Source organism: Peromyscus maniculatus, chromosome 1 (genome assembly GCF_049852395.1).
Source record: "Peromyscus maniculatus bairdii isolate BWxNUB_F1_BW_parent chromosome 1, HU_Pman_BW_mat_3.1, whole genome shotgun sequence".
Taxonomy (NCBI): domain Eukaryota; kingdom Metazoa; phylum Chordata; class Mammalia; order Rodentia; family Cricetidae; genus Peromyscus; species Peromyscus maniculatus.
This window is the reverse complement of record NC_134852.1, coordinates 13,409,223-13,481,311: the sequence shown is the minus strand read 5'-3', so window position 1 is coordinate 13,481,311 and position 72,089 is coordinate 13,409,223. Positions and strand designations below refer to the sequence as shown.

Below are 72,089 nucleotides of genomic sequence, written 5' to 3'. Positions count from 1 at the left end.
TTCCAATGGGGCTTATTGTACAGTACAGTTTCACACTTTCAAAATCATACTGGCATGAAATCCTTGAGGAAGACCATCAACATGTCATCAGAAGTCTGGAATATTTCCATCTGTGAACCAAGAAGTGTTGGGAAAGAGTCATGAAGTGGAGGTAAGCCAGAACAGAGATGAGTCACACAGTGGCAGACAGCCCCATGGTGGGGTGTGGGACTTGAAGAAATACTGGAGAATAAAAATCATCGTGGCAATTATGCTTAGAGCAGAGAAAGAAGGAAGGGTAATTCAGAGCAGCATGGCTGTGCTCTGTAAGAGCCTTGCTAGGGTGTGGGATATGGGAAGGGAAAGTACAATAATTTATCAAAGTGAAATTCTTTTACAAGTCTCTTCTTCAGCATGTCTTAAGGTGATCCCATCTTAAAGGGGTGGTCAGTCCTCATGGGGCATAATCTCCTGACAAAGTTATTGGCCCATGCCATGTGAATGTTGAATCTCCAGTCAATCCAGACATTCTACTGTGTTGGATACAATGAGTTTTTCTTTCATTAACTTCTCTGTCACTCTAATTTTTTGTACAACAATTATCTCTGGTCAATATCCAGGAATTATGAAGCATCTAACTAGATCAAAGATAAAACATAAAAGGCAGTGACATTTGTGGGAGTCCTCTCCCTCTTGTCCTGTTGGCCACCAAATTGAGAGGGAAAAGACTCTGATGGGGCAACAGAAATTTTTGATGACCCACAAAATGAGCAGGAATGCAGATAGCTCTTTGGGAGACAGATTTCAGGGAATAAGTTCAATTTTATTCCAGAGTGTAAGGAATGTATAGGGTTGGGGAGCTTAAGGACAAACGCTAATTTGCATTAATTGGCACACCCCTATCACAAGGCTTAGTGTGTGGCTTTAGGGTCCTATAGCAGAGCTCTTAGTACAAGTCTTCTTAGTGGGGATCTGTGCCAAGGCCTAAGTTAAAAAAGAATCAGGCATTTGGTTTCAGAGACAGTTTTTGGATTAGGTCATTTTTCCAGGCCTGGGGACATTCTCCAGATAATGCTAGGTACAGAGGAGGAAGTTCTGCTAGAAGGAGGGAGTTTCATTTTGCTCAGCTTGTAGATGAAGCAGCTAGGCTTCTGGCATGCTGTGACCTTGACCAGTCAGCCATGGCTTCCAAAATCTTCCTGTTTTTAGTTATTAATGGAGAGGCATCACTGTTAACCTTGGGGAATCTGTTGCCTATGTCAGAAGTGTCCAGGGTCTGGTAGTGAACCATGACCTGATTGTTGGTAATTTTAGCAATGGTGGTGATCTGTCAGCAGAGTCAATAAATGAGGCAGGGGCAAGCATCCAAATAAAACAGCATAATCAGAGGACTGACAGAGGGAGGGAGCCAAGAAAATAAAGGGTTATGAATCCAGCTAATTTACTCTATGGGTTCAAGTTTTTGAGCAGTTCTTTGTGGAGTATTTTGAGGGTATTTACATTGGTTTTAACATTTGATTTTTTTTACATAGAAGCCACATTTTTCCCCTAGTACCAAGCAAGTCTCCACATGTTCAGCAGTTACTCTGTCTAGTGTTCTTCTGTTGTGGAGCACAAACCCAGCAGGACGGTTCATCTGTCTTTGGAGTGACAGGAGGCTCTCAGTTGTAGATGTCACTGTCTGATCAAGTCTGTGTCTGAAGTCTCCAGCCAGAGGATGTGTCTGGGTGATGGCAGTTGCTGTAGCCCCGGAAGATCCAAGGGAGATGACAAGTCTTATTCCTACCAGTACAGGAAGGAACAACACTTGTCTTTGGTTAACAGCTGTGTTACTTCCCCCTCGTCAGATGGATATTCCTATGGAATAATCACAAAAGGGGTACAAAACCCTGTCAGGGGGTGTCTATTCAGGATGTTTTACTGAATACATCATACACACCCTAAGGCTTGCCAGCAATTCTATGTTCCTTCCAATACATTTCATCTCTTTATCCGAGTCTTCTTTCATTGTAATTACTCCCAAACTCGAATAGTGCTGCCCACAGGTTTATGGATTTTGGGTCATGCACTATGGCATGGGGACACTGCCAGGTCTTATCTCACAAAGAAAAGTGACTCTACATCCCCACCATCCATCCACCCACCACCTTCAACTTGTGTTGGGACATCCCATCTCCCTTGCCTGTCCATGCTGGAATATTAAGCTGGTTGGTCACTTGCGGACTTTCCGCTGTTAACAACAGCACCTGTGAGTTCACATTTTTGTCACACCCCCATAGTTGTTGTTGCCTCTATTGCCCCAGTGGTCACATCTTGACAGGCTCTTCAGAATTATAGCAAGCAGGGTTTGGCACTTGGTGAGACAATCCATAAGGACTTCTTCAAACTGATGTTCTTCAGACATCCTGGGGTAGTAACCGGAACAGAGTGAAGTCATGCATCTGGAACATGGTTCTTAATCTCCTTCATAAATCCATAGTTCTTGGAGCCACCCAGGGACTCTCACTGATTCAGTGGAAGATCATAGGTCTGTGATCCATTTTCCTATGTTATCACTCCCCTCCAAGTCCTGCTGCAGTCTGTCAGGGTATCTATGGGTTGTCACATGACAGACACATGAACCACCGCTCTAGTGTTTACTGTCTATTTTACCAAGATCCGAGGCCATGTGAATTACTATTCTTAGTACCAACCAATCTGTGAACCTTTACCGTGAAGTCAAAGACTGTGCACTCCCTAGACAAGTGGAATTTCCTCAGCTATCACAATTCATACATGTGGAAATACATAGGGAAATTTCTTTAAAGCGTGGTCTGAAAACTGATAGCCTAAGGTATATTCTTAGATTTACATTGTACAAGGAGAAATTGACCACTCAAGTTGTCCCCTGACATTCACATTATACCACAGCACATGTGTATATGTATACATACAATAATTCATGTCATATAAAATTTCAAAAACCTGTGTTTAAGGGTCTCAATACTGTGACAAGACACCATGACCAAAGATCTCAATTAAAGGAAGTGGCTAACTGGGCTAATGATTTCGGAGTGTGTTAAGACCATGTTGGTAGAACAGAGGAATGACGGCCGGGAAAGCTGAGAGTTCACATCTTGATACTCAAGAGGTGGGAAGAAAGTGAACTTGGGATATTGAGAGGCATTCAAAGTTTAAAGAAACTTGTAACTGAAGTTTTCTCAAGTCCAACCCAGCCCCTTGGACCCCACAACCACTTATAAAATAATCACTCTGAAGCTCATATTATTTAAAGTGCTCGGCCATTACCTCAGACCTACCACTTTCTAGCTTTTACATGTAAACTTAGCCCACTTCTGTTAATCTATATGTGACCACATGTTCCATGGCTTTACCTGTTGCCTTACATGCTGCTCCCTGGACAGTAGGCTGGGATCACCTCAGCCTTCCACTTCCCAGACTTCTGCTCTTTGTCCTGCCTATACTTCCTGCCTGGCTACTGGCCAATCAGCATTTTATTTATCAATCAATTGTCCACAGCAGAAAATTGATAAGTTAACCTTGGCTTTTCAAACCATTATTCACTTCAGAGTGTTTATGGCTGTTGTTAAAGCTGTTTTCTATGTTTGGTCTTTTGACTCCGGTTTTTAGCAGTTGAAGAGCACAGAACAAGGGACCTTAGGATCCCTAAAGATCAACAGGAAGGGAGAAATAGTGGGGAAGCCTGTAGTCAAAGCTTCACCTACATGCCTCAACAAGAGACCCCAGTCTGTTAAAATAGTGTGAAAGATGATACAAATAAAATTTAGGAGGTACAGGGCAACAAATGTGATGACCACCATCAGGACGTTTTGGGCTGCTCTTATCTCAGCATGGCTTCTGGGCATTTGTTTGGGAGTGACGATGTGCTTTATTCGCTGGTGATGTCTATGGAGGACAAGCACCATGGAGACACTGGTCCAGGCCATGATGCTGATGAATGTGGCATCATGGGTAAAATGCAAGAAGATGAAAACTACACTGAATCCAGATGTGGAACAGAGAAACTTGCTGTTATTGTTAGTGTCATTGCCTGTGCTCTGTGGACCAGTAACTTTCATTGGAATGTAGATGTTATTTAAGACACTTAACAACCAACAACAGTAACAAGAATAACTCAGGACATCAGGGGTTCTTCCTCGAAGCATCAGCCTACCCCAGTGACCAGGAACAAGAGTGACAAACTGATGGATGCTCAGGACACAGGTGGAGCACATGTTTGTGCTTTGAGCCACCATGCAAATGAAGAAAACAATTTTGCATTGCATGTTAGTTGCAGGTTTCCTTGGAACAAAAACCATCACATTGCTTGGAAAGGCAGTTACAAGGAGAAGGAAGGCATTAGACACAGCCAAGTTAGTGACAATGACCTGTGTGGGCCTCAGTCGAGAGCCAGTAAAGATGGGAGAAAAATTATGGAAAAACAGAAGAATGTTGGCTATGGTCCCAATCCCAACCTGGAAAAGCAGGAGCATCTGGAGAGCCAGTTCCTCAGTGGTTTTTAGAGCTTTACTCTCATATGACATGGAGAGGACTTCTGTGCAGACAGGAGTGATGACCCAGAACAACACAACTGTCTTCACGACACTTCTCAATCGTCTGAGCATAATGAATAATTTGAGTCTTTACTTCTTCTATGAAGGGAGACACTGTTGCATCACTGTACAAGAGCTGCCAGGGAGAACACTGCATAGACAACTCAGATTATTATTTTGTACTTCATGTACTTTCCCTCAGCTCATGTCAGAAGTGTATAAGTGATACAAGTGTATCATTCTTGGTCAACATGCCACTCATTGTAACACAGTATAGCTTATGAACATATGGATAGTAAACAGGGGAACACATTTTTGCATCATTGATTACAGCATCTTTCCTCTTAACACGATGATTTCTTCATCCCAAGGAAATGCCTGTTTCACAGTTTAGCACTTATCTGAAAATGACATTTAATGTGACATCTATATATAGGATGGCTGATTTTTAGCAGATGGATGGAGACTGACTGTTCCTCTGGAAAACAATATATAAAGTAAGTTTCAGACTAAACAAGAGCTTTCAAAGATATGTTTCAAGGACATGAGTTTGGAAAGAATCAGTCTGTGCAAATGGTTTGACTGTGATGGTGTATATTTTGAGTGTGGCTAAGGGAAGCTGGTGTTGACTCACCAGCATCTCCAGCAACTCCAGCTTCTGCTTTCTCCTAAAAATAGTTAATATACAGAAAATGATGAATAAATGAAATGCTTTGGTTCCTGGGGACCATATGTGTTGAGGATTACAAATTGGAGGTCTGAGAGATGAGTCTTGACAAGACTCATGTTCAAATCCAGCACCTACTTGGTCATTCATATCCATCTGTAACTTCTGTTCCCCCAAAAGAATGACCTCCCAAGGCTTTTGTGGCACTGCACAAAGGTGATGACATACATACAGGCAGTTAAAACACTAGATGCCTAAAGTAAAATTACTATAACTTAAAGAGGACAAGAATACAAATTTATAATTTATAAAATCATGGAAGTAAATAAGTAACAAAAACAAAACCAGGTAGCTTTTGAGAAAATTTTATACAGATCATCAAAGTGATAGAATCCAAAATACTTCAAAAAAGTAACTAGTTTTCTGATCATAAATATGAACCTCGATTTAAACATATATATCCTTATATACAAAGGCAGCCCTAAAAGTTCTATCACAGAACTCCTTCAGCAGATAAACACCTTTAGTGAAATGACTGGATACAAGATAACTTGAAAAAAATCAGAAGCCCTCCTATATAAAAATGATAAACATGCTAAGAAAGAAATCAAAGAAACAACACCCTTCAAAACAGTCACAAATAACAAAATAACTTGGTGTGATTCTAACCAAGCAAGTGAAAGACCTATATGACAAGAATTTCAAATTTTTGAAGAAAAAAATGGAGAAGGTATCAGATATAGGAAGATCTCATATGCTCATGGATTGGTAGGATTAACATAGTAAAAAGGCCATTGTACCAAAAGCTATCTACAGAGTCAAAGGAATCTCCATTAATTTCCTACACAAATCCTCACAGATCTCCAACGAATAATACTCGACTACATATGGAAAACCAAAACGCAGGAAAGCTAGAACAATAGTGTACAATAAAAGAACTTCATGAGGCATCATCATGCCTAATTTCAAGCTCTACTACAAGAATATAGCAATAAAAACCACATTATAGTGACAAAAAACAGAAAGTTGGATCAATGAAATCAAAGACTCATATGTAAATCCACACACCTATGGACACCTGATTTTTGACAAAGAAGCCAAAATTATACAATGGAAAAAGAAAACATCTTCAACATATGGTGCTCATCTAAATGGATGTCAGTGTGTAGAAGACTGTAAAAAGATCCATATCTATCACCCTACACAAAAATCAAGTTCAAGTCAGTCAAAGATCACTTTTATTTTTATTTAAGAAATTTTTTTATTCATTTTACATACTAATCACAGATCCTTCTCTTATCTCTCCTCCTGCTCCCCTCAGGGATACACCATAAACTAACACCCATCCACTCCTCCAAAAGCCTCCTATATTCAGTTGAGGTGGGATCAAGGGCCTCTCCACAGCATCAAGGCTGAGCAAGGCATCCCACCATAGGTAATGGGCTCCAGACAGCTAGCTCATGCACCAGGGATAGTAGATCAAAGATCTTAACATAAATCAGGTTACACTGAACCTCATAGAAAAGAAAGTATGGAATAGCCTTGAATGTGTTGGCACAGGAGACCATTTCCTGAATACAACACCAATAATGCAGACACCAAGATCTACAATTAATAAATGGAACCTCATGAAACTGAAAAGCTTCTGTGAGGCAAAGGGCACTGTCAATAGAATTAAACAGCATCCTACAGAATGGACACAGATCTTCACCAACCCCACATCTGACAGTGGGCTGATTTCCAAAATATAAAGAACTCAATTTAGACTATATATTTAAAAATCCCCATGGACCAAAGAATTTCATTTAATCATAATTTCTATATCTTAACTATTTTTGTGAGGAAGCAGAAGCTGGAGATGCTGGAGATGCTGGTGAGTCAACACCACCTTCCCTTAGCCACAATCAAAATATGTTGATACACCATCACAGTTAAACCAATTGCACAGACTGATTCTTTCCAAACTCATGTCCTTGAAACATGTCTTTGAAAGCTTTTGTTTAGTCTGAAACTTACTTCATACATAGTTTTCCAGAGGAACAGTCAGACTCCATCCATCAGCTAAAAATCAGCCATCCTATATTTGGTGTCACATTAAATTTCATTTTCAGATAAGTGCTAAACTGTGAAAAATGCATTTCCTTGGGATGAAGACATCATTAGGTAAAGAAGAGACAAAAAAGCAACTATCCTAACCATTAATGTTGACTTCAGAAGAGTTGTTGTACGGAGAAGAGAATGATAGACATCTACAGTTACAGGAATCCCACCTGTAAGCCACAGCAATTTTAGAGATGCTCACAGAGATAAAGCCAGCTCCTAAATATTTACTGAAGAAACACAGGTCTGACTTCTCCATTTGAAGATTTTATCTTCCCTGAGACAGATCCAAGAAAATGCTTACCTCTCTGATAACTCGGTGGAGCATGTTGCAGATGACTGAATGAATACAGATTAACAATGCTCATAAAAGGTCTGTGTATCTAGATTAACATCCCTTGAGTGCATTACTTTGTCATCTGTGATGTCAGTGACATTTATTTGCATGGAGACTTTGGATACTTCCAATGAAGGGGAAAAAACATTGGTCCTCAGGGAAAAGTACAGTATTTCATCAAAGTGAAATTTTTTCCAAACCTCTTTTTCAGCATGGCTTAAGGTCAGCCAATCTTTCTACAGGTGTTCCTTCCTTTTGGTGCATAATACCCTGGCCAGGTTATTGGCCTATGTAACATGACTGTTTAGTCTCCAATATAAGGCCATAGGTTTTATTGTCTTAGACAGAAGTAGTTTCCAGGAAATCTGGGACACTACAAAAAGACCAGATATAAAAATAATAGAATTAGAGGAAGGGGAAGAAACACAGGTCAAAGGCACAGAAAATATTTTCAATAGAATCATAGAAGAAAATGTCCCAAACCTAAAGATGACATGCATATCAAGGTACAAGTAGCACACAGAACACCAAATGGACTAGACCACAAAACAAGTCCCCTTGGTACTTGGTCATCAAAACACTAAGTGTTTAGAACAAAAAAGAATGTTAAAAACTGCAAGCTAAAAATATCAAGTTGGGTATAGGGTTTAAAGAAAGACCAAGTAATATATAAAGGCAGACCTATCAGATTTACCCCTTTCTTCTCAGTGGAGACTCTAGAAGGCAGAAGGGCCTGGACAAACATGCTAATATAATTGTGAATTTATGTGATGACTGTCTGTCATTTTTGTTTATTTTTTCTATCCTCAGTTCTTCCTGTATTATTCCCCTTGGGGTGGGGAGAGATGTAAGACTGTATGTACGCCATTATCACCAGAATTTTAGGTGATCTCTTTATTGGCACCACAGTATAAAAAGGAAATTGGGATTTCAGTCCTGGGGTTCTTAATTTCATTGATAAAAGCCTGCAAGAAGCGATCCAATGGAAGCTTAAAGATGATCTTATTGAAATTCAAAAGAAATACATACTAGAACAGGCAATCTATAAATCTCAAAAGTTTCTGATAGGAGGGCAATCAAAAAGAGCCATGACCTTGAGTTAAGCCAGCATGGAATTGTTCATACAGTGGCAGACAGCCCCATGGAGGGTGTGGGGCTTTAGTGATAGGCTAAAAAATGCCAAGTAGTGGGGGAAACATGCTTAGAGCAGAGATCGAATAATTCAGAGCACCATGGTGTGCTCAGCAAGAGCCTTGCTACAGGGAGGGAATGGAATCTGGGGAGGAAAAGTAGAGTATTTCAGCACAGGGATAATTTCTCTGACCCTCTCTTTGGCATGCCTTAAGGTGAGCCACCTTCCTAGGGTTGGTCCTTCCTCATTGGGGCACAATCTCCTGACAAGGTGATTGACCCATGTGACCTGAATGTTGAATCTACAGTCAGGCCAGACATTCCACTGTCTTAGATACAATGAGTTTTCCTTTAATTAACTTCTATGTCGCTCTCATACTTTTCCACTGAAGAAGTAAATATTTAGAAACATTTAGAAACAGATCCTAGGTCAGAAATCCCAACCATTTTGGCATCTATGACATCTGGAGAGGAGAGTGTTTCCTGGTGTCCCAAAGACATTCCTGGCTTCTAGGCAGGACATGAAATGTTGGTTTTTCTTTAGTGTCTTTCTACTGAAAATGGCATAACCTACATGTGCTCCACCCACATCCTCATCTTTCCCTTGAAGAGTATATTTCATGTTTCTACAAAGGTATATGAGCCATAGTAGATATGTCACTGGGGGCAGTGTGTATCTGTCTTCTTAAAACTGAACATTTGTTAAGAGAGTTGGGGAACCCCTCCAGATGGACATGTTGAATAAATTACAGAAGGACATCAGTAGTTGCTTGTGCCACAGGTGTCAGGACGAAGGACATCCTTGACTGGAGATGGAAAGAGATGTGAGGTGAGGAAAAGTCAGGACTTGACACATCCTAGGCAGGGATGGAGAAGAAGTAAATACAGAAGATATTTTGAAGTGTTTATTCAAAGCCTTCAAATCTCTTGATGGGATCACTAGAGCATCCATGCATTCAGCTCTTAAACAGTTTTCATTTGACCTCTAGGGCTGAGACTATTTAGCTAAGAGGTCCTATGACATCTCAACATCTGAGAAATCCCCAATTTTATCATGATTCAAGAAAATTCATTTTATGTACATTTTGGGTTGAATGAGAATGTCTGCCATAGGCTCCTCTACTTGAAAAGTCCACAGTTAGTCACCTAAATTCACTGTTTCCACCAAACTGGATTCTCACTCACATAGAAGGCCTGCCTCCGCCTTCTGAATGCTGTGATTAAATAAATGCCTTTGCCACCACCTACATCCATAGTCAGTTTAACTATAATGTCAGTCTTGGTCAGATCACAGTAAACAGCTAATAAGCTCCCCATTAATTCAAACTAAAATATTAAAAACGGTAAAGTCTAACAAAAAAATACAATCAGGAAAAAGACAGACTAATTAGGAAAGACAAATAAGTCAAATAGAAAACTAGGACCACAGTTTTCATTTTAAGGCTGAAAAGTAATATTTCTCATGAAAAGTCAAAGAAATGAAACTTCTATACATTTATTACTATTCAGTCCTGTAAGAAAGCAGACTGCACAGTTGATGGAGAGCAGGTCAGAGAGATCCACTTGCCTCTGCCTCTCCAGTACTGGAACTGATTTAGGTTGAGACCACCACATATGGCCTGTTACATGTAGTTTTCAGCTCAGTAGAAACCAATGGAATAAAAGTTTCCATAAGATAAAATGCAAACATCAATATGTTCTGGTCAAACTCTAAAGACTTCTAAAAGCAGAAATCCTAGGTTTTTATGTTGGATCCAGAAGTCTTGGTCCAGTGCAGAGGGATGTGTGAATTATAAAAAAAAAAAAAGCCCAAGAGAATTCCACCTGCCCAGTCACAGCAAGATGGAGAGTCTCCTGAGGGGTGAAGGCTTTACCCTGAACTCAGTCACTGCAGAAACACAGCTCTGACCTCTGCTGTCAAGGAAGACCCCTGAGTCTCTCTATTTTCCTGAGACAGAATTCAACAAAATACTCATTTTTCAGATAGTATCTACAGAGGTCTGTGCAGGAAGTTTTCAATACAGGTGAGTCCAGGATGACAGTGTTGATAAAAAAAAGCGGGTGTCTTGCCCTGATATCCCCCAGAAAGACCATTAAAATGTCACCTTTTAGTGGCAGCATCTGCATGGTTAGAGTTTGTGTTGTCTCCAAGGAGGAACAGGTTTTCTCCCCATAGCAATCACCACAAACAACTTTTGATGGTTACTAAGGAACGGCTGGGCAGAAGTTAGAAAAGGTTTGCATGTTTGATTTTTGATAATCTATGTTTGCAATTGATGTTTATATTAATTACAGAAATGTGTGCTTGGGGATGGAACAAGGGATGGTTTGTGGTATTACCTGCGGGGTGGTGTACACTGCACAGTGTAAGTAAATCGGTTGCAACAACTCTGGGTTGGGTCCTAGATTTTGGCACCAAAATATGAGTTTTGAAAATCTGGGGAAACGTGTCCTGCCTTAGGAGCCAGGCAACACCTTGAGCTGTTTAGCACAGCTCTTGATGGCTGATGCTGCAAGGAGACAGTTCAGCCCTGGAGGGCCAGGTATCCAGGACACTTTGAGCTGCTCAGATCAACAGCTCTGCCCTGAAGGTGTCCCAGATACCTGGAGCTGTTTAGCAGAGCCCTAAGGGCTGGAACTGCAAAGAAGCAGCCCAACCCTGGAAGGGAAAGTTTTCTGATTTCTCGGGAAAGTCAGGCCTGGAACTGCTTCAGCAGGGAAGGGTATCCTGACTATTTGGTAAAGTCAAGGTATACCTGGTGTGATGGGAGATGGTCTTCCCGCAGGATATAGCAATCCTGCTCCTAGCCTGGAGAGCAGCTACAGCTGAACTTTGCTCAGCCCCCACTTGAGAAGGTTTCCTAGCAGAGCTCTGCCTCTCTGGCCTAAGATGTTGCTTCTTTTGCTTCACTCTGCAAAAGGAAAACCCCTGCAGAAATGAAGCGATTTGCTCTAGTTCCAGAGAAAAGTGTTATTTTTCAGATCTCTCTTCTCTGTCCAATGAGGGACGTCTCAGTAAGGATCTTCCACATGATCTACCACATGACCAAGCTACATCATTCTTGGACATATACCCAAAGAACTCTATATCCTGTTACAGAGACATTTACACCCATGCTTATCCCCATTCTGTTCACAATAGCTAGGGAGTGGAACCAGCCTAGATGTCCATCACTGATGAGTGGACTATGAAAATGTGGTGGGTGCATTATACAAAGGAATCATAGTCACTCAAAAAGAGAACAAGAAATTATGAAACTTCCAGGGAAATGAAGGAAACTAGAGAATATTGTGTGATGTAAGCATGACTCAGGATAAATGGAGCTTGCTTGCTTTCATATGCATATACTAGCTTCTAATTTTTTATATGAGTTTATTATGTGGGGATGAGTATGCCTCACTGCCAGGAACTAGAAAGGAGCCCAGCTAAGGTGGAGAATGGGAGAGTAAAAGGAAAAAGGTGGGAAGGATAATAAAAAGTGTGACAATGTGATATTAAATTGCAAAGGGGGAATCACTGGGAGGGGAAGTGAAGCAGGGATGAAGGGCAGGGAGACGGGGAGATGATGGATGTGGGGAGGGTCAACCAAGACTGTCTGAAAATGCCATAAGGAAGTGGCTGCTTTGTACACTAACTTCAAAAGCCAAGAGTTGAACAAACTTGTCAGAATCACTACTCATCATGCAAACACAGTTTTCAGAATGAGAACCAGCTAAATCCAACCAGAATGGCTCTTAGCAAAAGAATAGAGAAGAGTACCACAGAGCACAGGCTGCTCTTGCAGTGGACCTGGGTTTGACGCCCAGTACCTATGTTAGGGAGCTGGCTCTGAGAGAACTGTCGCCCTCCTCTGGCCACAGTGGGCACTACACTCCCATGGACACATAAAATGTATTAATAATAGTCATTGGATCAGATGTATAGAATACACACAGGTGTATTCACAGACACATACTGATGGAGAAACAGTGTTTGTAAAGCAGTGTATTTTAGGAGCAGGAGAACAGAAAATCCAGTGTAGAAGAGAGATGCAGAAGTGGTACAGTCCATGGGAGGCTGTTTGGTATCAAGTGGGCAGTGCTAGAAAATTGATGAGGGGATTTCTGAGAGGGCTCCGTGGTTGAGACACTTGTTGTGGATCATCTGAGTTCAATCCCTAGAACGCATATAGTGGACAGAGAGAACTGACTCCTGAAAGTTACCTCTGACCTCCACACATGGGCCATGGTGTATGTGTACATTCATACACAGAGAGAGAGAGAGAGAGAGAGAGAGAGAGAGAGAGAGAGAGAGAGAGAGCAAATAAAATGTAATAAGAAAAGCATAACATTTTTTTAAAAAAGATTTTTTTTATTTCATATGTGTTTACATGCAGTGTCCTGAGAGGCCAGAAGAGGGCGTCAGACGCCCTGGGACTGGAGTTACAGATGATTGTGAGCTATTATAGAGTGCTGGGAATCAAACCTGGGTACTTTTCAAGACCTGAAAGTGCTCTTAACCAATGAGCAATCTCTCCAGCCCCAAAAGTCAATTTAGAGACCTAGAAGCTGGGCAATATATACGCTGATGTAATTGATACTGGAAAGTCAATCAATGAGACCAAATTAGCACATCATACCATGGATGTTCAAAATCTAATTATGAGTAACCATATTAATTTGCGGAAGAAAATAGAGAAGAATAATTAAATTTCAGCATAGGAAAGATCATCATAAATGATAAGCTCATTCCAAAATATCACATTACATTTTAAAACAATTCTACCCTCTAGATACCATAGACAATACATAGAAATTCTTGGAAAGATTTAAGTATCCAGATATTAGGCAAATTATTTGTATTTATATATACACCACACATATATAGTCAAACTCATAAATGTTTTTACATATCAAAATTATATATAATTATTTTATGTTTAACAAATTTAAGTATACTCAATTTAAATATACCTAAATTTATTTTGTCTTTTACTAAATCAAATATTATGTATGTTTATTCATATATTATGTGGTAGCTAGAGTTTTCCTGCCTTGCCCACAGTCAGGACAAATCTTTGTCACCCGCCAGTCCCACAGCCGCTCAGACGCAACCAAGTAAACACAGAGACTTATATTGGTTACAAACTGTATGGCCATGGCAGGCTTCTTGCTAACTGTTCTTATATCTTGAATTAATCCACTTCTATGAATCTATACCTTGCTACGTGGCTCGTGGCTTACCAGTATCTTCACATGTTGCTTGTCATGGCGGCGGCTGGCAGTGACTCCTTCCGCCTTCCTGTTCTTTCTTCTCTCCTCTCTGTTAGTCCCGCCTATACTTCCTGCTAGCCTCTGGCCAATCGGTGTTTTATTTATTGTACAATCAGAGTAATTTGACATACAGACCATCCCACAGCATTATGTGTATACTTTATGTGCATTTATTTATATATTTATGTATATACTGATACACAGTCAAGTTAAATCTCCATATTGAGGAGAAAGAAACACATGCTAACTCCCCCCATTATTATAACCACCATCATCCTTTCCATTCATGTCATCTTCATCATCATCTTCTCCATCTCCACCCTCCTCATCAACATCATCATATTCATTAAAATATCCATTTCCCACAGGAGGAAGTTCAGCTAGTGCATGTAGCCACAGAGATAACCTTGAATTAGGACCCAGGAAGTGAATCAGCCTTCATCTCTTCAGAATCCTCCAGCACCCATCAGACACTTAAGTTCATTACTAACTATTGCTATGTATTTATTTACAATTGTGTGTGTGTGTTTGTGTGTGTGTGTGTGTGTGTGTGTGTGTGTGTGTGTGTGTGCCATGTCACATATGTGGAAGTCAGAGGACAGCTTGGGACTTGGTTCTCTCTGTCCAACTTTATGACAGCTCTGGGGATTCAACTCAAGCTGTGAGTTGTGCACAGTGGATGCTCAGCTTACTGAAAAGCCTCACTATACCTTAAGATATGAATGACATAAAGAAGAGAAAGAAGGGAGAGAGTGAGGGAGTGAAGGGTTAAATAGAAGGAGAGGAATCTGTCGTCAGAATAAATTGTATGAGAACAGAGTCTACTTTCAATAAAAGGAAACAAATGAAAAATTATTTTTTATTTTTAATGTATAAATGTTTGCTTGAATAGGTGTATGTGCACCACACACATGCCTGGTACCCTGAATGGTCAGAAGAGGGCATTGAATCCCCTGGAACCTGAACCACAGATGTCTGTGAGCCACATGTAGGAACTGTGAACCAAACCCAGGTCTTTCGTGAGAGTAATAAGAACTCTTAACTACTCAGTCATCTCTCTAAGGCTGGTATTAATAACCACTGTGTAATATTTAGACAGAGCTGGAAAAGAAAGCCTATTGAGCCTAATCCATTTATTTTTTTAATTTCATACTTAATTTAATTTTACATATCAGCCATGGATTCCCCTGTTCTTCCTCCTCCTGCACCCCCTCTCTCCCCTCCTCCCAATCCACTCCCCATTCCCACCTCCTCCAGGGCAAGGACTCCCCTGGGGATTCAGCTCAGCCTGGTAGATTCAGTTGAGGCAGGTCCAGTCCCCTCCTCCCTTCACCTAGGCTGAGCAAAGTGTCCCAGCATAAGCCCTAGCCCAAAAAGCCACCTCATGCACTAAGGACAGGACTAGGTCCTACTGCCTGGGGTCCTCACAAACAGTTCAAGCTAATCGACTGTCTCAATTATCCAGAGGGCATGATCCAGTCCATGGGGGTTCCTCAGCTATTTGTTCATAGTTCATGTGTTTCCACTAGTTTGGCTATTTGTTCCTGTTCTTTTTCCTATCATGGTCTCAATATCTCTTGCTCATATAATTTATCCTCTCTCTCTTGCCAATTGGACTCCTGGAGCTCCACCTGGGGCCTGGTCATGGATCTCTGCATCTGCTTCCATCAGTCATTGGATGAGATTTCTATCATGACAGTTGTGGTGTTCGGCCATCAGATCACCAGAGTAGGTCAGTTCGGGCTTTCTCTTGACCATTGCTGGCAGTCTAATGTAGAGGTATCTTTGTGGATTTCTAGGGACCTCCCTAGCACTCTGCTCCTTCCTATTCCCATGGGGTCTTCATTTATCATGGTCTCTCTTTCCTTGTTCTCCCACTCTGCTCCTGATCCAGCTGGGATCTCCTGCTTCCCTTAGCTCTCTTTTCCCTGACCCTTGCCCTTCATTACCTTCCCATGTCCAGTTTACTCATGTAGATCTCATCCATTTCTCTGTGGTTGGGTGATCCCTGTGTCTTTCTTAGGGTCCTCTTTACTAAGTAGCCTCACTTGAGATGTGAGTAGCAGTCTAATTATCCTTTGTTCTACATCTAATATCCACCTATGAGTGAGTTGGTTCTTTGAAGAAAATCAACAAGATAGACAAGCCCTTATCCAAACTAACCAAAAGCCAGAGAGAGAGCATCCAAATTAGCAAAATCAGAAATGAAAAGGGAGACATAACAACTAACACTGAGGAAATACAGAGAATCATCAGGTCTTACTTCAAAAACTTCTACTGCTGAAAACTAAAAAACTAAAAGAAATGGATAATTTTCTGGATAGTTAATGCATACCTAAGTGAAATCAAAACCAGATAAACTATTTCAATAGAGCAGTAACCCTTAAAGAAATAGAATCCGTCATTAAAAGTCTCCCAACCAAAAAAAGCCCAAGACCAGATGGTTTCAGTGCAGACTTCTACCAGATCTTCAAAGAAGAGTTAATACCAATATTCTTTAAATTTTTCCACACAATAGAAACAGAAGGAACATTACCAAACTCCTATGAGGCTACAATAACCCTGATTCCCAAGCCTAACAAAGATGCAACAGAGAAAGAGAACTACAGACCAATCTCCCTCATGAACATTGATGCAAACATACTCAATCAAACACTGGCAAACAGATTCCAAGAACACCTCAAAACAATTATACACCATGATCAATTAGGCTTCATCCCAGAGATTTGCAAAGTTGATTCAACACTCGAAAATCTGACAATGTAATACACCATATAAACAAACTGAAAGAAAAAACCATGTGATCACTTCATTAGATGCTGAAATGGACTTTGACGAAAGCCAACACCCTGTCGTGATAAAGGTCTTGGAGAGATCAGGAATATAGGGACATTCCTAAACATAATAAAGGCAAGTTACAGCAAGCCAACATCCACAATTAAATTAAATGGAAAGAAACTCAACACAATTCCACTAAAATCAGGAACAAGACAAGGCTGTCCACTCTTCCCATATTTATTCAATATCGTACTTGAAATTCTACCTAAAGAAATAGCACACAAAAAGGAGATCAAAGGGATAGAAATTGGAAAGGAAGAAGTCAAACTTTCACTATTTGCAGATGACATGATAGTATATATAAGTGACCCAAAACATTCGACCAAGGATCTCCTACAGCTGATAAACATATTCAATAATGTGGTAGGATACAAGATTAATTCAAAAATTCAGTAGCTCTCCTATATACAAAGGACAAACAGGCTGAGAAAGAAATCAGAGATATATCACCCTTTACAATAGCCACAAATAATATGAAATATGTTGGGGTAATTCTAACTAAGCAAGTGAAGGGCCTGTATGACAAGAACTTTAAGTTCCTGAAGAAAGAAATTGAAGAATATCTCAGAAAATAGAAAGATGTCCCATGCTCAAGGATAAATAGTATTAACACAGTAAAAATGGTAATCTTACCAAAAGCAATCTGCAGATTCAATGCAATCCCCATCAAAATCCTAATACAATTATTCACAAACGGGGAAAGAACAATACTCAACTTCATATGAAAAAAAAAACAAACCCAGGACATTTAAAAGAGTCCTGTACAGTAAAGGCATCATGATCCTTGACTTCAATCTTTACTATAAAGCTACAATAATAAAAATAGCTTGTTAGTGGCATAAACACCAATGGAATTGAACTGAAGAAACTGACATTAATCCACACATGTATGAACACTTAATTTTTGACAAAGAAGCCAATATTTTACAGTGGGGGAAAAAACAATCTTCAACAAATGGTGTTGGCATAACTGGATGTCAACATGTAGAAGACTGCAAATAGATCCACATCTATTACAGTGCACAAAGATATCTATCACAGTGCATAAAGCTTAAGTCCATGTGGATCAAAGACCTCAGCATAGATCTTGTTACTCTGAACCTGATAGAAGAGAAAGTAAAAAGTAGTATTGAATGCATTGGTACTGGAGATCACTTCTTAAATATAACACCAGTAGCACAGACATTGAGAGCAACAATTAAACGATGGGGCCTCCTGAAACTGAGAAGCTTTTGTAGGGCAGAGGACACGGTCATTAAGACAAAATGACGGCCTACAGAATGGGTAAAGATCTTCACCAACCCCACATCTGACAGAGGACTGATCTCCAAAGTATATAAAGAACTCAAGAAACTAGACTTCAAAATACTGAACAATCCAATTAAAAAGTGGGGTACAGATCTAAACAGAATTCTCAACAGAAGACCCTCAAATGGCTGAAAGACATTTAAGGAATTGCTCAACATCCTAAGTCATCAGGGAAATGCAAATCAAAATAACACTGAGATACCATCTTAGACCTGCCAGAATGGCTAAGATCAAAAACACAGAAGACAGCTTACGTTGGATAGGATATGGAGCAAGGAGAACACTCCTACACTGCAGTCTTGGTGGGAATGCAAACTTTTACAGACATTTTGGAAATCAGTATGATGGGTTCTCAGAAAATTGGGAATCCATCTTCCACAGGACCCAGCTATACCACTCTTCGGCATAAACCCAAGGAATGCTCAATAATACCACAGGGATACATGCTCAACTATGTTTATAGCAGCACTATTTGCAATAGCCAGAACCTGGAAATAACATAGATGGCCCTCAACTGAAGAATGGACCAAGAAAATGTGTTACATATACACAATGGAGTACTACTCAGCAGAGAGAAACAATGATATCATGAGGTTTGCAGGCAAATGGATGGAACTAGAAAAAATCATCCTGAGTGAGGTAACCCAGATTCAGAAAGACAAACATGGTATAGACTCACTCATAAGTATATACTAGATGTAAAGCAAAGGATAACCAGACTGCAACCCACAGCTCCAGAAAGACTAGCTAGTAAGGAGGACCTTAGGAAAGACACAGGGATCACCCATGATGAAGAAAAGGATGAGATCTACATGAGCAAACCAGGGGAAAAAAGGTAATGGAGGGCAAGGGAAGGGGGAATGAGAGCTTAGGGGAGTGGGAGGTTCCTGCTGGATCAGGAACAGAGTGGAAGAACAAGGAAAGCGATACCTTGATAAATGAAGATACCATGGGAATAGGAAGAAGCAGAATGCTAGGGAGGTCCCCAGGAATCCACAAAGATGACTCCACCATAGACTACTGGATATGGTCGAGAGGGTGCTAGGTCTGACCTACTCTGGTGATTGAATAGCTGAATACCCTAACTGACATCATAGAACCCTAATCCAGCTACTGTTGGAGACAGATGCAGAGATTCACAGCCAGGTCCCAGGCAAAGCTCCAGGAGTCCAATCGACGAGAGAGAGAGAGAGAGAGAGAGAGAGAGAGAGAGAGAGAGAGAGAGAGAGAGAGAGAGAAAGGCAGAGAGACAGAGATACAGAGACAGAGAGAGAGACAGAGATGAGAGAGAGAGAGAGAGAGAGAGAGAGAGAGAGAGAGAGAGAGAGAGAGAGAGAGAGAGAGAGAGAGGAGGGATTCTATGAGCAAGAATATTGAGACCACGGTTGGAATAAGTGGAAAAAGTACAGAGACAACTAGCCAAACTAGTGGAAACCCATGAACTGTGGACCAATACCTGAGGAGACCCCATGGTACTAGACTAGGCCCTCTGGATATGCAAGACAGTTATTTAGCTTGAACTGTTTGTTGGGCCCCAGGCAGTGGGACCAGGACCTGTCCCTAGTGCATGAGCTGGCTTTTTACAGCTTAGTGCCTATGGTGAGATGCTTTGCATGGCCTTGGTGCAGAGAGGAGGGGCTTGGACCTGCCTCGGCACAGTGTGCCAAGCTCTGCTTATTCCCCATGGGAGACCTTGCCTTGGAGGAGGGGGAATAGGCATGGGTTGGAGGAGAGTACTAGGGGGTGGAAGGAGGAAGGACAGGGGAATCTGTGATTGACAAATAGAATGAATAGAAAAATCTCTTAATAAAAAAAGAAATATTTTAAAAAAGAAAAAGGATATGGATATATAGGATGCAGAATGGATTGCATGTGCTCTAATACAATATATGAACACATTGATTTTCTAGGGTTGGGGTGAATATAAGATGACTGGTGTTCTTTTTCGTTCTGCTTTTTCTCATTTGTTAATTTATCTTCTTTCTTTCTTTCTTTCTTTCTTTCTTTCTTTCTTTCTTTACTTTCTTTCTTTCCTAGGGTGCAGATACAGAGTTGTGAACCTGGGTCTCCTTGTCACAATTTGGCCTGGATTTCACTCTGCAGGCTGACATGCCATTGATTACATTGCAATCCTCCTGGCTCATTCTCCCCAGTGCTGGGATATGTTCAGGGAATCAACATGTCTGGTTTATGAGGAAGAATGTTCAAACAACTTTTACTTTTTAGAGTGTATATGGCTGCTAGTAAAGCTGTCTTCTGTTTGTCATGTTGACTGTGGATTTCAGCAGTTGAAGAGCACAGAACAGGGATCCTTAGGATCCCTAAAGATCAACAGGAAAGGAGAAATAGTGGGGAAACCTGCAGTCAAAACTTCATTTACATGCCTCAACCAGAGACGAGAGTCCATTAAAAAAGTGTGAAAGATTACACAAATAAAATTTAGGAGATACAAGCCAACAATGTGACCACCAGCATGAGGACAGTTTGGGCTGCTCTGGTCTCAGCATGGCCTCGGTGGTTCTGACTGGCAGTGAGGATGTGCCGTGTTCGCTGGTGATGCCTATGGAGGAGAAGCACCATGGAGACACTGGTCCAGATCATGACGCTGATGAATGTGGCATCATGGGCAAAACGCAAGATGGCCATGCCTACACTGAATCCAGATGTGGAGCAGACCCACTTGCTGTTTTTGTTAGTGTCATTGCCTGTTCTCTGTGGACCAATGACTTTCATTTGAAAGTAAACATTATTTATGACACTGAACAACCAACAACTGTAACAAGAATAACTCTGGACATTAGGAGCTCTTCCTTGAGGTATCAGCCTACCCCAGTGACCAGGAACAAGAGTGAGAAACTGGTGTATGCTCAGTGCGCTGGTAGAGCACATGTTTGTGCTTCGAGCCACTACACGAATGAAGAACTCAATTTTGCATTTCAGGTTAGTTGGAGGACTCCTTGGAGCAAAAACCATCATCTTGTTTGGAAATGCAGTGACCAGGAGAAGGAAGGCATTGGCCACAGCCAAGTTGGTGACAATGACCTGTGTGGGCCTCAGTTGAGAACCAGTAAATTTGGGAGAGAAATTGTGGAAAAACAGAAGAATGTTGGCCAGAGTCCCAATTCCAACCTGGGAAAGCAGGAGCATGTGAAGAGCCAATTCCTCAGTTGTTTTTAGAGCTTTACTCTGAGAGGACACGGACATGACTTTTGTGCAGGCTGGAGTGATGACCAGAAGGAACACTGCTGTCCTCAAAACGCTTCTCAAAGTCTGAGCATTAGAATGATTTGAGTCTTTATTTCTTCTATGAAGGGAGACACTACTGTATCACAGTATAGGAGCTTGTCCTGGAGAACACTGCAGAGACAACTCAGACTATTACTTTGTGCTTTATGTATTTTCCCTCACCTCATGATGCAAGTGTATTAGTGATACAGTTGTATCATTCTTGGTCAACATCACACCCGTTGTAACACATTATGATATAAAAACACATGAACACTGAACAGTGGAACACATTTTTTTTATCTTTCAAATTCAACATCTTCCCTCAATGATAAAAAGTGTTAAGAAATACAAATTGGAGGTTGGAGTGATGGCTCTTCACAAGACTCATGTTCAAATCCAGCACCCACATGGTCGTTCATAACACCTGTAACATCAGTTCCCCAAGTTGAATGCCCTCTCATGGCTTTTGTGGCACTGCACAAATGTGGTGCCAGACATACAGGCAGTTAAAACTCTATATACATAAAATAAAATTACTATATCTTAAAAAGGATAAAAATACAAATTTATAATTCATAAAATCATGAAGGTAAATTAAGTAGCAAAAATCAGATTTTGAGAAAATTTTATGCAGATTATCAAAGTGATAGAATACAAAATATTTCAATAAAATAACCAGTTCTCTGATCACAAATATGAACTTCAATTTATATACACATATCCTTATACACATAAATAACCAGAAAATTTCAATAAGGAAACTCCTTCAGAGAATAAACGCCTTATATGAGGTGATTGGATACAAGACCAACTCAAAAAATCAGTAGCCCTCCTACATACAAATGCCAAATGGATTGTGAAAGAAATCAAGGGAACAACACCCTTCACAGTAGCCTCAAATAATATAAAATATCTTGGTAAAACACCAACCAAGAAAGTGAAAGACCTATATGACAAGAACTTCAAGTGTTTGAAGAAAGAAAATGGAGAAGATATCAGAAGATAGAAAGATCTTACATGCTCATGGATTGGTAGAATTAACTTGTAAAAAGGGCCATCCTTCCAAAAGCAATCTACAGATTCAATGCAAATCCATTAATATTCAAACACAAATACTCAACTACATATGGAAAAACCAGAAACCCAAGATAGCTAAAAGAATCCTGTTCAATGAAAGAACTTCAAGAGGTATAAAGATTCCAGAGCTGAAGATATACTACAGAACAATAGTAATAAAAATCATATTTCCTGGATAAAAACAGAGAGATATGGAATCATAGACCCATACAGAAGTCCGTACATGTGTAGACACCTTACATTTGACTAAGAGCCAAATTATACAGTGGAAAAAGCAAACATCTTCAAAAATAATCCTGGTCCAACTGGATGTAGGCATGTAGAAGATTGCAAATAGATCCATATCTATCACCATGTACAAAACTCAAATCCAAGTGGATCAAAGAACTCAACATAAATCCAGCCACACTGAATCTGATAGAAGAGAAAGTGGAGAATAACCTTGAATGGATTGACAAAAGAGACCACTTCCAGAATATAACACTAATAATGAAGACACTAAGATCAACAACTAATAAATGGGACCCCATGAAACTGAAAAGCTTCTGTAAGGCAAAGGACACTGTCAATAGGACAACACAGCAGCCTTCAGAATGGGAAAGATCTTCACCAACCCACATCTCACAGAGGGCTTATTCAAAAAAAATATATAAAGAACTCAATTTACACACACACACACACACACACACACACACACACACACACATGGATTTTTCCATATATATATATATACACACACACACACACACACATATATATATGACAAAAGTATTTCTTTCATTCATAATTTTGTGTATCTTCCCTATTTTAATGAGGAAGCAGAAACTGGAGATGCAGCTGAGTCATCATCAGCTTCCCTCAGCCACACACAAAATGATTGATACATCATCACAGTTAAACCTTTTGCAAAGACAAATTCTTTTGAAACTCGTGTCTTTAAATCATGGCTTTGAAGGCTCTTATTTAATGTGCAGCTGACTTCATATATTGTTTTCCAGAGGAACAATCAGTCTTCATCCATCAGCTAAAAATCAGACATCAAAACATGAACTAGATGTCAAGTTCAACATCATTTTCTACTAAGTGTTAAGCTGTGAAACACATTTCTTTGGGATGAAGAAATCATTGACATCATTAGGTAAAGAAGAGACAAAACGCAACTATCCTAACCATTAATGTTGACTTCAGAAGAGTTGCAATAGGGATAAGAGAATGTTATGCAGACATCTACAGTTGCAATAATCCCACCTGTCCAGCCACAGCAAGGATAGAGATTCTCACAGAGATGAAGGCCAGCTCCTATACACTTACTGAAGAAACAAAGCTCCTATTTAGTCTCCATTTTAAGATCTTCTCTTCCCTGAGACAGTTTCAAGGAAATGCTTACCTCTCCAACATTTTCCAAGGAACATTGTGCAGATGACTGAATGAAAACAGGGTACCAGTGCTCATAAAAAGGACTGTTGACTAGACTAACATCCCTCAGAGAGTGCATTACTTTGTCATCTGTCATGTCAGTGACAGTGTTTGCATGGAGACTACCTCCAATGAAGGAAAAAAACATTGGTCCTCAGGGCAAATCACAATTTTTACCTTGTTAATGATAATGTTTTTTACTTTGTTGGACATTAAGGGTTAGCTGTCAGAAGTTAGAGAAAGTTTCCCATGTTTCCTTTGGGAGCATCTACGTTTTCAATTTGTGTTGTCCTCAGGTGTGGGGAGGTGCACTCCAGTGTAGATCAAGGGATTTGTTGAATGTATTTCCAATGGGGCTTATTGTACAGTACAGTTTCACACTTTCAAAAATGCTGACATGAAGTCCTTCTGGAAGACCATCAAAATTTAATCAGGAGTCTGGTATTTTTCCATCTGTGAATCAACAAGTGTTGGGAAAGAGCCATGAACTTGATGTAAGCCAGAACAGAGATGAGTCACACAGTGGCAGACAGCCCCATGATGGGGAGAGGGGCTTGAAGAAATACTAAAGAATAAAAACCATTGTGTCAATCATGCTTAGAGCAGAGAAAGAAGGAAGGGTAATTCAGAGCAGCATGGCTGTGCTCTGTAAGAGCCTTGCAAGGATATGGGAATAAAGGAAGGAAAGTACAATATTTCATCAAAGTGAATTTTTTTTTACAAATCTATTCTTCAGCAAGGCTTAAGGCACACCCATCTTTTAGGGGTGGTCCTTCCTCTTGGTATAATGTAGGGTATAATCTCCTGGCCAGGTGATTGGCCCATGCTGTGTGAATGTTGAATCTCCAGTCAATCCAGACATTCTACTGTGTTGGATACAATGAGTTTTTCTTTAATTAACTTCTTTGTCAATCTAATTTTTTGTACAAAAATTATCCCTGGTCAGTATTCCAGGAATTATGAAACATCTAACTAGATCAAAGATACAAAGAAAAAGACAATGACTTGTGTGGGGGTCCTCTCCCTCTAGGCCTGTTAGCCACGAGATTGAGAGGTGAAAGAGGCAGATGGGGCAACAGAAATATTTGGTGACCCATGAGCAGGAATGTAGCTAGCTCTTTGGGATACAGATTTCAGTGAATAAGTTCAATTTTATTCCAGAGTATAAGGAGCGTATAGGATTGGGGAGCTAAGGGACAAACCCTAATTCGCATTAGTTGGCACACCCCTATCACAAGGCTTAGTATGTACAATAGGGTCCTATAGCAGACAAGTCTTCTTAGTGGCGAATCTGTGCAAGGCCTAAGTTAAAGAAGAATCAGGCATTTGGTTTCAGAGACAGCTTTTGGATTAGGTCATTTTTCCAGGCCTCAGGACATTCTCCAGATAAAGCTAGGTAGAAAGCAGGAAGTTCTGCTAGAGGGAGGTGGTTCCATTTTGTCCAACTAATAGAAAAAGCTGCTAGGCTTATGGCAGGCTGTGACCTTGACCAGTCAGCCATGGCTTCCAACATCTTCCTGTTTTTGGTTATTAATGAAGAGGCATTACTGTAAACCTTCGGGAATTTGTCGCCTGTGACAGAAGAGTTCAGGGTCTGGTAGTGAACCATGACCTTATTGTGGTGATTTTAGCAATGGTACCGAAGTCAATAAATAAGGCAGGGGGCAAGCATCCAAATAAAACAGCATAATCAGAGGACTGACAAAGGGTGGGAGCCAAGATAATAAGGGGTTATGGATCCAGATAATTTGCTCTATGGCTGGAATTTTTAGAGCAGGTCTTTGTGGAATATTTTGAGGTGGTATCATTAATTTTTAACAACATTCGATTTGTTTACATAGAAGTAACATTCTTCTCTAAATACCAAGCAAGTCTTCCCATATTCAGTGGTTATTATGTCTAGTGTTCTTCTATTAAGGAGCACAAAACCTGCAGGATGGTTCATCTGTCTTTGGAGTGACTGGAGGCTCTCAGTTGTAGATGTAATTGTCTGATCAAGTCTGTGTCTGAAGTCTCCAGGCAGAGGATGTGTCTGGGTGATGGCAGTTGTTATTGCCCTGGAAGATCAAAGGGAGATGGCAAGTCCTATTTCTACCAGTACAGGAAAGAACAGCTCTCATCTTTGGTTAATAGCAGTATTTCTCCCTCCTCGTCATATAGTTAGACCTGTGGAATAACCACAACAGGGGTACAAAACCCTGAATTCAGAGTGTTTGAGACCATGATGGGAGAATAGAGGAAGGATGGCAGTGAAAGCTGAGAGTTCACATCTTGATACTCCATAAGTGGGAAGAAAGTGAACTTGGGATGGTGAGAGTTATTTAAAGTTTAAAGAAACTTTAAACTTTAACCTTGGCCCCAGTGATAAACCTGCACCGAAAAGGACACACATCTTTATCCTTTCCAAACCGCAACCACCTCGAAAGCTAGTATTAAAATGGCAGAGCCTTATATGGTGTACCTTATCCAAACCACAACAGCATGAAAGTCAGATAGTGAGAGACTGCACCTGTTCCCTGAGACAGAGCCTGCCAGCACCCAACTGGACTAAGAGAGTCCACTAGTGCCATTTGGACTAAGAGCTGCTCCCTGAGACAAAGAATCCATCAGCATCTACTCGACCAAGAGCTCCCACTGGATCAAAAGTATCAATCAGACCAAGAGAGCCTCTCTCAGACACAGACACTGCTTGCACTGAGTGGTGAAATAGATGGGTAGACACCAGTGCCAAAATACAGTCAACAACATAAAAACAATATGGCTCCATCAGAACCTACAAAGGCAAGACCTGAACATACCAACACAGAAGGAACAGAAGATATCTATTGGTGAAATTATTTAGGCAACTCCATGTAGTTAAAAAGGGAGGTTTATTTTGTGGGGCAACTCACAGGTGAAGGGATAGGTAACAGGGTCTGGGAAAGGTGTAGCACAGTCTGGCGGTGTTCTTTGGAGAACTCTGCTCGGTCTACCTCCAGTGTCCACGATCCAGGAACAAAGAAGGCTGGCACATCTGGATCTCAGGTCTTTAGGGTCCCCTCTTGGCCCCGCCTTGTAGGCATGACAGTTACCTCAGCCTCAATGGGGGTTGGAACTTCCAGATCAAAGCTAGAATGGCTACCCAATACAGATATCTTCCATAAAAGTGACTTTAAGAATATACTAGAGATCTTAAAAGAGGAAATGAAAAATTCCCTTAAAGAAATCCAGGAAAAGTCAAACAAAAATGGAAAGCAATCAGTAAATCCCTTGAAAGCCAAGAGAAAGCAATTAAACAAGTGGGGGAACAGTTCAAGATTTCAAAACTGAAAAGGAGTCAATAAAGAAGACACAAACTGAGGGAATGCTGGAAGTGGAAAATCTGAGTAAATGAACAGGAACTACAGATGCAAGCATAACCAACAGAATACAAGAGATTAAAGAGTGGATCTCTGGTGTTGAAGATACAGTAGAGGAAATAGATTCATCAGTTAAAGAAAACACTAGAGCCAACAAAGTCATGACCTAAAATGTCCAGGAAATTAGGGACACCATGAAAGGACCAAACTTAAGAATAATAGGGATAGAAGAAGGATAAGAATAACAACTCAAACGCACAGAAAATATATTCAACAAAATCATAGAAGAAAACTTCTCCAACCTAAGGAAGGAAATGCCTATAAAAATACAAGAAGGTTACAGAACACCAAATAGACTGGATCCAAAAAAGTCTCCTCGCTACATAATAATCAAGCCACTAAACATACAGAATAAAGAAAAAATATTAAGAGCTGCAAAGGAAAAAGCCCAAGCAACATATAAAGGCAATTCCATAACAATAACACCTGCCTTCTCAATGAAGACTCTAAAAGCCAGAAAGTCCTGGAAAGATGTTATGCAGATACTAAGAGACCATGGATGCCATCCCAGAATATTAAAACTAGCAAAACACTCTATTAACATAGACAGAGTAAACAAAGTATTCCATGATCAAACCAGATTTAAACAATATCTCTCCACAAATCCAGCCCTACAGAAAGCACTTGAAGGAAAAATCCAACCTATGGAAGTTAGATACACCCATGAAAACACAGGCAATAGATAGTCCCACACCAACAAATAACAAAGAAGGGAAACATACAACACTATCATCAAAAAATAATAGGAATTAACAATAACTTGTCATTAATATTCATCAATATCAATGGTCTCAATTCACTTATAAAAAGGCACAGGCTAACAGAATGGATACAAAAACAAGATTCATCCTTCTGCTGCATACAAGAAACACACCTCAACTTCAAAGAAAAACACTACCTCAGAATAAAAGGCTGGGAATAGACTTTCCAATCGAATGGATTTAAGAAGCAAGCTGGTGTAGCTATCCTATTATCTAATAAAATAGATTTCAAACTAAAATCAATCAAAACAGATTGGGAAGGACATTACATATTTATCACAGTGAAAATCAACCAAGATGAAGTCTCAATTCTGAATATTTATGCCCCAAATAAAAGAGCACCTACATTTGTAAAAGAAACTTTACTAAAGCTTAAATAGCACATCAAACCCCATACACTAGTGAAAGACCCCCGAAGGCAGTCTTCCCTCTGGAGAGACCCTCGCCCAGAGATCACACCGAGACCACGAGTCAGATGCAAACAGCAAGAGGCTTTATTCAGGAACACGGGTACCCGGGGCAACACAGTCCCTCAAGAAGCTCAAGAGACTGGCGCGCCCCCGGGCTGGAGCGGAGGGTTTTTATAGGGTCGGGCAGCAGGAGCACGAGGAGGGCGGGTTCAAACTCAGGGCAGCTCATGGTTTACAGGGTTCTGATTGGACGATTCAAATGAGGCCGGGTTCAAACTCAGGGCAGCTCGTGGTTTTTCCCCGAGCTTGACACGCCTGCTGCCTGGCTCCAAGTTGTTTTTCTGACCTTTAGTACCCTTTTCTGGGGCCAGGAGGCCGGCCGTAGACACCCCGCGCTTTTCAGACCTTACTTGAAATGGCGTTAGGCTAAGCTAGTATGCTGGGGTCTTTCATTCCCCCATTTTCTTATCTCAGGGAATGGAATCCTCCATTCATGGGGAAGAATAGGGATGTGGCTCCATTCCCACTTGGTTGAGTCGTTGGTATTGTTGGGTCAATACCAAGGTCTGAACTATAGAAACACGTTCCCTGATAAATTGGACAAGTCTGTTTAGGATGTAGGGCCCGAGCGTCAGAAGGAGCAATAAAATCAGAAGGGGCCCTATAAGGGTGGAGATGAGGGTGGTGAGCCAGGGGGACCTTCCGAACCATCCTTCAAACCACCCCTGCTGTTCTTTAAAGAGTTTTTGTCTCTGTTCTAGTCTCTTTCTTAACTTAGCCATGCTATCTCTCACCACCCCAGTATGATCCGCATAGAAGCAACATTCTTCTCTAAGGGCAGCACATAACCCCCCTTCCTGCAGGAAGAGGAGGTCTAATCCCCTCCGGTTCTGCAGAACTACCTCCGACAGGGAGGTGAGTGACTTTTCCAAGGCACTCACGGATTCTTCCAGTGCCTGGATATCGGTATGCATGGCAACCTGGAGTTGTCGGAACTGGTTGGTTTCCATGAGGGCAGTGGTACCTGTGCCTATTCCGGTGGCGATCCCTCCCATTGTTAATCCACCTAGTATCAGGGCCAGGGTTAGTGAGACTGGCTCTCTTTTTATACGGGGGACCCCTGTTTCATATCGGGCATAGATATCTTCAGGTGTATGATAGACTATCCTGGGGTACAGTTCTATGAGCACGCAATAATCGGCCGTATTAACTAGTATTGAGGGGGAGAGGCATGGTGTAAGTCCAGTGCTACAGGCCCAGTAAGTTCCGTTGGGAGCCACGAGATAATGGGGTCCTGGTACAAGTACCTGGGTGAGATTACACAGGTGTTGGTAGGTGTAGGGTACTGTCCCCAGACATAGTCCTTGTCCTGACACCTCGGAGATTGTGAGCTTATGCTGAGGTGTTGAGGCACATCCTGATGGGGGTGAAGAGGAATTGGTGAAGCTTCCGACTACGGCCACCCCCTCATAATAGGGAGGTGTGGAAACTAGGCATAACCAGCACTCCTGAGTCCGATTTGGGCTAGTAACATTGAGGGCTGAGTAAGCGCCCTCTATAAGATTCAATAGCCGGTCTCCCGTACCGGGTCTGGGTGGTTGGAGGGTGACTGGGGTTACAGCGGCATTCGGAGCCGTGCTTGGGCGAATGGCCGAATTGGGTCGGGTGGTAGCCCTCGGGGGTGCTGGAGCAGGTAAAGAGGGGCGCTTTTGGTCAGAGAGAACCTGGTTGGGGCCTATAGAGGCGGAGGGCTCCTCAATTTTAAGTTTAATCATAAAGGTAAATCCCTGGTCCTGTCCTGTCATGAAAAATCTAAGTCCCCATGTTTTTCCTTTAATCCAATCTTGTGCCGTCCCCCTTCCTTTCTGAGTAAAGGATATGTTTAGGGGGTTGCAGGTGAAGTTTATACAGGGGCCCTCCCCCTCCCAGTATGTACTAAGCTCGCCTGGGAAACCCCAACAATGTGCTCGGGTGAGTGGGCGCCATGTGCGGCTTTCCCCTTGGGTAGTCCTTTTTACCCTAATGAGGTCCCAAGTGGATGAAGGCTTCCAATAGGTATTGCCAGTTGTTTCACATCCCCATGCTTTACAGAAGTAACTTTCATAACCCCCACATTGGCTAATCAGCTTTCTGTCCCTACCATCCCGGGGGCAGACGTAGAAGGATAGTTGTGACAGGGCTGCCCTGGCTTTAGGGTGGCCACATCCGTATCTCCCGTCACTACATTTGCAAGTTCCCTTACCATCCTGACAGACGTCTGGTGCTCTGGGGTTCATGGGGTCAGTGGTAGGGATGTCCCAGTCCTCTGACCCTGCTGCTAATTGGCAGAGATCTGGATGTAAGTTAGGCCACCATGTAAAGGGGGTGTGAAAGGCGGTCGTTTGCCAGACCGTCTCCCCAGTTTGTGAGATGACCTGCCAAGTGAGCCTCTTAGCTAGGTGCGGGCTCTCTGCCGCCCTAGTCCCCTGGGGGTAGGTAGAGATTAAGAGGAGGGGGAGGAAGAGGAGCCGCGGGTCAACCTTATTTTTAAGGGGTTTCGTGTATGGCGCACTGTCCATGTTGACTTTCTGGATCCTGCTGGGTCGGGTTCCCTGGCAGCCTTCACATGAGAGGCGTGGATCCATGCAGCAATCCCGTCGACCTTGAGTGCAGTGGGGGTGGTCAGCAAGACAGTATAGGGCCCCTTCCACCGTGATTCCAGGCTCTTGGTCTGGTGTCGTCGGACCCAAACGGAGTCCCCGATCTGGAAGGGGTGGGGCACCACTGGCTTGTCTAGCTGCTCCTGATAAGCCTTGGCCAGGGGCTTCCAGACCTCCCTCTGCACCAACTGGAGGGCTTGAAGATGTGCTTCTAAAGTAGGGGTGGTGGCAAGAGAGGAAATATCAGGATGGAGAAAGTTTACAACAGGAGGTGGGGCCCCATATATGATCTCAAAAGGGGTAAGGCCGTGTGGGCCGGGGGTATTTCGGGCTCGATAGAGAGCCAAGGGAAGTAGGAGCACCAATCTCTAGTGCCAGTTGCAAGCGTTAATTTGGTTAGAGTCTCCTTAATTGTCCTATTAGCTCGTTCTACCTGTCCTGAGCTCTGGGGGCGGTATGCACAATGGAGTTTCCAATCAACCCCCAATAGTTTGGCCACCTTCTGACTTACCTGGGAGACGAAGGCAGGCCCGTTATCCGACCCCGATATTTGAGGCATCCCATACCTGGGGAAGATTTCTTCCAACAGTTTCTTTGTTACCACGTTAGCCGTCTCATTCTTGGTTGGAAATGCCTCGATCCATCCAGAAAAGGTGTCCACGAAGACCAGGAGATACCGGTACCCGTAGAGTCCAGGTTTTACTTCTGTAAAGTCTATTTCCCAATGAACACCAGGACGATGGCCTCTTTGGCGGGCCCCCTTGTTTAGATGAACCTTTCCTGCATTGACTTGAGCACAGGCTGGGCAGGTAGAAGTTACCTGCTGGAGTACCTGATCCTGGTTCAGCAGCACTGCCCAGGTGTTTTCTCTGTCTAATAAGGTCTTCATCTTGTTTTTGCTCAAATGGGTCAATGCATGGAGGAATCTCAGCATATATCGGGTATGGGAGGTTGGCATGACCATCCGGTCCCCTAGTATATATGCCTGTCTTCTTTGTTCCCAGTCCGCCCCCATTTTCTTTGCTAGCTCATGGTCTTCTGGGCTATAGGGCACGGGCTCTCTCTCAGGCTGTGGTTCTTGTATAGCCATCAACTGGCTGTTTCCTGCTGGCTGGGAAGCCACTGTTCGGGCAGTCAGATCTGCCAGCCGATTCCCTCTGGCTACCGCAGAGTCATCCTTTTGATGCCCCGGGCAGTGGACAATACTGAGTTGGAGCGGGAGGAACAGGGCCTTTAGGAGGTCCAGGATCTCTTTTTTGTTTTTGATTTCCTTACCCGCGGACGTCAGCAGGCCTCTCCGTCTGTAAATTTCCCCGTGGACATGTGCAGTGGCGAAGGCATATCTGCTGTCAGTATAAACTGTGAGCTTTTTACCTTCTGCCATCCGGAGGGCTTGGGTGAGCGCAATCAGTTCTGCGCGCTGGGCCGATGTTCCGGGCGGGAGCGGCGATGCCCATACCACTTCCGATTCGGTGGTTATAGCTGCTCCGGCTCTGCGCTCCCCTTCTTCCAGGAAACTGCTCCCGTCAGTGTACCAGACAGCGTCTGGATCCTTGAGCGGCTGGTCTGTCAGATCAGGGCGGGTGCCATGTGCTTCGGCTAGAATCTGGAGGCAGTCGTGCTCCTCGGAGGGGCTAGGCAGTGGCAGCAAAGTGGCAGGGTTAAGGGAAACTGTCGGCCCGAAATTTACCCGGTCTGAGTCCAATAGTAAGGCCTGATAGTAAGTCATTCTGGCGTTAGAAAGCCATCTGTCCGGTGGTTGTCGGACCAAGGCCTCCACTGCATGGGAGGCCAGCACAGTCAATGGTTGTCCCAGAGTCAGTTTTCCCGCATCTTTGAGTAATACGGCAATGGCTGCCACCATGCGGAGGCATGGAGGCCATCCTGTAGCCACCGGGTCCAATTTCTTGGATAAGTACGCTACAGGTCTCCTCCAAGGTCCCAGTCTTTGCACCAGTACCCCCTTGGCAACACTTGAGTTTTCATCCACAAACAGCTCAAAGGGCTTGGTTAGATCTGGCAGACCCAGAGCCGGGGCCTCGAGTAAGGCCTTCTTGATCTGTTGAAACGCTTTCTGATGTTTCTCCTCCCATTGGAACATGGTCCCTGGTTTAGTGAGGGGGTATAATGGGGCTGCCAGTTCGGCAAAGCCAGGAATCCAAAGGCGGCAGTACCCAGCCGTACCCAGGAATTCTCGAACTTGGCGGGGGTTCCGAGGAGGGGGGATGGAGATTATCGTCTCCTTCCTTGCTTCTGTTAACCATCTTTGCCCCCCGCTCAGGGTGTAACCTAGGTAGGTGACCTTGTCTCGGCATATTTGGGCCTTTTTGGCTGAGGCTCTATAGCCCTTCTGCCCAAGTCTGGCCAGTAAAGCTCGAGTGCCCTCCATGCACTCGGTTCGACTCCTGGCCGCCAGGAGTAGATCGTCCACATACTGGAGCAGAGTCAGGGTTGGGTGTTCGACCCGGAATCCGGCCAGATCTGCATGTAGGGCCTCATCAAAGAGGGTTGGGCTATTTTTGAAGCCCTGCGGGAGCCTGGTCCAGGTTAATTGTCCCGAGAGCCCTTTTTCTGGGTCCCTCCATTCAAAAGCGAATAGCAGTTGACTTTGAGGGTGCAGTTTTAAACAAAAGAAGGCATCCTTCAGGTCTAGCACAGTGTACCAGACGTGGGTCGGTGGTAGGGTGCTCAGAAGGTTATAGGGGTTAGGCACCGTGGGGTGTATGTCCTCCACCCGCTTATTGACCTCTCTCAAGTCCTGGACCGGCCTGTAGTCTCCTGTCCCCGGTTTCTTAACAGGCAAGAGAGGGGTGTTCCAAGGTGATTGGCAGGGCTTTAACACCCCTTGGTCCAGGAGCCTCCGAATATGGGGCTTGATCCCCTCATGAGCTTCCTGTGACATTGGGTATTGTCTGATTGAAACGGGAGTCGCGGAGGCCTTTAGTGAGATCATCAGCGGTGGCTGATCGCGTGCCAACCCCAAGCCCCCAGTCTCTGCCCAGGCCTGAGGAAACTCTCTCAGCCAGTTCTGTAGCTCCTCAGGTGACGTCTCCGTGGGTTCTGCCTCAAACAAACGGTATTCTTCCTCTAAACTGAGGGCAAGGATTTGTAGGGGGTCTCCTTTAGGACCTGTGACTCTTGGTCCCTTCTCATCAAAGTAGATTTGTGCCTTCAATTTGGTTAATAGGTCCTGTCCTAACAGCGGATGGGGGCATTCAGGTATATGCAGGAAGGAGTGAGTTACTTGCCCTGATGCCAGTTGGACCTTTCTCTCGGCAGTCCAGTGATACCTCTTGTTTCCAGTTGCCCCCTGCACCAGTGCAGAGTGCCGGCTAAGAGGCACTCCGGCATGGGTTAGGACTGAATGTTTGGCACCAGTATCAACCAGGAAGGTCACGGGCTGCCCCCCGATCTTGAGGGTTATCCTAGGCTCAGGGGGGGGCTCCTGGCCTCAACTCCCCTAGTCCTCTAGATTAAGGAGGTCCACGGTTTTGGGCTTGGGTCGGTGGAGTCCTTGTGGCTTCTTGGGGCAGTCTCGGGCCCAGTGTCCCTTCTTCTTACAGTAAGCACATTGATCTTTATCAAGGGGTGGCCTCCTTCGCTCTCCCGACCTATCTCCCTCTCTCCGCTGTCCCTCAGACACAACGGCGGCCAAAACCTTTTTCATCTCCCTATGTTGTTTCTTGTCCCTTTCCTCACGTTTCTGCCATCTCCTTTCCTCACGCTCCTCAGGAGTTTCTCTCTTATTGAACACTTTCTCTGCTTCCTTCAATAAATCTGGCAAACCTAGCGCTTGCAAACTTTCCAACCGCTGCAATTTGGTTCGGATATCTGAGCTAGACTGGTATATAAATGACAGGATGACACCTGGAGCTTGCCCTGGGTCTTCTGGATCATACGGAGTGTACATCCTATAAGCCTCCTTCAGCCTCTCTAAAAATGCACCTGGTGTTTCTTCCTTTCCCTGTATCACATTCCTTACCTGAGCCAAATTGGTAGGCCTTCTGGCGGCCGCTCGGAGACCCACTAAGAGCAACTGGCGATAGAGACGTAGATGCTCCCTACCTTCAGGTGTATTGAAGTTCCAGTCTGGGCGGGTCAAGGGAAAAGCTGCATCGATGATATTTGGGAGTTGGGTTGGCCTCCCGTCATCGCCCGGAACCTGCTTCCGGGCCTCCAGGAAAACTCTCTGCTTTTCCTCTACTGTTAAGAGGGTCTGCAGGAGCTGCTGACAGTCGTCCCAAGTCGGCCTGTGAGTCACTAGGATGGACTCAATTAGGCTGGTCAAGGCAACAGGATCCCTGGAGAAAGGGGGATTATGTTGTTTCCAATTATAAAGGTCTGAGGCAGAGAAGGGCCAATATTGTAACTGATAGTTGAGGCCTTCCCGAAGCGGGAAGGCTTTGGACTTAGTGGGGGGGCCGGCTCGGCGGCCCCTGAGGCGGCCCGCGATGGGGGACTGGACTGCTTCCTCTTCTTCCTCCGAGTCCCCAGCGAGCGGGGTCATCACGGGGGGGGGGGGGGGGGGCGGCCGCCGGGAGGGTCGCAGCCGGCGCCGTGACAGGAGGCGCCGCGAGCGCAGCCGTGACAGGAGCCGCCGCGAGCGCAGCCGCCTGGGTCGGCTGGTAGGGCGGCGGTTCATTTACCAGCAGATCTACAAGAGGAGAGTTAGGGTCAGGGGGAAGGACAGGGGGCTTGGAAGGCTCCCTGTGGGGAAGGACTGGGTAGAGAGAAGAAAGGGGGTTAGGAGGCGCCGAAGGTTGGGGAGTGAGAGAGGGTTGTGGGAGGAAGGGCTTGACCCAGGGGAATGGGTTTTCAACCAGGGATCTCCAAATGGTGATGTAGGGAACCTGGTCTGGATGCCCATGGGGGCTGGGGGCAAACACCTTCCTCTCAACCTGTAAAATGAGAGAGAGATTAAATGACCCTTCCCGTGGCCATCCTACATTCATCATGACCCATTCGGCCTCACAGAGGGTCATCCATCTGTTTTTCTTGATGACAACACCTTCATTGCTCCCCCGGCCTTTGACGTCCGACCAATGGTCAGTAGTTAGGCTCAAGGGGGTAACGACAGTCTGTCCCATATTAATTCCTGGATGGAGAAGGATTAGACAAAGAACGCAAAACAAACCGACATCACAAACAAGAAACAGTTTCGCTGCGCGGCTCCGGTGTAAAACCGAAAGCAAAAACTCAGATGGGGACACGGAGTGTTTGAATTCTCCGTCCCCTGCCAGCACCACGTATCCTTCTGATACGGGGGTGGCCCCGAAAAACCGTGCCCCAGAGGGGACTTCCCGTGCCCCAGAAGGGGACTTCAGAGACCCGTGGAACGTCTTCCAGGGTCGCAGTGGCGAAGTCCGAGCTCGTCAGCTCCTTCAGCCCCACTGACTCCAGACCGATTCAGGCGCGCAAACAGACAACATTCAACATTCAGATAAACCGACAACACTCTGACAGGACAGAAACGACATACACCAAGGCCGGCCGGCTTACCTCCTGACAGTGGGTCGGTGGTCCCGAGGCGGGGGGTCTCTAATCCTGGGACGAGCCCCCAAATGAAAGACCCCCGAAGGCAGTCTTCCCTCTGGAGAGAACCTCGCCCAGAGATCACACCGAGACCACGAGTCAGATGCAAACAGCAAGAGGCTTTATTCAGGAACACGGGTACCCGGGACAACACAGTCCCTCAAGAAGCTCAAGAGACTGGCGCGCCCCCGGGCTGGAGCGGAGGGTTTTTATAGGGTCGGGCAGCAGGAGCACGAGGAGGGCGGGTTCAAACTCAGGGCAGCTCATGGTTTACAGGGTTCTGATTGGACGATTCAAATGAGGCCGGGTTCAAACTCAGGGCAGCTCGTGGTTTTTCCCCCGAGCTTGACACGCCTGCTGCCTGGCTCCAAGTTGTTTTGCTGACCTTTAGTACCCTTTTCTGGGGCCAGGAGGCCGGCCGTAGACACCCCGCGCTTTTCAGACCTTACTTGAAATGGCGTTAGGCTAAGCTAGTATGCTGGGGTCTTTCACTAGTAGTGGGAGACTTCAATACCCCACTCTCACCAATGGACAGGTCTGCCAGACAGAAACTTAACAGAGAAATAAGGGAACTAACAGACATTATGACTCAAATGGACTTAATAGATATCTACAGAATATTCCACCCTAACACAAAAGAATATACCTTCTTTTCAGAACCTCATGGAACCTTCTCCAAAATCGACCACATGCATGGTCACAAAGCAAATGTCAACAGATACAAAAACCTGAAAAAACCTCCTGTATCTTATCAGGCCACCATGGCTTAAAGTTAGATTTCATCAACAAGAAAAATTACAGGAAGCCTACAATCTCATGGAAACTAAATAATGCCAAATTGATTCACCAATGAGTAAAGGAAGAAATAAAAAAATTAAAGATTTCCTAGAATTCAATGAAAATGAATGTACAACATACCCAAACTTATGGGACACCATGAAAGCAGTGCTAAGGGGAAAATTCATAGCTCTAAATGCCCACATAAAGAAATTGGAGAAATCTCAGACGAGTGACTTAACAGCACCACTGAAATCTCTAGAAAAAGAAGAAGCTAACTCACCCACGAGAAACAGAGGCTAGGAAATAATCAAATTGAGGGCTGAAATCAATAAAATAGAAACAAAGAGAACAATACAAAGAATCAATGGAACAAAAGAGTTGGTTCTTTGAGAAAATCAACAAGTTAGATAAGCCCTTATCGAAATTAACCTGAGAGAGAGAGAGAGAGAGAGAGAGAGAGAGAGAGAGAGAGAGAGAAGCCAAATTAACAAAATCGGAAATGAAAATGGAGACATAAAAACAGACAATGAGGAAATCCAGAGAATCATCAAGTCATACTTCAGCACTTTTATTTTCATTGATCTCTAGAAAGTCTTTAATTTCTTTCAAGCCGAGAATTGGCAATTTGGGATTGGGTAGAAAGGGCAAGGTGATTTTTTGAAACTATTGGTCTAGACTTTGCATGCAAAACCACAACCCCCTGAATAGGATGATCTGGACTGCTCAGCAGGATTATCTAGATATCTCCAAGGGCCATAAACCACAGACAGGATCTTGTTAAGCTTTCCTTTCCTGTATAAACAGCAGACAGGTTGTCTGCAGGAGTATCTGGATCCTGTTAGGCTTTCCTGTACAAAGAGCAGGCAGGATGTTTGCAGGAGGATACTGCTCTGTATCCCTTCCAGTTATCATGGCGTATTACTGAGCCTGTCAAGTTAAGTCTAGGCCTTCACAGTGGGGGGGGTGGTAGTTGGACCAGTCTGCAGTAGGTCTGTCAGCTGACTGGCCTGAAACTGGGACTCCAGTGTGTGGTGGTGTAGGGGCGCAAGGTTGTGCCCCTTGGGCCCTAAACCTAGGGGCTGGGGTGATCGGGTATGAGGATAGAGACTCACCTCTTAGTCCAATCTCGTGCTGGCAGGCTCTGTCTCAGGGAACAGTTGAAATCTTGGAGGGTGGGTGGGATTTGGGGGAGGTGGGCTTTTGCGTTACAGGATCTGATCCGGGGATGGTGGTAGTCTGACCTGTCTGCAGACTGGCCTGAAACTGGGACTGCAATGGGTGGTGGTGTGGGGGTACCCGGTTGTGCCTCTGGGCCCAAAGTCTAGGGGCTAAGGTGTTCAGGTATGAGGACAAAGACTCACCTCTTAGTCCAATTGGATGCTGGCAGGCTCTGTCTCTTAGTCCAATATGGCGCTGTCCGGCTCTGTCTCAGGGAACCGCTACAGTCTTAAATCTTTAAGAACTAGTACTTGCAGATCCTGCCCCCCAACTTCCCTTCTGGACCAGAGGTGAGTATCCGGGCCCAACCCGGACCCCATCCCTGGGCACCAGCCACTCCGGGAAGACCTGCCCAACTTGCCCCAGGTTCTGGCTACCGGGCATGTCCCCTTCTAGCCCCACCGAGAGGGATCCCCATTTCCAAGCCCCCACCCCCCGCCCCCGGCAGCCCCTGCAACCTCCGCACCCTGCCCCCACGCCCATCTGCCCGAGACCCCAGCCACTTCCTGAGACTTAGAGACTGGCCCCCAGCTCCCATCCTGCTCCAGACTTCCCTTCTGGACCAGAGTCTTCCGGTCCAGATAAGAGCTTCCATCCTGCCCCGGAGTTCCCATTTGGACAAGAGAACTCCCTTTTGGACAAGAGAGAGAGAGACTTCCTGAATCTGTCAGCTCTTTCTGAACGAAGTACACTGATAAGACCAAGAAGGAACCACGAGGAGATGGGCAGACGTCAAGGCAGAAGTACATACAACAAAATGAAGAGCAATACAGCATCACCAGAACCTAGCCCGCCTCCAACATCTAGACCTGAACATCAAAAATTGGAAGAAGCAGAAGAAAGTAGCCTTATGAGTAACATCATGAAGAAGGTAGAGGCTTGTGTAGAGGAAAAGACAAGAAAATGAAGAACGCTGTAACAACTAGAGGAAAGGGCAAACAAATTAGAAGAAAACAGTAAAGTCCTGCAAGAAAACAATAAAGTCCTGGAAGAAAATAATAAAGTCCTGCAAAAAAACAATTAAGAACTAGTACTTGCAGAATTCCACGAAATTACCTGAACTCTGGGAATGTACTATATTTTAAGAACTACAATTCCCAGAATTCCAGGATATTACCTTGTCTATGGACCGGGATAATTTTGAAGAACTACAATTACCAGAATTCCAGGAAGTTTCCTGTTTTATAGGCAGGAGCTCTCTTTTAAGAACTATTTTAATTAATGCATCAACCTATTGATGAATTTCGTTTATTTGTATGTCAATTGGCATTACAGGTAGCTACTTTGTCTCTTATGCCAGGGAGTTTCCTTTGGTCTCATCCTGTTTAGCAGCTGTTATAAGGACAGGGAGGAAGATGCCTTCCATAGCTGCTCTCAGCTGAACTGAGGCACAGCTTGTCAGAGTCCAGAGCTCAGTAGCTTGTTATTTGTAGGTGATTTTTGAATGGTGATTGTCAGCCACGTGGAAATCTGTTGAGATATAAGATGGTAAGAAATTAAAATTCAGGAGCTAAAGATAAAATCTTACATTTGGAACCCTCTTTGTTTGATGTGTTGACAGGTGGATCCAAGCCTTATGACTTTGATTCCTTGAAGGTTATATGAATTTTAGTTTGCCGAAGGAGATAAAGGTTTTCCATGTCTCAGCATTGCCACTGTATTGAATCCGCACTGTAGAAAAGGCAATGAAGTGGACCATAGTAAAATAGCTGGAAGAGGTATACATCTTGGGATCATAGCAAGTGCTGTGGCTTTCGGTGAAGAAGCATGAACATGTTTAGCTATGTCCAGAGAATCCAATATAGATGGACAGAGAAGTCTTGAGTCCAATGAGAAGAATTTTTAAATCTATATTTAGAGAACGCTTAAGGAAACTGAAAATCTTGAGTTTTTGAATAAACAATAAATAGTGAAGATAGTGTCAGAATTGGCTGACCAATGTAAAAACTCTGAACTTTAGAGTCTTAGTACAATAATAGCATAGCAAGAGAAATTGAAATATTTTTAATTACCTAAGGCCATGTTTATACATTGTATCCATCTAAGTACCTTATAAACAGCGTGTTTTTTTTTTTTTTTAGATCCTCACAATCCAGGATTGATGTCTTTAGGCCTCTGTAGTTTGTATTCATATAACTTAATAACTTGCAATTAACAACTTGTATTTATATATTTAAATATTTAAATACTTAAGTTGCCCTTTTATCACAATTTTAGTTTTCACATCTTCAGACTTTTATAGCTTGAATTTATATGTCTTAATATACCTTCTTAGACTCTGAGACATTTGCTTAGATCTTTAAAATTTAAGGTTCAAACTTTATACCCTTTTTGCAGATTTAATAGATTTTTAACCAAATTTAAAAAAATGAACTTTTAAAGTTGGAGGTGTGGAAGATTTATATAAACCGAGTTTAATTTCTTGATGGTTCCATTTTTTGTCTTTTTTAAAGATCTATTTTATTTATTTATTATGTATAAAGTGATCTTTTATTATAATTTATACGTTTTTCTCCCTTCATGTATGCCTGCAGCCCAGAAGAGGGCACCAGATCTCATTACAGATGGTTGTGAGCCACCATGTAGGTGTTGGGAATTGAATTCATGTTCTCAGGAAGAACAGCTAGTGCTCCTAACTGATGAGCCATCTCTCCAGCCCCCATTTTTAGTCGTTACTGGAGTCTCAGTCTGACACAATACAGAGAGAGGCTTTAAACCATGCTTGAATCTAGGGAAGGGGAGAGTGAGACCCCAACTCTAGAAACACTTTTAGTAAGACAGAACAGCAGCAAAAATTACCTTTATTGATATCTATATCAAAAGGACAGGAAACTTTTGTGAACCCGAATCTAGTGGGCAGAGGTCTCAGAGGTATTTTTTTTTTTGAGGTCCTGACAAAAGTAGTTAGCCCCGTGGTGACTTGACAGGCAATAAGGGTGACAGAGATAAAATATTTAACCCACCTTTGTCTCTATGATATATTTCAATGACATTTATGAACATAGCAGAATGCACTAACAGACAAATAGACCAACTTTTAACGACTCGGCTTTCAAATGAAACCTTCTCCTGAGAGGGACATTTCCCTATGAATTTGTAACCGTCCCTGATGGATATCCCATTGATTCTGAAATAAAAGAGAACAGTTAGTAGAATAATAGAAAAAGAAATTTCAATGTGTCTTTGTAGTCAGGATTGTAGTATCTGGGAGACTGTGAAAGGCAGCGCTCTGGAAGTGTTGGTTTCAGGAGCCTGGACAGAGGACCCCACCACAGCCTCCCCCACATACCCCTGCCATCCAGAGCCTGCTGCCCTGAAGGCCCCTAGCGGCTAGAAAGGGGTAAAACATGATATTTCTATGATATCTTTCTATAACAAATATTTACCTTACTTTCCTGTAGTAAAATTTAGGTCTACTTGTTGAAAACTATGTCACAATACCTATAAATCATCTGCCACATTTATATGGAGATAAAATGTGTTCAAACCCTGTGGAGAATAGCTGAGAGACTGGCTCTCCCTCATGACAGCTTGACCTGGAGCTACACCATAGATTTTATGACAATCATCATGCCTCAGCCTTCCTAGTGCTGAGATTACATAGTGAGCCAAAATGACTTCACAGTCCAAAACATATTCAACCCATGATTACCGAACATTTTGTAGTCATAGTGAAGCTGTCTTGTGTGTTTGTCCTGTGGACTGTGATTCTCAGGAGCTAAAGATCACAGACCAAGGATCCTGTTGATCCCTAAAGATCAAAAGTAAGGGAGAAATGGTGGGGAGCTTGCAGACAAAACCTCCCTGTCATGTCTCAACCAGAGATGAGAGTTCACTTAAGAAATGTGAAGAGAATTACGAATACAGTTTATAAGATAAAGCTTACAAATGTGACCTCATATCAGGATGGTTTCAGTGGGTAGGATTTGGTTCTCACTTGAGGTGTGGATTGGTTCTCACTTGAGGTATGAATGTGCCACACTCTCTGGTGTAGACATAACCAATGGTCTTATTAAAATAAGAAACACAGAGCCAATGTAAAAGAGAAAGCAGAGAGGTCAGAGCTCAGAGATAAAATCTTCCCTCCTGCAGTGCTCCTAACTTCTCTGAGAGAGCTACTTCCTGTTTATCTGTGTTTAAATAGTCTTTCTGTTCTGCCTTCTCATTGGTTGTAAACCCAATCACATGACTGCCTCATCACTGCCTGTAAGTACCGCCCTCCAGGTCGTAAAGGCGTATGTCTCCAATGCTGGCTGTATCCCTGAACACACAGAAATCTACCTAGCTCTTCTAACCACCACGCTCTTGCTATGGCTCTAATAGCTCTGACCCCAGGGCAACTTTATTTATTAACATAAAATTAAAATCACATTTCAGTACAAATAAAATATCACCATATTTCCCCCTTTCTATTTTAATAAAAAGAATAAAGGCAAAAGGTTATAACTAACAAAAGAAAAACTATATACAAAAGTACAATAACTATATACAATATATACAAGTAACAAATACCTAAACGATGTCTAGTCCATTTGTATTTGACAAATCAGAGAAAATAATTCCCTTATCTATCCTATTTTAGTAAGTCCAAAATGTATCTAATTCACTTTCTATCCTAATTAATCTTCAACTATAACTAACTAATGTTCAACTCCCTCAGAGACCCAAGAAGGAAATAATATTAGCTAACAAAAATAAAAACAGGAAGTGCACAAAAGCAACTTCCAAAAATTTTGTGAGTTGACAGAAACAGCCAGCTGCCTGGACAGTCACCTGAGGTTTCCTCGCAGTGTTGGTGCATCATCTTCAGCCTATAGGCTTATCGTATCTGACAGACTCATTTGTGAAGTAGGTTGTACACAAGGTCAACAGTTCAACCTCACATTGGGTGAGAGCAATCCATGTACCAGAAACACCTGAATTCCACTAGTGTCATGTCATGATTCAGGATTTTAAATTCTGGAAATTGTTGACAGTTTTTGAATTCAGCTGTCCATTCTTCTTGGCTGTGTATATATGGCTTCATCTCAGCATCCCCTTCTTCTCTACATCCCTCTATTAAATGCCAGTCTACTATTGAGAGGCGTGAGCTTTCAGTTGCTGTTCCATTGCACAACAGAAGCCATCGGCCCACTGCCTGTTCAGCTGCCTTCTAAGAAACGGGCACTGTACCTTTTCCAGATTGTGAAGGCCACTTCAGGGATGGTGCCATATTGATCTGGCCTCAGAAGATGCCTTCTGATAAAGCCATAACCACACTTGTTTTGGCAGGAATCGGTAGTCCTTTGTTTTGTGTTCTGTCTGTCCATTTTGTCCTGTTGATTCGAGGATACTTTGTTGTCCAGTGGCTAACTTTTGCCACAATGAAAATTAACTCCATATGCAGTTTCTTCAATGCCCATATTTTCTCTGAAGTAGATTGGTACTGCCAGGAGCCGACATGTCTCAAAAAAGAAAAATTTCTAAGTTATTAAAACATTTTAAATGCCATATTCAGTAGATCTCTGAAGGGTTTGAAGATGACCTGTCTAAAATATATCTGCTCAACTTTTAAAACATATCTAATATGACTACAATTTCTATTGTAATGTCTAACTACTTTCATTTCTTTATATCCTAATAGTTGGTAATAAAGTAAAGTATTTAAAACTAGTAATTGTCTTTTTCTTTTCTTTTTTTCTTTTTTTTTTAAAACAAGAACCTTAAATCTAATCTCCTTTGCTTAGCCTTTTTCCTAACCCTTGACAACAACTTGTAACCAACCCCCCTAAATAATGAAAATTATCCCAGACCCAAAACCCATTAAAAAGAACCACAAAAAACCACCCGCCCCACACCACCTCTTTGGGAATGTGGGCATCGTATTCTTAAAATTGCTTCCTGCTGGGTATGGGCGAAGTTATCTTTATTCTGAAAGAAAAATTTAGGTTAATTGTCAAATTCTAGGAAAGGTAACTATATCCTTCATTATTATCCAGTCTGTGTATAATGCCAAAGTTCAGGGTTTATCTCAAGTCCTTATTCAAGTAGTCTTTGAGACTGGATCATCTCAGCTAGTCATCTCAAAATTGCTCTGAGCACCTTGTAGTTCAAAGCTGATCTGTAGATGATGTTTGTCAGCTTAGTGATATTATTATTGTTCACGTGGAATTGTTGTTGTTGTGGGGCCCCATCTTCTTCCTGGAGACTTCAGTTGATGTTCGGCCTGGCCGTGATTTCCTGCAGAAAACTGATAAGAGACTCGAACACAAAGACATATATATGCAGCTAATTGAAGCCTTTTTTCTAGAATTAGTTAGTACTCTATATGACCATTCATATCTTAACAAAGTTTAATATATATATATATATACATATATATATTAATCTTGTAAATTTTGATATAAAATTTATACTTTAAGAAAAGTTTAAAGAATCAGAATAGAATCAAAGAGTTGAGATTAGTAATAGAACAGTCCCTTAATTACTATTGACATGATGTTTTTTATGAAATTCTGAGGCCTCCAGCACATTTCCTATCAATAATTTATCAATCTCATCATTGCCTTGTGCTAAAGGGCCTGGCAGACCAGTATGAGATCGGATGTGAGTTATATATAAAGGATGACTCCTTTTCCTGATTGTATCTTGTAATTGAATAAATAGTGAAGTTAATTCTGAAGCATCAGGGATAAATTCTGCAGTCTCAATATGTAATACCACTCTTTCAGCATACTGAGATTCAGTTACTATGTTGAGAGGTTCTGAAAAATCCATTAATACCAACAGAATAGCATACAATTCTGATTTTTGCACTGAATTATAAGGACTTTGAACCACTTTACTTAAATTTTCTGATTTGTAACCTGCCTTTCCTTGTTTATTGGCATCTGTATAAAATGTACGAACTCCAGATATGGGTTTTTGCCGTACAATTCGAGGCAAGATCCAATCAGCTCTCTTTATAAAATCAATTCTGTTGCTTTTGGGATATTTGCTGTTAATTTCTCCCAAAAAATTACTGCAAGCTCTTTGCCAAGGTTCACTTTCTGTCCATAATTTTTCAATGTCCTCCTTAGTTAAAGGTATGACAATTTCTGCTGGGTCTATTCCTGCTAATTGACGAACTCTCAATTTTCCTTTCCAAATCAAGTCAGAGATTTTTTTCCCCATAAGTTTTTAATTTTTTATTTGGTTTATTTGGTAAAAAAATATCCATTCCAATATAATATCTTCCCTCTGCATTAATATTCCAGTAGGGGAATGCCTAGAAGGTAAAATAACCAAAATGAAATCCAGCTTTGGATCAATAAGATCCACGTGCCCTTCATGTACTTTCTTTTCTACCAAGGCCAATTCTTTCTCAGCTTCAGGTGATAATTCTCTTGGACTATTTAAGTCCTTGTCACCTTCTAAGGTTTTGAACAAATTAGTCAGTTCATCATTTTTTACCACAACAATAGTTCGTAGATGAGAAATATCTCCAAATAATCTTTGAAAGTCATTAAGAGTTTGTAGTCTATCTCTCCGAATTTGCACCTTTTGGGGTCTAATTTTTTGTAGCTCTATTTTATATCCTAAATAATTAATAGAATCTCCTCTTTGTATCTTTTCAGGAGCAATTTGTAATCCCCAGCAAGGCAAAATTTTCTTTACTTCTTCAAACATTATTTCTAAAGTATCTGCATTTGAGTCAGCTAATAAAATATCATCCATATAATAATAAATTATAGATTTAGGAAATTTTTTATGTATCACTTCCAATGGCTGTTGTACAAAATATTGGCACAGAGTTGGGCTATTTAACATTCCCTGTGGGAGACCCTCCATTGAAATCTTTTAACCGGTTGAGAATTATTATAAGTAGGCACTGTGAAAGCAAATCTTTCTGTCTTTTTCTTGTAAGGGTATTGAAAAGAAACAGTGTTTTAAATCAATAACTATAAGAGGCCATCCTTTTGGTAACAGAGTAGGCAAAGGAATTCCAGATTGTAGAGAGCCCATTGGCTGAATTACTTTGTTAATTGCTCTAAGGTCTGTTACCATTCTCCATTTACCAGATTTCTTTTTAATAACAAATACAGGAGAATTCCAAGGGCTGGTTGACTGTTCAATATGCTGAGCATTTAACTGTTCTTCTACCAGCTCTTCTAAAGCCTGGAGTTTCTCTGTTGTTAAAGGCCATTGCTGAACCCATACAGGCTTGTCTGTTAACCATTTTAAAGGTAGAGCTGTTGGTATTTTTGGAGGATTATCAGTTGTTGTGCCCTGTTCTTGTATAATATGGATGGCTGGTGACCACTCAAAATAATGCCTTCTAATATTTCTCTCAGAAACATGTGCTAGTTTATGATTTGTTTTTGAGATTGGAGGGATTTTAATCTGAGTATTCCATTGTTGCAACAAGTCTCGACCCCACAGGTTCATAGCTATGTTAGCCACATATGGTTTTAATTTTCCTCTCTGTCCTTCTGGACCTATACATTCCAGCCATCTTGCACTCTGTTTCACCTGAGATAATGTCCCAGTTCCTAACAGTTGAACGTTTACCTCCTGAAGAGGCCAAGCTGGATGCCAAAATTCTGGTGCAATTATGGTAATGTCCGTACCTGTGTCTACCAGACCAGACAACAAAACACCATTTATTTTTATCATTAATTTTGGTCTCTGTTCATTAATAGAAGTTTGCCAAAAATTTTTCTTTATGTTTTCTCCTGAATTTTCTATTCTCTCTGTTTCATCATCCTGACCAGCATGATTTATTCCAATAGTCATTTGGTTATTTAATCGCTCAGAGCAGGGATTTCCTCTACAGCTGCAGGAAAGGTTTGAACTGGTTTTGCTATGGAGGCCTGCATGAGGCCCCTCCGGGAGTTTCCCGAAAACTGAGGCAAAGGATTACCCTGTCTGTCCTTTGTTGATCTACATTCGTTGGTCCAGTGTTTTCCCTTACCACACCTTCTGCATACTCCAGAAGGAAGGGGCATTCTGTTGCCATTATTCCTTGAAGAAACATTGCTTCTAGGAATGACCTGTTTACAGTCCCTTTTAAAATGTCCTTGCTTTCCACATCCAAAACATCTAACACTCCTCAAACCTTTTGAAATTACTTCTCCTACCCACATATCATCATGCTCATCAGCCTCAACATTAATTGTTTCTCTAATCCAATCTTCCAAAGGTGCAGATCTTGCCTTTAATGGCCTGATTATTCTTTTGCATGCTGCATTCGCATTCTCAAATGCCAAAGCTTCAATTATTACCTTACTAGCTTCTGATTCTGAGACCATTCTGTGTACTGCTGAAGCCAGTCTTTCTAAAAAATCTGTGAAAGATTCTTTTGGGCCTTGCATAACCTTTGTGAATGACTCAGGTTTTTTTCCTGGTTCCTCAACTCTGTCCCATGCATTCAAGGCTGCCATTCGACATAAAATTAGGGTTTGAACATCATATAAACATTGTGTTTGTACTGAAGCATATTGACCTTCTCCAATAAGCTGATCCTGACAAACTTGTATTCCTTTATCCCTCCATTGTTTTTCTACGTTTCTAGCTTCCTCCTTAAACCACGTTAGAAACTGAAGTCTCTGGCTGGGTTCCAGAACAGCTTGTGCAAGGTCCCACCAGTCCTGTGGTACAATCCTATTATATGTTGACCAAGAGTTTAACATTTGCTTGACATATGGGGAATGCATGCCATAAGATACTATTGCCTCCTTAAACCTTTTAAAATCCATCAGTTCAATTGGAGCCCAAATATTTTGTGTAGCCATTTGATCAGGCATCTGCTGTACGGTTACAGGATAAATTAAGGGTGACTGTGTGAAAACAGGCTTTCTTTCTGTAGCCTTATGATCCAAACTTGAACCAACTTCACTGTTAATTTCTCCTGTCTGAATTTTTACAGGTTTAACAAGTTTTTCTAAAGCTGTCATCCTGGCACTTAAATCGATTATCTTTTTAAATAGTAAAATGAGGATAAGCATGGTAATAAACTGCATAATTCGATCAACATTAATCTTCTCATATAGTTGTTCCATTGTCAGACTGCCTAAAATTTCAAACAAAACCCAATTTTCTTCCAATGTACACATAAAACCCATTTTTTTTTAAACGTGGAAAAAATTTGTCTTTTAAATAGTTTCCTTTATGACTTACCAAATCTGTGTAGAACAGTAGAAATCCGAGCGAATTTCAAAACAGACACCTAGTATCCTAGGTGTGAATCCAGAGACAGAGAGACAGAGAGACAGAAAGAAAGTGAAAGTGAAAGTGAAAGTGAAGGTGTAGCCAGCTAAAGCTTAAATCCAGCCACTTATTCCCTCTTGAGCTGAGTCAAGGCTTGGCTTTACAGGCAGGGGCCCTGTTTAGCAGGGCAGGCCTGAGTTGTTTGTAGCACTGGCTTTAAGCAAGCAGCTCACAGTTAGTCCGGCCTGAGGCCAAGCAGACCTGGGCCAGGGCTAGGGATCCGGCTGCTCTGGCTAGGGAGCCAGCTGCTCGGGCTAGGGAGCCGGCCCCAAGCAGTTTTTAATGGATTCGCCCCACGTTGGGCGCCAGATATAGATGTAACTAATCGTCTTATTAAAATATGAAACACAGAGCCAATGTAAAAGAGAAAGCCGAGAGGTCAGAGCTCAGAGATAAAATCTTACCACCTGCAGTGCTCCTAACTTCCCCGAGAGAGAGCTACTTCCTGTTTGTCTGTGTTTAAATAGTCTTTCTGTTCTGCCTTCTCATTGGTTGTAAACCCAACCACATGACTGCCTCATCACTGCCTGTACTCTGGCCATTTCTGGGCAGGAGAAGCATCATGGGACACTGGTCTACACTGATGTTGACAAAGGGAAGTTGTGGGCAAATCATGAAAGACCTAGTCTCCACTGAAACTAGAGGGGAGCAGATACTTGCTTTGAGAGTCAGTGTCATTGAGTTGGGCAGTGGATGGGTGACGTTCATTGGAATGAAACATTATTTAAGACACTGAGGAGACATTGAATGTCACAGCAAAAACTCAGAACAACCTTGAGGTTTAAAACCTGAGGACTTTGGTTGGACAATTTGAATTATATGGTTTAAGGGGAACTGATTCCTTCAGGTGTTTACTTGGGGCCACTAAACTGGTCTCTCTCTGTAGATGCTGTGGACCCACAGAAAACCCACCAAACTGTGGCTCATCCTCCATCCACTAAATACCGTGCCTACAAGGTATTTTTCATTAAGTTGTCCAGTGACTACTACATTGACACCCTTGCACATGTGTCTTCGCACACACACACACACACACACACACACACACACACACACACACAGAAACCCACATACATATTTCAAAATTCTAAAATGGTCTTAAGTTACTGGATATTTTAAAATTGGATATACGGATACCCGGAGCCAGATATTGGGGTAAATACAGATGGATCAGAGGGACAATGGAACAAGCCACTGCCACATCTCACCTCAACAACTTCATGAATCCTCTGACTATCTCTGAGTCCTCAGCCAAAAGGGACTTTTCAGATGAAAAGACTTTAATTATTATCTCCTCATGCCTTACATACCTTTCTCCACCCAGCCATATCATTTCCTTCCTAGTGCTGGGATTAAAGGCCTGTGACTCTCAAGTGCTGGGATTAAAGGTGTATGCTATCACTGCCTGGCTTCTATGTTTAATCTAGTGGCTTGTTCTGTTCTCTGATCTTCAGGCGAATTTTACTAGGGAACACAATATATCACCACACATACACACACAGTCAATAAATAAAGTACTAAAGATTTGAAAGGCATGAGCAGTAGAGAGTCTGAAGAAGATTTCTTTAGGTGGTAAGACTGGTTGATGATAATGAAGGAAGAATTAGTCTGTAGGACACAATCATCAAAGTTGACCAAGAAGGTGACCATCAGGCATGTTTGTCTTCTAAAAATCTACAAATAATATGATAATGATTATTTGAAAACAGTTTTCAAAACAAGTGTGGGATACTGGGAAATCTGAACCATAACTTCAATAGCAATTCCAAAGCAGGATGTGTTGTCAACAATAATCTTGGGGGGATTGAATCAGTTTAGTGATGTCTCCCTCACAGATCATGAGAGTACATGCAGCAGCACATTGAGTGAGAACCACAGATGAAGAGGGAGAAGCAAAGGAGTCTGCAGGATGCTTTCAGTAATATTTTATTCTTAAAATCACATTTACTTATTTAATGTGTATATTTGGGTGGTTTCTTTAACATCACTACTTTATAAAAGGGAATTGGAGGTTCCTTTTGGAGTTCTTAGTGTTGTTAACAAAAGAATTTCAAAATACATCAAGTAGAGGCTGAAGGATGATTTGATTCAAGTTGAAAAGTAAAGTCACGCTGTAAATCTCAGAGGCTTCTCACAGGAGGGGAATAGACATGTCCTGGAGAAGGTCATGAACTCCAGTTAAGCCAGCATGGAATTCAGCCACACAATGGAAGACAGCCGCCTGGTGGGGGTTGAGGGGTTGGGAAAGACAAACTCAGGGAAAGATAGCTTAGAGAAGAGATAGAGAGAAAAGTGGTTCAGAAGAGCTTGGCTGTGCTCTTCTTAAAGCCTGTGCTAGGCAGGGAATCTGGAAAAGTAGAGGATTTTATCAGGGGGATAATATTTCTAACTTTTCTTTCGTATGGCTGAAGGTGAGCCCAACATCATAAGGTGGCCCTTCCTTCTTGAGTCAGAATACCTCAGGAAGGTGATGGGCCCATGTAACTTTAATATTGAATTAGGCCAGGGATTCTATTTGCCACCCTTCACTGGGTGTACCCTTAATAGACTTCACTGTTACTAGAATATCTTCACCTCTGAGGGGGAAACCCAAAATCATTAAGGAAACAGAGATATCAGCCATTTCTGGCATCTCTGATATCTGGAGAGGGTGACAGTGCTCAGAGGTCCACATACACTCCTGGTTTTAGCCAAGAAACAAACTGGTCATTTTCCTTTGCCATCTCATTAGTCTGAATGGCAGTCAACATGTGTCCCCCTGTTCTCATCTTCCCCATCTGAATAGGTGTGAATTGGTTCTCATTTGAGGTGTGAATTGCCACACTCTCTGGCCGTGTCTGTTCTGGAGAAGCATCATGGTGACACTGGTCTACACCATGACTTTTATAAGAGTCTTGGGCAAACCATGAAAGACCATGCCTACTCTGAAATTAACTCCCCAACTTCTATGTGTTCTTGGGGGAGAAGGCTCCTATTGTTCCTTATAACTGATGTGGGACATTGGATATGAGAGAAGGGGGACCCTTCAGAGAGATCTGTCTATTAGATCACAGGACACTGAAGTTCCATTTGTGTTACAGGGAGAGAGAGGGATAAGATTCTTGACTGGAGTCTGGGAGGAGGTGAGAGTGAAGTAAGAGCAGGAGTTATTGGAGTGCAGCATCCTAGGCAGGGAACTAGGAGAACCAACATCAGAGTTTTTCAACATCCTCATCAAAGCCTTTGTATTTAGGATGGGATCACAAGACCATCCATTACACTCCTCAATCATTTTCCTTTCACCTCAGTGGCTGTACTCATCATCTGAGAATTGCTCAATTTCCTCATGTTGTAGAAAAATCAGATTTAGATATGTGGTAGTTTGAATGAGATTGGCCCCTGTAGACTCGTGTGTTTGAATTCTTGTTCCTCAGGTAGTGGAACACTTTGAGACGGTAAAAGAGGTGTGGCCTCGTTGGAAGAGTTGTGTCACTGCATTGGCATTTGAGGATTCAAAAGACTCACAACATTTGGAATGTAAAGCTCTAAATGGGATGTCTCCATCAAATCCCTCCTCTAGGAGCTCAGGGAACACTACAGAAAAGGAGGCAAAAGAGTGTAAGAGTCAGAGGGGATGGAGGACATCAGGAGATCAAGGCACACTGAATTAACTGAGCAAGGTGCATGTGAGCTCACAGAGATGGAAGCAGCAAGCACAGGGCCCTGCAGGAGTCTGCGCCATGTCCTCTGCATGTACATTACTGCCTTTAGCTTAGTATTTCTGTGTGACTCCTGAGTGTGGGAATGAGTGGGGCTCTGATTCCTGTGCCTTGTCTTGGGGCTCTTTCCTTTCTATGGAGATGCCTTTTGCAGTCACAATATGATTCGTTTTGTTTTCTCTTAGTATATTATGTTTTCTCACAATTGGTTTTCATCTTTAAAAAGACCTTTTTTTGGTTTTTTTGAGATAGGGTTTCTCTGTGTAGCTTTGCGCCTTTCCTGGAACTCACTTGGCAGCCCAGGCTGGCCTTGAACTCACAGAGATCCACCTGGCTCTGCCTCCTGAGTCCTGGGATTAAAGGTGTGCGCCACCACCGCCTGGCCTTTTTTTTCTCATGAGAGACAGAAAGAGTGCATCCAGGGGGTGGGGGTGGGGACTGGGTTAAAAAGAAGGATGGGAAAATATCATCACAATATAGTGTATGAGAACAGAATCTACTTTCAACCAGAGGAAACAAATGAAAACAATTATATTTTATTTTATATTTATGAGCTTTTACTTGGATATTTGTATGTGTACCACATGCATTCTGATACCCTGAGTGGCAAAAGAGGGTATTGAATCCCCTGAACCACAGACACTGTGAACTGATCCTGTGTCCTCTATAAGGGAACAAGGTACTTTTAACCCTCAGTCACCTCCCCAAGGCTGGCATTAATAACCACTGGGTAATATTCAGACAGAGCTGGAAAATAAAACCTAATAGAGCCCAATCCATTTACATGCATACCAAATGGACAAATATTTTATTCTTTTAAGGCAGTACTTGAAAAAATTACCAAGGAAAGACCAATACTTGGAGAGAACCCCATTATTATTCATTGTGTTAAACTTTGACCTCACAAAGATAGGATCACAGATTAAATATTGACATCTCACCTTTCACTTCCATTCATAACTTACTCAGACCTTCATAACTTGGTCAAGCTTGCACATTGTCTTGCTGATGCTGGGAAATCATCAGCCATGTTAACCTTCATACACATATTTTTGCTACAAATATTTTCATTTTCACACCTTTTCAACAATATCTTTTCCTGTGTCCTGTTTCCTTCTTTTTTCTTTCATCATATGATGAAACAGAGTGAAGTAGTGAATTAAGTTAAAAGGAAAGTTGGCTCCAAATTTGATGTGTAACATCATAGCAATAAATTAATAACTCCAGTATACCCAGTGTTCAGATATGAAGTGTATATTCCCCTGAAAACACCATACACAACAAGTCACTCAACAATATTTTCTGCATTGTACAGTCCAGGAAATATTCTCACATCTGCATGTTTGTCGTCTCATTTGAGAATAAATACCAGATGAACCAACGCAAAATATCAACCAACTGAAGTTGACCACATCTAACAGGAAAACAAGGAAAAGCCCTGATATAATGTCATCTTGAGGCAATAGCTGAATAGTTTTAAATAGATGTCCCCCTTTATCCTGTAGGTGAATGAGCAGCCCATTAATTGTTTCTATTGTAAACATCATTATATCTAGAGATAGATAATAGCCCCCACTCCTTGAAACAGTTTTCCCCTCAGTTGTTATGAAGGACAGGATGCCTTTCCCCTTGGCCTGTTTTGCTGTTCACATTGGTGTTTGTCACAGAGTCAGAGCCCATCCTCACTCAGAGGCAATGTGAGAGGACTGTGGAAACATAGTGTTTATGCCTCAACTGAGTAGACCCAACCCCATCTCCTGAGCCTGCTTCTCAGTGAGCTCACAGAGCACCTGGCAGTGCACACACAAAAGTCTTTAGATCCTGTGTATAGTGGAAGGCTGAAAATGATGACTCTTTGTAGATGACCAGTGATTATAGAAGGAACCAGCTGTGTGTGCTGTACCTGTGTATTATTCTGGACAGAAGTTTTACATGCTGAGAATGACAGGATAGACCCTACACACCTGAGAATATCTAATTTCCTCATGCTTCATCAAAAGTAAGTTTATACACACACATACACACACACACACACACACACACCCTATATGTAATCACTATGTAGCCAACAAATGAATCAACACCTTGCAGTGAATATTACCTTCAGATTTGGACTTTGGTATGGAGATGTGCTCTTCCTTGTCTGCTCATGGTTGTTGCTGCTACTGAGAGAATCCTACTGCAGTATATGGCATACTTGAGGTGAGATAGATTTATCGAATCATCTTATATATCCTGTGAAGTGCTCCATAGTTACCCTAAACAGAAGATGAGTATTTTATGGCCCAACCTTTATTCCTAAACAAATACCCACCATTATTAAAAACCAAAATATTAAAAATTATAAACTGGGCCCATATCAGGCAACAGAGTATACTACCAGGAGAAAGGCAAAATAAACGAGAAAAAAAACAAATGAATCTATTAGGAAACTAGGAGTTTTTTTTTTTAATTTCAATAATAGTAAGGAAAATCTCATGGGATGAATCCCAGAAATGAAGTTTCTGCTACTTTATAGATATTTTTCCATCCAGCAAAATATGTTTAGGGAGAAGCAAAGAATGTTTATCTGGATATGTGAGTAGCAATCTATCATTGCATAATATATTCCCTATCCAATGTGCCAGCATTTAAGATAAACATAAGTGCAAAAAGACACAAAAAAGGAGCAGGACATATTAATTTTGTTTGGGGGACTTATGTGGGTCTAGACTCTAGGACAAGGACACATCTCCATTTTCAACTGTAAAATTAACGTCTGCCAATTAAAAATTATATGCTAATACATATAGGTTATTAGTCTCATCTATATGAGATAACATTTCCATAAACTGTTCAAACAACAAATATAAACATGATTGGACATATGACTGGTAAAGAAAAATGAACAAGAATATGAATATAGAGCCTGGAGAAATGGCTTAGCAGTTAAGATCACTGGCTGCTCTTCCAGAGGTCCTGAGTTCAATTCCCAGCAACCACATGGTGGCTCACAACCATCTGTAATGAGGTCTGGTGCCCTCTTCTGGTGTACAGGCATGCATGCAGGTGGAACACTGTGCATATAATGACGAAATATTTTAAAAAGAAAAAAGTTATGGATATATAGGGTGCAGTATGGGTAACACGTGATCTAACACAATATATGAACATATTGATTTCCAAAGGCTGTTTGAATATTTATATGATGATGGATATTCTTTTCATTTTACTTTCTCCCATTTATTTATGATCTTTCTTCTTCTTCTTCTTCTTCTTCTTCTTCTTCTTCTTCTTCTTCTTCTTCTTCTCTTTTTGGTTTTTCGAGACAGGGTTTCTCTGTGTAGCTTTGCGCCTTTTCCTGGACCTCACTCTGTAGCCCAGGCTGGCCTCGAACTCACAGAGATCCGCCTGCCTCTGCCTCCTGAGTGCTGGGAAAAGATGTGAGCCACCACCGCCCGGCTATGATCTTCTTTCTTAGGATGGACAAAGGGAGATGTGAGACTGGGTCTCCTTATCACCAGTTGGCCTGGATCTCACTCTGCAGGCTGACATGCCATTGGTTACATTGCAATCCTCCTGACTCAGTCTCCCCAGTGCTGGGATAAGTTCAGTGAGTGAACATGTCTGGTTTATGAGGAAGGATTTTCAAACAACTTTTACTTAATAGAGTGTGTACGGCTGCTAGTAAAGCTGTCTTCTGTTTGTCATGTTGACTGTGGTTTTCAGCAGTTGAAGAGCACAGAACAGGGATCCTTAGGATCCCTAAAGATCAACAGGAAGGGAGAAATAGTGGGGAAGCCTGCAATCAAAACTTCATTTACATGCCTCAACCAGAGACGATAGTCTATTAAAAAAGTGTGAAAGATTACACAAATAAAATTTAGGAGGTACAGGGCAACAAATGTGACCACCAGCATGAGGACAGTTTGGGCTGCTCTGGTCTCAGCATGGCCTCTGTGGTTCTGATTGGCAGTGAGGATGTGCTGTGTTCGCTGGCGATGCCTATGGAGGAGAAGCACCATGGAGAAACTGGTCCAGATCATGATGCTGATGAATGTGGCATCATGGGCAAATGCAAGATGGCCATGCCTACAGTGAATCCAGATGTGGAGCAGACCCACTTGCTGTTTTTGTTAGTGTCATTGCCTGTGCTCTGTGGACCGATGACTTTCATTGGAATATAGACATTACTTAAGATACTGAACAACCAACAACTGTAACAAGAATAACTCTGAACATTAGGAGCTCTTCCTCGAGGCATCAGCCTACCCCAATGACCAAGAACAAGAGTGACAAACTGATGGATGCTCAGGACACAGGTGGAGCACATGCTTGTGCTTCGAGCCACCAGGCGAATGAAGAACTCAATTTTGCATTTCAGGTTAGTTGGAGGACTCCTTGGAGCAAAAACCATCATCTTGTTTGGAAATGCAGTGATGAGGAGAAGGAAGGCATTGGCCACAGCCAAGTTGGTGACAATGACCTGTGTGGGCCTCATTTGAGAACCAGTAAATTTGGGAGAGAAATTGTGGAAAAACAGAAGAATGTTGGCCAGAGTCCCAATTCCAACCTGGGAAAGCAGGAGCACCTGGAGAGCCAGTTCCTCAGTGGTTTTTAGAGCTTTACTCTGAGAGGACATGGACATGAATTTTGTGCAGACTGTAGTGATGACCAGGAGGAACACTGCTCTCTTCAAGACATTTCTCAATGTTTGAGCATAATGAATGATTTGAGTCTTTACTTCTTCTATGAAGGGAGACACTACTGTATCACAGTACAGGAGCTTGTCCTGGAGAACACTGCATAGACAACTCAGACTATTACTTTGTACTTCATGTACTTTCCCTCATGAAACAAGTGTATTAGTGATACAGCTGTATCTTTCTTGCTCAACATCACACCCATTGTAACACATTATGACATAAAAACACATGAACACTGAACAGTGGAACACATTTTTTTATCTTTCAAATTCAACATCTTCCCTCAATGATAAAAAGTGTAAGAAACACAAATTGGAGGTTGGAGAGATGGCTGTTCAGTAGACTCATGTTCAAATTCAGCACACACATGGTGGTTTACATCCATCTGTAATATCTGTTCCCCAAGTTGAATGCCCTCTCCTGGCTTTTGTGGCACTGCACAAATGTGGTGCCAGATATACAGGCAGTTAAAACTCTATATACATAAAATAAAATTACTATATCTTAAAAAGGATAAGAATATGCTGTGGGACGGTCTGTATGTCAAATTGCTCTGATTGGTCAATAAATAAAACACTGGTTGGCAAGTGGCCAGGCAGGAAGTAGGTGGGACAAGGAGAGAGGAGAATTCTGGGAAGTGGAAGGCTGGGCAGAGAGTCACTGCAGCCGCCGCCATGACCAGCAGCATGTGAAGACGCCGGTAAGCCACCAGCCACGTGGCAGGGTATAGATGTATGGAAATGGATTAATTTAAGCTATAAGAACAGTTAGCAAGAAGCCTGCCACGGCCATACAGTTTGTATGCAATATAAGTCTCTGTGTTTACTTGGTTGGGTCTGAGCGGCTGTGGGACTGGCGGGTGACAGAGATTTGTCCTAACTGTGGGCAAAGCAGGAAAACTCTAGCTACAAATGGCGCCCAACGTGGGGCAAGAGTTTCCACCTAAAACCTGAGAAAAGATTCTAAAACGGAGCTAAAAACAGCTTCCTAATTGTCTCTCTCAAATGAGCAGCAGCTGCCGGTTTGAGTTACTGGCGGGTTCCTGGCGTGTGTGCTTGACCTGCAGTATGGCGGGAATGAGGCCTCTGCAAGTGGCACATTAAGCAGCATGGTGGATTTAGCCTTTGCTAGTACAAAACAAAAAGGTTTCTGGGTTACACACTGCTTTGATAAGAAGCATAGACCCACTATTTCTGAGAGTTGATGGCTCCCAGAGCTGGCGGAAAACGTACCACCGCCATGTTGGGAAGCTGAAGTGGGCGGAGCCAGCAGCCACAGTGCTAAGAAGGCTGCAGTTTAAAGCAATAGGCTCAAGGTAATATAAAACATAAGCCACATAAAGATGGCTACCACACAGAGAATCTGGATTATGTTCTCTTTGATATTCATAACTGAATAAAAACATTTGATTGCAAAAGCTGTTGAGTTATGCCAAAATGTATATTTTAAAGGTACCTTGACTTCAAAATTTGGCTATAAGGATATGTTGCTTTGGAAAAGAGGCTATGCTTTTGTTTCTACAGAAAGCCAGAGGCTATGGATTTGTTCCAGATTAAGATACATCAGGTTTGACCAGCCAAGACCACCTGAAAGGTCTCCGATGACACCATGGCCCAGATGATCCAACATCCAGAATCGTTTCAAGGCAACTGGCTCAGATGATACAGCCTCACAGACTACTCCATGATCCTAAAATTTTCTTTGTGTCCCCATAAGATACAGCGACCCCCTCCAGCAGGAAGTAGTAAGAGAAGCTACGCCCAAATTCCCAAATATACCAAGCTGACTTTGGAGATGTGTAAAAGTTAAAACCTTCCTTTTAAAAAAAAGAAAGGGGAAGTGTGTGGGACGGTCTGTATGTCAAATTGCTCTGATTGGTCAATAAATAAAACACTGATTGGCAAGTGGCCAGGCAGGAAGTAGGTGGGACAAGGAGAGAGGAAAATTCTGGGAAGTGGAAGGCTGGGCAGAGAGTCACTGCAGCCGCCGCCATGACCAGCAGCATGTGAAGATGCCGGTAAGCCACCAGCCACGTGGCAGGGTATAGATGTATGGAAATGGATTAATTTAAGCTATAAGAATAGTTAGCAAGAAGCCTGCCACGGCCATACAGTTTGTATGCAATATAAGTCTCTGTGTTTACTTGGTTGGGTCTGAGCGGCTGTGGGACTGGCGGGTGACATAGATTTGTCCTAACTGTGGGCAAAGCAGAAAAACTCTAGCTACAAGAATACAAATTTATAATTCATAAAATCATGCAGGTGAATTAAGTAACAAAAATCAGCTTTTGAGAAAATTTTATGCAGATCATCAAAGTGATAGAATACAAAATATTTCAATAAAGTAACCAGTTCTCTTATCACAAATATGAACCTCAGTTTATATACACATATCCTTATATACATAAATAACCACAAAATTTCTATGAGGAAACTCCTTCAGAGAATAAACACCTTATATAAGGTGATTGGATACAAGACTAACTCAAAAATCAGTAGCCCTCCTACATACAAATGACGAATGGATTGTGAAAGAAATCAAGGAAACAACACCCTTCACAATAGCCTCAAATAATATAAAATATCTTGGTATAACACCAACCAAGCAAGTGAAAGACCTATAGGACAAGAACTTCAAGTGTTTGAAGAAAGAAATTGGAGAAGATATCAGAAGATAGAAAGATCTTACATGCCCATGGATTGGTAGGATTAACTTGTAAAATGGGCCATCTTCCCAAAAGCAATCTACAGATTCAATGCAATCTCCATTAATATTCAAACACAAATACTCAACTACATATGGAAAAAACAGAAACCCAAGATAGCTAAAAGAATCCTGTTTAATGAAAGAACTTCAAGAGGTATAAAGATTCCAGAGCTGAAGATATACTGCAGAACAATAGTAATAAAAATCATATTTACTGGATAAAAACAAAAAGATATGGAACCATAGATCCATACAGAAGTATGTACACATGTAGATACCTTACATTTGACTAAGAGCCAAATTATACAGTGGAAAAAATAAACATCTTCAAAAATAATGCTGGTCCAATTGGATATAGGCATGTAGAAGATTGCAAATAGATCCATATCTATCACCATGTACAAAACTCAAGTCCAAGTGGATCAAAGAACTCAACATAAATCCAGCCACACTGAATCTGATAGAAGAAAAAGTGGAGAATAACCTTGAATGGATTGACAAAAGAGACCACTTCCAGAATATAACACTAATAGTGAAGACACGACACTAAGATCAACAACTAATAAATGGGACCCCATGAAACTGAAAAGCTTCTGTAAGGCAAAGGACACTGTCAATAGGACAAAACAGCAGCCTTCAGAATGGGAAAGATCTACAACCCCACATTTCACAGAGGGCTGATTTTGAAAATATATAGAGAACTCAATTTACACAAACACACACACACACACACACACACACACACACACACACACACACACACGGAAAAATCCCCAGGGACAAAAGTATTCATTTATTCATAATTTTGTGTATCTTCCCTATTTTAATGAGGAAGCAGAAACTGGAGATGCAGCTGAGTCATCATCAGCTTCCCTCAGCCACACTCAAAATGATTGATACATCATCACAGTTAAACCTTTTGCAAAGACAAATTCTTTTGAAACTCGTGTCTTTAAATCATGGCTTTGAAGGCTCTTATTTAATCTGCAGTTGACTTCATATATTGTTTTCCAGAGGAACAATCAGTCTCCATCCGTCAGCTAAAAATCAGCCATCAAAACTTGAACTAGATGTCAAGTTCAACGTCATTTTCTACTAAGTGTTAAGCTGTGAAACAGACATTTCCTTGGGATGAAGAAATCATTGACATCATTAGGTAAAGAAGAGAGAAAATGCAACTATCCTAACCATTAATGTTGACTTCAGAAGAGTTGCAATAGGGAGAAGAGAATGTTATGCAGACATCTACAGTTGCAATAACCCCACCTGTTCAGCCACAGCAAGGATACAGATGCTCACACTTACTGAAGAAACAAGCTCCTATTTAGTCTCCATTTTAAGATCTTCTCTTCCCTGAGACAGTTTCAAGGAAATGCTTACCTCTCCAGCATTTTCCAAGGAACATTGTGCAGATGACTGAATGAACACAGGGTACAAGTGCTCATAAAAAGGACTGTTTACTAGACTAACATCCCTCAGAGAGTGCATTACTTTGTCATCTGTCATGTCAGTGACAGTGTTTGCATGGAGACTACCTTCAATGAAGGAAAAATACATTGGTCCTCAGGGCAAATCACAATTTTTACCTTGTTAATGATAATGTTTTTTACTTTGTTGGACGTTAAGGAATAGCTGTCAGAAGTTAGAAAAAGTTTCCCATGTTTCCTTTGGGAGCATCTAAGTTTTCAATTTGTGTTGTCCTCGGGTGTGGGGAGGTGCACTCCAGTGTAGATCAAGGGATTTGTTGAATGTATTTCCAGTGGGGCTTATTGTACAGTACAGTTTCACACTTTCAAAAAATGCTGACATGAAGTCCTTCTGGAAGACCATCAAAATTTAATTAGGAGTCTGGTATTTTTCCATCTGTGAATCAACAAGTGTTGGGAAAGAGCCATGAACTTGAGGTAAGTCAGAACAGAGATGAGTCACACAGTGGCAGTCAGCCCCATGATGGAGAGAGGGGCTTGAAGAAATACTAAAGAATAAAAACCATTATGGCAATCATGCTTAGAGCAGAGAAAGAAGGAAGGGTAATTCAGAGCAGCATGGCTGTGCTCTGTAAGAGCCTTGCTAGGATGTGGGAATAAAGGAAGGAAAAGTACAATATTTCATTAAAGTGAATTTTTTTTACAAATCTCTTCTTCAGCAAGGCTTAAGGCACACCCATCTTTTAGGGGTGGTCCTTCCTCTTGGGGTATAATCTCCTGGCCAGGTGATTGGCCCATGCCGTGTGAATGTTGAATGTCCAGTCAATCCAGACATTCTACTCTGTTGGATACAATGAGTTTTTCTTTAATTAACTTCTCTGTGACTCAATTTTTTTGTACAATAATTATCCCTGGTCAATATTCCAGGAATAATGAAACATCTAACTAGACCAAAGATACAAAGAAAAAGACAATGACTTGTGTGTGGGTCCTCTCCCTCTGGGCCTGTTAGCCACCAAAGTGAGAGGGAAAAGAGGCAGATGGGGCAACAGAAATCTTTGGTGACCCATGAGCAGGAATGCAGATAGCCCTTTGGGAGAGAGATTTCAGTGAATAAATTCAATTTTATTCCAGAATATAAGGAGCGTATAGGATTGGGGAGCTAAGGGACAAACCCTAATTCGCATTAGTTGGCACACCCCTATCACAAGGCTTAGTATGTACAATAGGGTCCTATAGCAGACAAGTCTTCTTAGTGGGGATCTGTGCAAGGCCTAAGTTAAAGAAGAATCAGGCATTTGGTTTCAGAGACAGCTTTTGGGTAAGGTCAGTTTTCCAGGCCTCAGGACATTCTCCAGATAAGGTTAGGTAGAAAGTTAAGGAAATTCTGCTAGAGGGAGGTGGTTCCATTTTGCCCAACTTACAGAAAAAGCTGCTAGGCTTATGGCAGGCTGTGACCTTGACCTGTCAGCCATGGCTTCCAACATCTTCCTGTTTTTGGTTATTAATGAAGAGGCATTACTGTAAACCTTGAAGAATCTGTCGCCTGTGTCAGAAGAGTTCAGGGTCCGGTAGTGAACCATGACCTTATTGTGGTGATTTTAGCAATGGTACCAAAGTCAATAAATAAGGCAGGGGGCAAGCATCCAAATAAAACACCATAATCAGAGGACTGACAGAGGGTGGGAGCCAAGATAATGAGAGGTTATGGATCCAGCTAATTTGGTATATGGCCGGAATTTTTAGAGCAGGTCTTTGTGGAATATTTTGAGGTATTATCATTAATTTTAACAACATTCGATTTGTTTACATAGAAGTAACATTCTTCTCCAAATACCAAGCAAGTCTTCCCATATTCAGTGGTTATTATGTCTAGTGTTCTTCTATTATGGAGCACAAACCCTGCAGGATGGTTCATCTGTCTTTGGAGTGACTGGAGGCTCTCAGTTGTAGATGTCACTGTCTGATCAAGTCTGTGTCTGAAGTCTCCAGCCAGAGGATATGTCTGGGTAATGGTAGTTGTTACTGCCCTGGAAGATCAAAGGGAGATGACAAGTCCTATTTCTACCAGTACAGGAAGGAACAGCTCTCATCTTTGGTTAATAGCAGTATTTCTCCCTCCTCGTCATATAGTTAGACCTGTGGAATAACCACAACAAGGGTACAAAACCCTGAATTCAGAGTGTTTGAGACCATGATGGGAGAATAGAGGAAGGATGGCAGTGAAAGCTGAGAGTTCACATCTTGATACTCCATAAGTGGGAAGAAAGTGAACTCAGGATGGTGAGAGTCATTTAAAGTTTAAAGAAACTTTAAACTTTAACCTTGGCCCCAGTAATAAACCTGCACCGAAAAGGACACACATCTTTATCCTTTACAAACCGCAACCACCTCGAAAGCTAGTATTAAAATGGCAGAGCCCTATATGGTGTACCTTATCCAAACCACAACAGCATGAAAGTCAGATAGTGAGAGACTGCAACTGTTCCCTGAGACAGAGCCTGCCAGCACCCAACTGGACTAAGAGAGTCCACTAGTGCCATTTGGACTAAGAGCTGCTCCCTGAGACAAAGAGTCCATCAGCATCGACTAGACCAAGAGCTCCCACTGGATCAAGAGTATCAATCAGACCAAGAGAGGCTGTCTCAGACACAGACACTGCTTGCACTGAGTGGAGAAAGAGATGGGTAGACACCAGTGCCAAAATACAGTCAACAACATAAAAACAATATGGCTCCATCAGAACCTACAACAGCAAGACCTGAACATACCAACACAGAAGGAACAGAAGATATCTATTGGTGAAATTATTTAGGCAACTCCATGTAGTTAAAAAGGGAGGTTTATTTTGTGGGGTAACTCACAAGTGAAGGGATAGGTAACAGGGTCTGGGAAAGGTGTAGCACAGTCTGGCGGTGTTCTTTGGAGAACTCTGCTCGGTCTACCTCCAGTGTCCACGATCCAGGAACCAAGAAGGCCGGCACATCTGGATCTCAGGTCTTTAGGGTCCTCTCTCGGCCCCGCCTTGTAGGCATGACAGTTACCTCAGCCTCAATGGGGGTTGGAACTTCCAGATCAAAGCTGGAATGGCTACCCAATACAGATATCTTCCATAAAAGTGATTTTGAGAATATATTAGAGATCTTAAAAGAGGAAATGAAAAATTCCCTTAAAGAAATCCAGGAAAAGTCAAACAAAAATGGAAAGCAATCAGTAAATCCCTTGAAAGCCAAGAGAAAGCAATTAAACAAGTGGGGGAAACAGTTCAAGATTTCAAAACTGAAATGGAGTCAATAAAGAAGACACAAACTGAGGGAATGCTGGAAGTGGAAAATCTGAGTAAATGAACAGGAACTACAGATGCAAGCATAACCAACAGAATACAAGAGATTAAAGAGTGGATCTCTGGTGTTGAAGATACAGTAGAGGAAATAGATTCATCAGTCAAAGAAAACACTAAAGCCAACAAAGTCATGACCCAAAGTGTCCAGGAAATTAGGGACACCATGAAAGGACCAAGCCTAAGAATAATAGGGATAGAAGAAGGATAGGAATAACAACTCAAACGCACAGAAAATATATTCAACAAAATCATAGAAGAAAACTTCTCCAACCTAAGGAAGGAAATGCCTATAAAAATACAAGAAGGTTACAGAACACCAAATAGACTGGATCCAAAAAAGTCTCCTCGCTACATAATAATCAAACCACTAAACATACAGATGAAAGAAAAAATATTAAGAGCTGCAAAGGAAAAAGCCCAAGCAACATATAAAGGCAGATCCATAAGAATAAAACCTGTCTTCTCAATGAAGACTCTAAAAGCCAGAAAGTCCTGGAAAGACGTTATGCAGGTACTAAGAGACCATTGATGCCAACCCAGAGTATTATACCTACCAAAACCCTCTATTAACATAGAAAGAGTAAACAAAGTATTCCATGATAAAGCCAGATTTAAACAATATCTCTCCATGAATCCAGCCCTACAGAAAGCACTTGAAGGAAAAATCCAACCTAAGAAAGTTAGATACACACATGAAAACACAGTCAATAGATAGTCCCACACCAACAAATAACAAAGAAGGGAAACATACAACACTATCGTCAAAAAATAATAGGAATTAACAATAACTTGTCATTAATATTCATCAATATCAATGGTCTCAATTCACTTATAAAAAGACACAGGCTAACAGAATGGATACAAAAAAAGTTTCATCCTTCTGCTGCATACAAGAAACACACCTCAACTTCAAAGAAAAACACTACCTCAGAATAAAAGGCTGGGAATAGACTTTCCAATCGAATGGATTTAAGAAGCAAGCTGGTGTAGCTATCCTATTATCTAATAAAATAGATTTCAAACTAAAATCAATCAAAACAGATTGGGAAGGACATTACATATTTATCGCAGTGAAAATCCACCAAGATGAAGTCTCAATTCTGAATATTTATGCCCCAAATAAAAGGGCACCTACATTTGTAGAAGAAACATTACTAAAGCTTAAATAGCACATCAAACCCTATACACTAGTAGTGGGAGACTTCAATACCCCACTCTCACCAATGGACAGGTCTGCCAGACAGAAACTTAACAGAGAAATAAGGGAACTAACAGACATTATGACTCAAATGGACTTAATAGATATCTACAGAATATTCCACCCTAACACAAGAGAATATACCTTCCATTCAGAACCTCATGGAAAATTCTCCAAAATCGACCACATGCATGGTCACAAAGCAAATGTCAACAAATACCAAAAAAAAAAAAACCCCTGAAAAAACCTCCTGTATCTTATCAGGCCACCATGGCTTAAAGTTAGATTTCATCAACAACAAAAATTACAGGAAGCCTACAATCTCGTGGAAACTAAATATTACCAAATTGATTCACCAATGAGTAAAGGAAGAAATAAAAAAAATAAAGATTTCCTAGAATTCAATGAAAATGAATATACCACATACCCAAACTTATGGGACACCATGAAAGCAGTGCTAAGGGGAAAATTCATAGCTCTAAATGCCCACATAAAGAAGTTGGAGAAATCTCAGACGAGTGATTTAACAGCACCACTGAAATCTCTAGAAAAAGAAGAAGCAAACTCATCCAGGAGAAACAGAGGCCAGGAAATAATCAAATTGAGGGCTGAAACCAATAAATAGAAACAAAAAGAACAATACAAAGAATCAATGGAACAAAGAGTTGGTTCTTTGAGAAAATCAACAAGTTAGATAAGCCCTTATCAAAATTAACCAGAGACAGAGAGAGAGAGAGAGAGAGAATCCAAATTGACAAAATCAGAAATGAAAATGGAGACATAACATCAGACAATGAGGAAATCCAGAGAATCATCAGGTCATACTTCAGCACATTTATTTTCATTGATCTCTAGAAAGTCTTTAATTTCTTTCAAGCCGAGAATTGGCAATTTGGGATTGGGTAGAAAGGGCAAGGTGATTTTTTGAAACTATTGGTCTAGAGTTTGCATGCGAAACCACAACCCCCTGAATAGGATGATCTGGACTGCTCAGCAGGATTATCTAGATATCTCCAAGGGCCATAAACCACAGACAGGATCTTGTTAAGCTTTCCTTTCCTGTATAAACAGCAGACAGGCTGTCTTCAGGAGTATCTGGATCCTGTTAGGCTTTCCTGTACAAAAAGCAGGCAGGATGTCTGCAGGAGGATACTGCTCCATATCCTGAGCCTGTAAAATTAAGTGTAGGCCTTCCCAGTGGGGGATGGTGGTAGTTGGACCAGTCTGCAGTAGGTCTGTCAGCTGACTGGCCTGAAACTGGGACTCCAGTGTGTGGTGGTGTAGGGGCGCAAGGTTGTGCCCCTTGGGCCCTAAACCTAGGGACTGGGGTGATCGGGTATGAGGATAGAGACTCACCTCTTAGTCCAATCTCGTGCTGGCAGGCTCTGTCTCAGGGAACAGTTGAAGTCTTGGAGGGTGGGTGGGATTTGGGGGAGGTGGGGGCTTTTGCATTACAGGGTCTGATGGGTGATGGTGGTAGTTGACCTGTCTGCAGACTGGCCTGAAACTGGGACTGCAATGGGTGGTGGTGTGGGGGTGCGCGGTTGTGCCTCTGGGTCCAAAGTCTAGGGGCTAAGGTGTTCAGGTATGAGGATAAAGACTCACCTCTTAGTCCAACTGGATGCTGGCAGGCTCTGTCTCTTAGTCCAATATGGCACTGTCCGGCTCTGTCTCAGGGGACAGTTACAATCTCGAAGCCAGGTATTACCTTTTAAGATCTAGTACTTGCAGAATTCAAAGAAATTACCGGATCTCTGGGAAGGTACTATCTTTTAAGAACTACAATTCCCAGAATTCCAGGATATTACCTCGTCTATGGACCGGGATAATTTTGAAGAACTACAATTCCCAGAATTCCAGGATGTTTCCTGTTTTCTGGACAGGAGCTCTGTTTTAAGAACTATTTTAATTAATGCATCAACCTATTGATGAATTTCGTTTATTTGTATGTCAATTGGCATTACAGGTAGCTACTTTGTCTCTTATGCCAGGGAGTTTCCTTTTGTCTCATCCTGTCTAGCAGCTGTTATAGGGACAGGGAGGAAGATGCCTTCCATAGCTGCTCTCAGCTGAACTGAGGCACAGCTTGTCAGAGTCCAGAGCTTAGTAGCTTGTTATTTGTAGGTGATTTTTGAATGGTGATTGTCAGCCACGTGGAAATCTGTTGAGATATAAGATGGTAAGAAATTAAAATTCAGGAGCTTAAGATAAAATCTTACATTTGGAACCCTCTTTGTTTGATGTGTTGACAGGTGGATCCAAGCCTTATGACTTTGATTCCTTGAAACGTATATGAATTTTAGTTTGCCGAAGGAGATAAAGATTTTCCATGTCTCAGCATTGCCACTGTATTGAATCCGCATTGTAGAAAAGGCAGTGAGTGGGTCATAGTAAAACAGCTGGGAGAGATTTACATCTTGGGATCACAGCAAGGGCTGTGGCCTTGGGTGAAGAAGCATGAACATTTTTACCTATGTCCAGAGAATCCAATAGAGATGGACAGAGAAGTCTTGAGTCCAATGAGAAAAATTTTTAAATCTATATTTAGAGAACGCTTAAGGAAACTGAAAATCTTGAGTTTTTGAATAAACAATAAATAGTGAAGATAGTGTCAGAATTGGCTGACCAATGTAAAAACTCTGAACTTTAGAGTCTTAGTACAATAATAGCATAGCAAGAGAAATTGAAATATTTTTAATTACCTAAGGCCATGTTTATACATTGTATCCATCTAAGTACCTTATAAACAGCGTGTTTTTTTTTGTTTTTTTTTTTTTTTTAGATCCTCACAATCCAGGATTGATGTCTTTAGGCCTCTGTAGTTTGTTTTCATATAACTTAATAACTTGCAATTAACAACTTGTATTTATATATTTAAATATTTAAATACTTAAGTTGCCCTTTTATCACAATTTTAGTTTTCACATCTTCAGACTTTTATAGCTTGAATTTATATGTCTTAATATACCTTCTTAGACTCTGAGACATTTGCTTAGATCTTTAAAATTTAAGGTTCAAACTTTATACCCTTTTTGCAGATTTAATAGATTTTTAACCAAATCTAAAAAAAAGAACTTTTAAAGTTGGAGGTGTGGAATATTTATATAAACCGAGTTTAATTTCTTGATGGTTCCATTTTTTGTCTTTTTTAAAGATCTATTTTATTTATTTATTATGTATAAAGTGATCTTTTATTATTATAATTTATACGTTTTTCTCCCTTCATGTATGCCTGCAGCCCAGAAGATGGCACCAGATATCATTACAGATGGTTGTGAGCCACCATGTAGGTGTTGGGAATTGAATTCATGTTCTCAGGAAGAACAGCTAGTGCTCCTAACTGCTGAGCCATCTCTCCAGCCCCCATTTTTAGTCGTTACTGGAGTCTCAGTCTGACACAATACAGAGAGAGGCTTTAAACCATGCTTGAATCTAGGGAAGGGGAGAGTGAGACCCCAACTCTAGAAACACTTTTAGTAAGACAGAACAGCAGCAAAAATTACCTTTATTGATATCTATATCAAAAGGACAGGAAACTTTTGTGAACCCGAATCTAGTGGGCAGAGGTCTCAGAGGTATTTTTTTTTTTGAGGTCCTGACAAAAGTAGTTAGCCCCGTGGTGACTTGACAGGCAATAAGGGTGACAGAGATAAAATATTTAACCCACCTTTGTCTCTATGATATATTTCAATGACATTTATGAACATAGCAGAATGCACTAACAGACAAATAGACCAACTTTTAACGACTCGGCTTTCAAATGAAACCTTTTCCTGAGAGGGACATTTCCCTATGAATTTGTAACCGTCCCTGATGGATATCCCATTGATTCTGAAATAAAAGAGAACAGTTAGTAGAATAATAGAAAAAGAAATTTCAATGTGTCTTTGTAGTCAGGATTGTAGTATCTGGGAGACTGTGAAAGGCAGCGCTCTGGAAGTGTTGGTTTCAGGAGCCTGGACAGAGGACCCCACTCTGGCCTCCCCCACATGCCCCTGCCATCCAGAGCCTGCTGCCCTGAAGGCCCCTAGCGGCTAGCAAGGGGTAAAACATGATATTTCTATGATATCTTTCTATAACAAATATTTACCTTACTTTCCTGTAGTAAAATTTAGGTCTACTTGTTGAAAACTATGTCACAATACCTATAAATCATCTGCCACATTTATATGGAGATAAAATGTGTTCAAACCCTGTGGAGAATAGCTGTGAGACTGGCTCTCCCTTATGACAGCTTGACCTGGAGCTAAACCATAGATTTTATGACAATCATCATGCCTCAGCCTTCCTAGTGCTGAGATTATATAGTGAGCCAAAATGACTTCACAGTCCAAAACATTTTCAACCCATGATTACCGAATATTTTGTAGTCACAGTGAAGCTGTCTTGTGTGTTTGTCCTGTGGACTGTGATTCTCAGGAGCTAAAGATCACAGACCAAGGATCCTGTTGATCCCTAAAGATCAAAAGTAAGGGAGAAATGGTGGGGAGCTTGCAGACAAAACCTCCCTGTCATGTCTCAACCAGAGATGAGAGTTCACTTAAGAAATGTGAAGAGAATTACAAATACCGTCTGCAAAATAAAGCTTACAAATGTGACCTCATATCAGGATGGTTTCAGTGGGTAAGACTTGGTTCTCACTTGAGGTGTGGATTAGTTCTCACTTGAGGTGTGAATGTGCCACACTCTCTGGTTATTTCTGGGCAGGAGAATCATCATTGGACACTGGTCTACACTGATGCTGACAAAGGGGAGTCATGGGCAAATCATGAAAGACCTAGTCTCCACTGAAACTAGAAGGGAGCAGATACTTGCTTTGAGAGTCAGTGTCATTGAGTTGGGCAGTGGATGGGTGACGTTCATTGGAATGAAACATTATTTAAGACACTGAGGAGCCATTGAATGTCACAGCAAAAACTCAGAACAACCTTGAGGTTTAAAACCTGACTTTGGTTGGACAGTTTGAATTATATGGTTTAAGGGGAACTGATTCCTTCAGGTGTTTACTTGGGGCCCACTAAACTGGTCTCTCTCTGTAGACGCTGTGGACCCACAGAAAACCCTCCAAACTGTGGCTCATCCTCCATCCACTAAAGACCATGCCTACAAGGTATTTTTCATCAAGTTGTCCAGTGACCACTACATGGCTACCCTTGCACATGTGTCTGCACACACACACACACACACACACACACACACACACACACACACACACACACACAGAAAAACCCACATACATGTTTCTCAAATTCTAAAATGGTCTTGTTAAGTTACTGGATATTTTAAAATTGGATATCTAGATACCTGGAGCCAGATATTGGGGTAAATGCAGATGGATCAGAGGGACAATGGAACAAGCCACTGCCACATCTCACCTCAACAACTTCATGAATCCTCTGACTATCTCTGAGTCCTCAGCCAAAAGGGACTTTTCAGATGAAAAGACTTTAGTTCCTATCTCCTCATGCCTTATATACCTTTCTCTACCCAGCCATATCATTTCCTTCCTAGTGCTGGGATTAAAGGCCTGTGACTCTCAAGTGCTGGGATTAAAGGTGTATGCTATCACTGCCTGGCTTCTATGTTTAATCCAGTGGCTTGTTCTGTTCTCTGATCTTCAGGCGAATTTTACTAGGGAACACAATATATCACCACACATACACACACAGTCAATAAATAAAGTACTAAAGATTTGAAAGGCATGAGCAGTAGAGAGTCGGAAGATTATTTCTTTGGGTGGTAAGACTGGTTGATGATAATGAAGGAAGAATTAGTCTGTAGGACACAATCATCAAAGTTGACCAAGAAGGTGACCATCAGGCATGTTTGTCTTCTAAAATCTACAAATAATGTAATAATGATTATTTGAAAACAGTTTTCACAACAAGTGTGGGATACTGGGAAATCTGAACCATAACTTCAATAGCAATTCTAAAGCAGGATGTGTTGTCAACAGTAATCTTGGGGGGATTGAATCAGTTTAGTGATGTCTCCCTCACAGATCATGAGAGTACATGCAGCAGCACATTGAGTGAGAACCACAGATGAAGAGGGAGATGCAAAGGAGTCTGCAGGATGCTTTCAGTAATATTTTATTACTTAAAATTACATTTACTTATTTTATGTGTACATTTTTGTGGTTTCTTTAACATCACTACTTTATAAAAGGGAATTGGAGGT

General features: G+C 41.9%; 2 protein-coding genes and 1 pseudogene across 2 annotated transcripts; all 3 read right to left on the bottom strand.

Moving 5' to 3' along the window:
• Positions 1–3,605: 3,605 nt before the first annotated feature.
• LOC143266788 (vomeronasal type-1 receptor 4-like) lies at positions 3,606–4,523 on the bottom strand. The gene has a single exon (XM_076564708.1). The coding sequence runs from the start codon at positions 4,521–4,523 to the stop codon at positions 3,606–3,608; it is 918 nt and encodes a 305-aa protein (XP_076420823.1).
• A 15,924-nt stretch (positions 4,524–20,447) lies between these two features.
• On the bottom strand, positions 20,448–36,182 carry LOC102926809 (uncharacterized). Its single transcript, XM_076573131.1, is given in 5 exon segments — positions 20,448–20,614; positions 20,617–21,384; positions 32,371–32,729; positions 33,357–33,622; positions 36,042–36,182. Coding segments are annotated over 5 exon segments (1,701 nt in total).
• Positions 36,183–56,254: 20,072 nt separating this feature from the next.
• LOC143271934 (vomeronasal type-1 receptor 4-like) lies at positions 56,255–57,177 on the bottom strand (annotated as a pseudogene).
• Between the last annotated feature and the right edge of the window lie 14,912 nt (positions 57,178–72,089).

What these genes read in the sequence shown, in the direction of transcription:
- LOC143266788 (XM_076564708.1), bottom strand. Translation starts at nt 4,523, where the DNA reads ATGTCATATGAGAGTAAAGCTCTAAAAACCACTGAGGAACTGGCTCTC.